General features: G+C 40.5%; 1 protein-coding gene across 1 annotated transcript; it reads left to right on the top strand.

Annotated features, from left to right (window-relative positions):
* Window positions 1-38,558: 38,558 nt before the first annotated feature.
* LOC115022520 (BMP/retinoic acid-inducible neural-specific protein 3-like) lies at window positions 38,559-62,250 on the top strand. Its single transcript, XM_029453534.1, has 8 exons — window positions 38,559-39,037; window positions 39,200-39,467; window positions 44,503-44,705; window positions 49,996-50,213; window positions 55,651-55,756; window positions 56,847-57,083; window positions 59,620-59,842; window positions 60,973-62,250. The coding sequence occupies exons 2-8, from the start codon at window positions 39,232-39,234 to the stop codon at window positions 62,105-62,107; spliced, it is 2,358 nt and encodes a 785-aa protein (XP_029309394.1). The 5' UTR covers window positions 38,559-39,037; window positions 39,200-39,231; the 3' UTR covers window positions 62,108-62,250.
* The last annotated feature ends 9,839 nt before the right edge of the window (window positions 62,251-72,089 follow it).

Below are 72,089 nucleotides of genomic sequence, written 5' to 3'. Positions count from 1 at the left end.
TTAAGTATTGAGCAGCCTGGAGAGTCATTGGCTTGGAATGGCCTGACTCAGAGGGGTAGGAGATGGAGAGGAAAGAGAAGAGGGACAGAAAGCTCTCTGGGCTGCAGCTGCCAGCCTAGCACCTCTCGTGGAATAATAATGCACCTCTTATCTCTGATTCCGTGGCCTCGGCTTGATCCACACTGATCTAAAATGACTTTGTAGTTCCAGAACATTATCCTGCCTCTCCGCAGCCATCAGTGGCATCGGCCAACACACAAGCATTAATTATAAATCCATTAAAAGGGCTGGTTCGTCCGCAATGCAGCCATTATCAGATGACATGTCATTATTTTTCCTCCTCACTGCAGCAGTGAGTGGTGGCGGCTCCTGGTCGGTTCACAGAAACAAACAGCTCCTCTCTTTAAGGGGGCTGGTTTAGGAACATATAATGCACGGTGAGGGGGTGACGGGGCTCCGAGGGGTAATGTAGCGTCAGGGCTGAGAGTATGATGACAGTGGTTGGGACATTAATTGAGTACATTAATTTGTCAATCCTAAAATGTTATGCACAGTGGCTAAGAGACTTCTGTGCACTTGAGAAACAAGAACATGACAAAAAGAGCCGACACCACTTTGACAACACATACTGTATATTGCATTTAGAGGAAAAGCAGTAAAAAAGAAAAGAAAAGCTAATTGAAGCTGCTATAATCAATATATAATATTAGAACAATGCATAAAATGACTAAAGCCCATTTCTCACTGAACAGTAAAACCCTCCAACATCGAGCTTTGCCCGTTCTTTTTAATGTTGTGAAACTGTCACAGTTTTAAACGACCATTGTATTTAACGTTGTAATTTTACTTGGTTAGGTTTATAAAAACATCGTGGTTTGAGTTCAAATAAGTACGGGACGTGGTTATGATGTGACATATGCGATGAAAAACATGACGTAGTTAGTGAAAGTCCTGTGATTGTCTGACCCAACCATCCACCTTCTGCTTTTGTCGCCCTTTATAATTCGACACCGATTTCCTCCTTTTCTTCCATTGTAATTATTACGGCCACTCGAGGGCGCCGTCTAACAACAATCATAAATATGGGTCGTAATATGCTGCTCCGACAGAAAACCTATATGGCTGCTTGAAAGCACCGGAAAAAGCTTGTAAGTGGAGTTGGGAATGGTTTGTCAAAGTCAAGTCCATGAACTTTCTAATTTTATTTTTGTTGTCTTTGTTGTCTGAATCCACGATGCACTTTGTTACGTACGTGTTGTCAAGGTGGTGAAGAGTTTTCTTTTATTTGCTCAGGTTTTGACTTTTTGGATGTGTTTTGTCAAGTTATGATGTGTTGAGCTCTTGCAGCAACTGTTCCACAGCCGGTAAATCTTAATACAAAACCCAGCACATGAATGCTGAAAGGCAAAATAAGTTTTTCATAATTTTTTTTCTTTTGGATGAAATTTCTTTAGATCAGAGATATTCTTCCCAGAGCATTGAAGCTTATCTTGTTAAAAGTTTCCCAAAGTTGGAGCTGCTCAAATTCAAAGGCTCTGATGTTCACTCAATCAACTGGGAAAGGGATCATATGTCTGTGCCAAATCACACTGCAGTGTGTTTGTGTAGCAGGTGGACTGTGTGCAAACAATAAAACCAATCCAATTTAATTTTTGCTATGTTGTGCAGGATAGATAAGCTATCAAATGACATGGTGCAGCTCTAGAACAGGGAAATCATGCCTCGGGAAATTATATACAGAAGGCTTCTGTAGATAGGTGCTGTTCAACAATGTTGTCGTCTGTAGGGTAAACAGCTTTCTGATGTTCATTTAGAAGGACCATTTTTGCTTATGGCTGGGTCAGCAAAAAATCACTTTGACCTAAGATGACTCAATTATTGTCTTTCTTCAACAAGATAAAATGAAAGGACTAATTAGCGCCGTGCAGATGGCCACCTAAAATTAAGTCCTGACTGATAATAAAAATGAACAACTATTGAGAGGAATTCAAATCCCACTATCTTCGGCACCACAATTTCTCTCATTCTAAATGCCACAGTGTAAAGCCACAATGAGAGAGGAAAATCTGCATGTACAAAATTAGCCCGAGGCTTATCATAACTTGCCCTGATTCAGACTCAAACATCTGAGCCTCGGGGCCTGAACACATGTCTGAAGGCACAGAGAGAGAGACCGAGCCGAGTGCACCTGAACCCTAACCTTTCTTTATTTATAGACTTTTGTTCTGTCAATTGTCCTCAAAGGCTCAAAGGCTCAGATGAGTAGATGCTACTACTTTTACATATTTTCATTTCCCTAGAGGTGCTTCTGGAAGGACTAATGATATCTACAGTACGTTTTGATATCTACTCCCATCCCCTCCCTCTATAAGAGGCACGCTCATTATCTCCAACTGCGCTCTGAAACACCTGAGCTGTAATTCAGAATCAGAATCAGAAATACTTCATTTATCCCACGGGGAATTTGGATGTTCTTGTTAATTCCTGCAGACTGGAGCCGATCGTCATTACGCATCGCTCATGTTTACTTCAGCAGCATGCTTTTAAATTATGCTAAAACAGCTGGAACGATAACAAGCGGAAAACCTACTTTATTTTTGTTTCAAATCTGTGGGATTGAAAAGAACCATTAGTCCTTTTTCATCACTGTAGATGTGACTGTTGAAGCTGCTCGCACACCACATGTTGAATGACATTATGTAACAATAGTGCCCCACAGGAAGCTCTGGTACGGAGTAGACCCACATGTGCCTTTAAAATAAAGATGAAACCCAACGGCCATAAGCAGAACATAAAGTTAATCAAAGAAAAGAGCAGACTTACATTCATTCTTTAGAGCCTACAAAATACAGTGTAATTATTTAAGTGCTATCAGGAAAATACTTAAAACAACATGTAAGTAATAATAATAATAATAATAATAATAATAATAATAATAATAATAATACATTTAATTTATATAGCGCTTTTCGAGACCTCAAAGTACAATGGAAGAAATCAAGAGGTTAGAAAATAAGGGGGTAGCAACTTTGTGTTTGAGGTGGCTTATACACGTACCTTTTGAATAATGACAAAGGAACAGTAATAATATGAATGGATAACAATGTAGGAAAAACAGGGAGCAGGGTAACAGTGTAAGTAATTGCAATGAAATTTGGTGTAATATCAATTGTTCATTTTTTTATATATATTAAATATGGAGTCATTCTTTCATTATCAATGTAACGCACAGTATATATACATATATACATATTTTTGATGGGTAACAAAGCAATCAGCTAATCAATGGAGGACATTTGTACCTTACTTGTAAATATAGTTTATTTAGTATTGTTTTTTTTCCAGAAAGTGAATGCGAATATATCAAACTCAAATTTCACATTTATGGGGAAAGTAATGCTGTTAAAGAACAATTAATAAGTCACATACATATACTAACAAACAAACTTCATTGGGGTTAATGGGACAGCATAGTATGGGAGAAAGTGTGGCAAGATATTCATCAATTCAACAACTGACATGTACATGTTTGTGCCATGTCTTCTGTGGGAGTAATTTGAATTGAGATCATGACTGTTACTTTAACATGATTTCAACAACCCTGCCATCAGGACAAAGCACTGAAAAAGTAGGAGAAAGCTTCCTCATCATAGTGTAAGTCCAGCGTAAATATTTGATTGTCGCTGTATTTGCAGGCTGTAATCTATAACTGAGGCCTCATTTACATTTAGTCATTTCAAGTGTCTTGTATCTGGATACAATCCAGATGTGATTTCACACACTTTTGTTGACCAGATCACAAATCTAATAGCAATCTGTCTTGGTTTTCCCAGCTACATGCAAATCAGGGTCAGCCTGCACCGGTTCAAAGGGTTAGGGTTATTGCATCTGAAGCTGTAAGTAATTGCCAAAAAAAGGTATTATAGGTAGCTAGCTAGTTAGCTAGCTAACAATGATCCATAAGCTAACACTAACTGTTGACTGTATAATTTGTGTGTAACTTTAGCATTATCAAAGAGGACATATCTCATGTTAGTGACTATTTTCAGAAACAGTTTACTGACGTGGTTGCACTTGGGAGGACTGTGTATTTGACTTGCAGAGAAAGATGCATTTACATCTTTTCAACATCTGGCTAGAATAACGGACAACATCTCCCAGAGGGGTTATATTACAGCAATCAAATCTAAATCCTTCTCGAATAATCTTGGATTTACACCTAGCTTTTGTGAGATGCATGAATTGACAAAGACCCAGTTGTGGACGGCTCTAAATACAAATGTGAGTGTCCACCAAGACACATTGTGATCCGATCAGTCAAACCTCAAAACCCAGAAAACTCAAAGCATTTGAGTACATTGTAGTGTAAACGTTAATGCGTCCTGATGCGTTCCCGACAGCGTAACAGTAAACATAGATCTCTTGTTTTTTTCGTCCTGTATCTCATCTAGAGTTATTTGCTTATTAAGGTAATAAAATAATAACAGAGGCTTTGTAGTCTTAACTAAGAAGGCACACTCTTCATTGCTCCCAAATTGCCAGAGACAACGCATTACGGCCTCACTTCTTTCGTTCTAGTCGTTACAATAAAAGCCCTGGAAGTACACGCTGTATCTCTACTTAGCATTTTGGTTAACCAAATAGCTTACCCTGGCTTCGTCCACAACTTCTGACAATGTCCATAGAGATATATTATGATTGCATGAACACAATGAGCGATTTGTATATCTTTTTTTCCTTCCGACATACTAGGGATGGGAAGTGCCAATCACATGTGGTCACCTGAGCAAATGTGGGGATGCAATCTAATGCCAGGTGTGAACTGACGTACCTAGAGCCATCCACTTGTGATTAGGTAATGAGTGTTTAACCTATGTTTCCTGCTGCTGCACTTTCCAAACACACAACAAAGTGCATTTACCTTCTTCTCTACCTGGTTGGTATTTTTTTCTCACCTTTCATAACTACCCCACTCTCTGGTGACTTCTGTGAGTAAGTGATGATTAGTTGTGCCTTGTGTCCGTGCGCTTTTGCATTAACGCCGAAAGTAACACCTACAAAAACATAGCAACTCAACAAACAGAAGGCCACCTGGGATATCTCATGTATTCTCATTCTGCCTTATGTTGTACCCTGAGCTGACAGCATGGCAGAAAAGGTGAAAGTGTTGAGCTTGTGGGGACTTTGGAAACGGCAGATTGGGTCAAGGTTGCTCCTCTATATGAACTCTGAACATCGGGCGAATTTCACGCAGTACAATAAGAACATTTAAACATGGCTGTTTGGCTGCTTATCTAATTGTAATAACTGGAGTCAGTCTGTATTTGACAGTGTCTCCAGATGGCAGTAGGCAAGGGAACATGGCCACATGACCGCATCCTTCAGCTGCGAGGAAGATGGCAGTATGGCTGCTGTCTGCAGAGACAGATTGCTGGAGAGGAAGCCTGTCCAAATAAAGCACACATATCTATAATGAATCATGTTTGGGATACAGAAACATACTGTATATATACTTATATATATATATATATATATATGGCTGTCAATCGATTAAAAAAATGAATCTAATTCATTACAAGCTTTGTGATTAATTAATCTAAATGAATCGGATATATCAATATTTGGAAGATGAGTGAATCAATGAGTAGCATTATAAACCGGTCAACATATCTTTTATATCAATACCAGTGGCGGGCCGTGCATTTCACACCTAGGCCTTCAGTGATGTCCTACACAGTCCTACCTGAATTATTCCACCTCTTAATACCATCATTATGACGCCATGGCTCTAGAAACTACATTTAGACAGAAACGCAGTATAACCGGGCGTTGCATCACCTTAACATTGTCAAGTACAACAGAGTTATATTAATATTTCCGAAGCATTTATAATCAATAAATCCGCATTTCCCTATTGTTGTTCACCCTTTCGTTGTGTATATGTATATATATATATATATATATATATATATATATATATATATATACAGGACTGTCTCAGAAAATTAGAATATTTTGATAAAGTTCTTTATTTTCTGTAATGCAATTAAAAAAACAAAAATGTCATACATTCTGGATTCATTACAAATCAACTGAAATATTGCAAGCCTTTTATTATTTTAATATTGCTGATTATGGCATACAGCTTAAGAAAACTCAAATATCCTATCTCTAAATATTAGAATATCATGAAAAAGTATACTAGTAGGGTGTTCAACGAATCACTTGAATCGTCTAATTAACTCGAAACACCTGCAAGGGTTTCCTGAGCCTTGAAAAACACTCAGCTTGGTTCAGTAAACTAAATCACAAGTATGGGGAAGACTGCTGATCTGACTGCTGTCCAGAGGACCATCATTGACACCCTCCATCAGGAGGGTAAGACACAAAAAGAAATGTCTCAAAGAGCAAGCTGTTCACAGAGTGCAGTTTCAAAGCACATCCACAAAAAGTCTGTTGGAAGGGGGAAATGTGGCAGGAAACGCTGCACAACCAAGAGAGATGACCGCAGCCTTAACAGCATTGTGAAGAAGAGTCGCTTCCAGAATTTGGGGGAGCTTCAAAGACAGTGGACTGAAGCTGGAGTCCAGGTATCAAAAGCCACTGTTCACAGACGTGTCCGGGAAATGGGCTACAATAGCCGTATTCCCATGGTCAAGCCACTTCTGAACTCAAGACAACGGAAGAAGCGTCTGACTTGGGCTATGGAAAAGAAGCACTGGACAGTTGCAGAGTGGTCCAAAGTCCTCTTTTCAGACGAAAGCAAGTTTTGTATTTCATTTGGAAGTCAAGGCGCCAGAGTCTGGAGAAAGGCTGGAGAGGAGCAAAATCCAAGTTGCTTGAAATCCAGTGTGAAGTTCCCACAGTCAGCGATGGTTTGGGGAGCCATGTCAGCTGCTGGTGTTGGTCCACTGTGTTTCATCAAGCCCAGAGTAAATGCAGCTGTGTACCAAGAGATTTTAGAGCACTACATGCTTCCGTCTGCTGAAAAGCTCTATGGAGATGAGGAATTCATTTTCCAGCATGATCTGGCACCTGCCCACAGTGCCAAAACCACCAATAACTGGTGTACTGACCATGGCATTACTGTCCTCGATTGGCCTGCCAATTCCCCTGACCTGAACCCCATAGAGAATATGTGGGGTATTGTGAAGAAGAAGCTGAAAGACACCAGACCCAACAATGCTAATGAGCTAAAGGCCGCTATTGAAGCATCCTGGACATCCATAACACCTCAGCAATGCCACAGGCTGATTGCCTCCATGCCACGCCGCATTGATGCAGTAATCCGTGCAAAAGGATTCCCAACCAAGTACTGAGTGCATTAATGGACATTTTCAAATGTTTGATTTTGTTTTGCTGTTATAAATCTTTTTTTTTTACTTTGTCTGAGGAACTATTCTAATTTTTTGAGATAGGATTTTTGAGTTTTCTTAAGCTGTAAGCCATAATCAGCAATATTAAAATAATAAAAGGCTTGCAATATTTCAGTTGATTTGTAATGAATCCAGAATGCATGACATTTTTGTTTTTTTAATTGCATTACAGAAAATAAAGAACTTTATCACAATATTCTAATTTTCTGAGACAGTCCTGTACATATCCTGTATATCTGTATATATGTATATATACATATATACATATATATACATATATACATATACATATATATATGTATATATAGTTTCCTGATTACAGCAGTGAATGTCAATTGAGCTGCTGCAGGTTGGACTGGACTAGAGCTTCTGAGATTAGTCGAGTATCTATCTACATCTATGAGGCTTCAATTGCTCTGTGTAAGTTATTCTCCTCTCCGGGAGGAAATTGCTGCTTTTCATATAGGTATATAATTCAGCATTTTGTTCAGGTCTTAAAGTGATGAATTTGTTGCGTTGCTGAACTTTTCCCAGATGTTTCAACCATTTCACCCCCCCCCCCTCATTGTGACAGTGAATTTGACGTGGAGCTGCATGACTCCTCATGTGAAAAGAAAAGCTTTTCTGAGGAAATTACAGGGTAAACGCATGCATGTGTAGGACCGTCTCTATAGGAAACAAGTCCTACAGGGCTAGAGTGCTCCTCGGCTCTGAAAGGGTTCCATAAAATAAAATAAAAAGGTTTCAGCGTAAATGCTTATGTATTCATTTTTCTATTATTGATGGCAACACATAACTCGCCAAGCTTATTGCATTCATTTTACTAGAACATCAGTCATTTCCTATCCTAAGGAATAACTGCTCTCACATATTTACAAGAGTAGATCATTTATTATTTTGACCAAATATACTAGAATAGTGGAACACACAGTAATAGGGTTGCAAACAACATTGAAAACTCTACTCCATCTAATCCATGTGATCACAATAGATGGAAGAAGCTCTTGAACAGGGAGCTCCTGTTATAATGGAAAGGGAGCCATCTGGTAAAACGTGGTCTGGAAAGAGCACAAGCAATCAAGACCTTGTTCTCAGCTGCTTGGGCAGATGGGTAGTAAAGGGTTTACATGGACGCAGATCAGTCCGCCAGCTTTGAGGTGAGCATCGCGCGAGAGACACGGAGTGACAAGACGTTAACTGACACAGAAAACAGATGCCGACACTGACGCCAAGACACGCAGCGGGAGAAGATCAATTGTGTCTTCTTGGCTTTCATCAAAGTTTGTCAGGAAAGAAAAATGTGCCTGTGCATTCTCACAGCCCTCAGAGGTTTATTTGTAAATGTCACACTTGTCAAGTCGTCAGTAACTGTGTCTCCTGTCGATGCCACATTTTCCCAAAGAAAACCAGCGGCTGCAAATTGCTAAATAACTTGGTGATATTTTTTCTATTTAATTTTTGGATGACTTTTTAGTCATCTGCAGGACCAAAAGGAATTCTAAAATTTGAATTTCGACTGCTGTTTTCATTGTGAATTAAGACTCATTAGCAGCACACACATACACGCACAGATGAACACAGATGAACACAGATGTTACAAGAACCTTCCTGCTACACGTCGGCAGACAGGCAGCATGCAGTCACCTCTCAACCACATCTCGGTTTGTGTCTCATTAAAAATGTTTGCCTGGATGACACCGTTCTGTTTGTAACCGACTGTGACCATCTCATCTGTCCCGAGAAGCTATAAATAATATCTAACAGTCCATTGTTTTCTCTTGTCTTAGCCGTGTCGTAGTTATCAAGCAAGTTCGTTTCAAATTATCTACTAGAATAAACCAAGTAATGACATATTTTGAAATTTCAAAGTACATCTGTTTAATCTGCCAAACAACGACTAAATGGTTGTGCTAAAACTAAAACATGTCCACTATTACAAACACAAGTATTTAATAATTTAAGCAAAGGACATCAAAGATAGAGAATCTTTCAGGTTTGAACGTGCCAACACGTTGCTCGGTATTTATTTAATAAAATCATAATCACACAGGATTTTCAAACGTATAAGTAGTGTTCAGTCATATCCAATGTCCAAATTAGAGAGAACTCAATAAGATAGATTCAATATTATTTATATGAACAGAGCAACAATCTGTGTGTAAATGTGTAATCTGTGAATGTAAAACACCTCCCACAACTCAATTCAAAAGAGTTTTGAGACAAACTTGAAATCCCCGCATTTGGTGGATGCTAATGTCAAATCCTGATGATAACTACCAACTGATTACACATAGAAAATGTGAATATATGCTGAAAACAGCAAATGCTCGCTGCTTCTTCAGTTAGCAGTTAGCCTATGTAGCCTCTGACAGTAGTGAACTCATTCTTTATCTTTCATTTATTCTTTCAGGTTCCAACATTCAAAAATCATTTCACACTGTCATTAGGAGTGCACCCTTACTAATATGTTTGTAATGTCTGTGTAGAACTGTTTTGTATTTTCTATATTTATAATCAATTGGCAGTTACACAGTCGCTATTACTATCCACTTTGGACGGTGGCATAAACATTAACATATTAAAATAATGAATGCACGTTACTTGTCTCTTATTACTAAACACAGTTAAAAACCTGCTCATGTAGACTGCATGCTCTTACTTTGAAATGCAAAAATGACGTCATCAACAGGCGATCATGTGCCATTCAAAAATGGCCAATATATAATAATAATAATATCTTTTCATTTGTGGAAGGTGTTTTACATTTAGAGATTACTCATTTACACACAGATTGTTGATCTGTTCAGACAGAAATTATTGAGACAAATCTATCTCTAAATCAAATTAAACACAATTAAAAGGAATAGGTCGTCCCTTTCTTAGAGATAAGTCCTTAAGTCCGTATTTTGCATAAGCGTTTTTTTTTTTTAAATGGGTCATCTGATATCTCTACGCACAGACACCTTGCACACTGAGGCTGATGTGTTTATTGTTCTATTTGTTGCCAAAATTCGCAATAGGAGACATACTGAGTTAATTACGTGAGTGCAATGGATCGCGCTAGTTCCAAATGTCGCTAATGAATTAATTACGTCAGCAAGAAGCACTACTGTCTCATCTTTTGTACAACTATTTTTTGCAATCAGTATCCCTGATTCCAAAATGTTTTGCTATCACCTGCCACAACTGTCTATACATTTCTGTATTCTGTATTCTTTATTTTGTTTATCGTAAAGTGCTTTGTACCGAGAGACAATGAAATAAATCAATGAGCCTTTTGATGCCTTTTTTGGATGACGACGTTTGTATATGGAAGCTCAGAGTGGTCAAACATCTCTGTAAAGGCTTTTGAAAGATGCAAAAAATCAAACCTTAATGACGACCTGAGTGTAAAAGTAATTAAAACGTGAAATCATATTTATTTTTAAACATGCGATAATTTCCCACAAAAAATACGAACTGTGTTAAGAAGATAAGAAGATCTTTATATCTAACGCTGAGTATGAAAGTGAATGAGTGTATTTCCCAAAATGTTGTACTCCTTTAAAAGAAATGTAATATGTGTAACCCTTAAAAATAATGTCAACATGCGTACATGAGCACATTTTAGGTAGTTTCCAGATGGAGGACAATAAAAAAACATTAATGTGAACACATGACACTTTAAAAAGTCGACATGAAACAATTAACAAACCATAAAAAACTGTTGACCTGGCAGTCCTCCACGGATTAACACGTGTTCATACGACAACGCTCCGTCTGTTTGGAGTTTTATTCTTCTGATTGTTTCACCCATTTTGGTGTGAACAGGTTCTGTGAGCTGCAGGGAGCCAGACACCCAGACTGATCCACCGTGTGAAGGCGTCGGGGTTCAGCTTTCATCCCTGCTTTGACAGATGCCACTTTTAACAGGCCCATAACTCGTCTGCACTAGAACAGGCAGAACAACAGTATAAATCATAAATCAAACAGTTCATTGTGGCTGTGACATAACTGTTTTCACTTAGACAGAAAGAAAGAGGAAGAGAGACCAAGAGACTTTAACTGCTGCAATCCATCAGACAATGTAATGTTTGTGTAATTACTTGCATACAGTTTCAGCGGGCGTAAATCAAACATGCTTGTTAGTCCTGAACTTTGTGACCCACCGGAGGGTCGTTGCCCATCTTTCCCTTCTGTCCATCACATATAACATCTCTGTTTAATATTCTAGAAACAGGAGGAAATTATTCTTTTCGCAACTGCATGATGGCCATTGGGAAATGATGGCATGTTAGTATTTTGACAAAATCCCTACAATGGATCCCAGGGAAGCTGTTCATTCAAAACATTATCTGGCTACAGCTCTGAAATATGATGCTTTTCTTCTGCATATATGTTTGTGAATTGATTACTTTGTAAGTATTTTGTAAGTATCACTTAATTGTGGGGTCTGCTGAAGGGAACTTGTCATTATAGTTGACAGCTTTCATAAGGAAAACATTGTCCTGCTTGACTCGTCTGCCCTTCATCTGACAACAATCACCCACCTAAACTAATTCATGCTACAACCTTTATTTAAATGCTTGAAAATCAGATTGTGGCTGAAAATGAAGAATATTTCAGATCCACACATTCTTGTAAGTAATGTTGTAAGGATAGATGTTCTGATCCTTGGAGTTTCATGATGATTCCCATTTATTATTTGCTATATTTTTGTGTCTGTGATATTCCTCTTAGAGTTTAGATGGAACATGTAGACTTACTCACTGAGATTTATAAGAGCTCAAGTGACCTCTCTGTGTTGAACAAACTCACAATTGAAGATGAGTGAAAGCCAAAAACGTTCCCATTAAAATTAAACTATTTTATTACAGTGAAACACTAATAATTGTCCTTCAAAGTCCTATATTGTAAAAGCTTTCTATGTCTTCTTTTTTTTCAAGTAGGTCTTGGTGTAATATAAATACTGTGCAAGTATCGGCAAGGTGCTTTTGGTAGAGGGCTTAAAGAGACAGGTGCTAAAACCATAGACTGTATAAAGTATAGACGTAGCCTCTGTAGCGTCACCCATAGGTTTCCGAAGAGCTGCTGTGAAGCTCAATATGGGTGACACTGGTCGTCACCGTCTTGGCAGTGATGACACCGCCTAACTACCGGCTAATCCAAAAATGGGGAAAGAGGCGTATCGTTGCACCAGAACAGGCAGCTAGCCACCTGTGACGGCACCAACCTGTTACTGAAAGTGGCCATGCCCTCAATTATGCATAACTTTATGCCTTAATATAATTAAACTACTGACTTATATACAAATTCACCCTCATTTATCAGGATAATACTGACAGATATAATTAGTGATAGAGACCAAAACCGTTTTTGGTACCCGCCTTTAAACATGTTTATTTCTTCTGTAAAGTAGTATTTTAACTTGGGGGTCTGTGGATATTGACTTGCTTTTGGAGGCAGCCTCAAGTGGTCATCCAGGGAACTGCAGTTAGATAGAGAGATAGATAGATAGATGGATAGATAGATAGATAGATAGATAGATAGATAGATAGATAGATAGATAGATAGATAGATAGATAGATAGATAGATAGATAGATAGATAGATAGATAGATAGATAGATAGATAGATAGATAGATAGATAGATAGATAGATAGATAGAAAGATAGATAGATAGATAGATAGATAGATAGATAGATAGATAGATAGATAGATAGACATACAGACATACAGACAGACACACAGACATACAGACAGACAGACAGACAGACAGACAGATAGACAGACAGACAGACAGACAGACAGACAGACAGATAGATACTTTATTTATCCCGAAGGAAATTCAGGCATCCAGTAGCTTAAAACATGACATACAACAATTACCCATCCCATTACCCATTTGCAGTCTAGCAATGGTACAGTGAATGACGTCACAGTTATTGTCACAACGGAGCGTTTCTGACAGAGGGTGATTACAGGTATATAGGTAGTGTGCAAACACGTGACAAAACTGTGTGACGTATGTGTGCAACGCCATTTTGGTTGAAAAACAAATCAACAATGGCGTCTAAAGCGAACAACAATAAAACTCCGACTTCTTCAAAGTATTGTGACTCTCTGGAGTCCTCTGCAAAGGCAAGTCCAAATTTGCGGCCTTGACCCGTACACGCTAAAGCCGTTGGATTATATTGAGGATTTAGATTCATTACCGCCGATTGAATATCCGGATATTGTGAACTACCTTGTGCTACAAACGTCGTGGGCAACCAACGCACAAATGAAGGCATACAAGAGCTTAGATGCTTATAATGTCTTTGTTTCTGGCTGGGTTGGTAGTCTTCTTACCAAACCACTGAAAGATGACAGGGTGCTCGTCCATGCCCGTGTAAATCACTCTCAAAGAGCTCGAGATACACCGCTCAAGCCGTGGTTTGTGAGTGAGAAGAGCGGCGATGTTATCCTCGCACACTGTGATTGTATGGCTGGATTAAGCAAAGCATGTTCACACATTGGTGCTTTGCTTTTCGCAAGTGAAGTAGGCTCAAGAATAAGCCAAACAAAAACATGCACAGAAGAAAAGAGAAAATGGCTGCTATCATAAAGCTTTGCCGCTTCTCCTGTTGACGAGAAGTAAGGTCTTACAGTGTTCGGGTATATCATAAGCACAAATGTTTAACGTAAACATTGAAAACATAGCTTTAGCATGAGCTCTTACCAGATATAAAGTGGACGCCACACACACGGGTGAATTGTGCTTTTTCTTCTGTTAAATCCTCACGAGTTATGTTGCTAAACCAGCTTACGGCGTTCGGTAGACAGCAATTCATCCCTCTGTTGTGGATCGTTGTTTTTGATGATTTTAGGAAATCTAAAGAACCGTTTCTCTGGGTCATGAGTAGCGTTATGACCACAATTATACACTGCGCACACGATTGGCATTTTCTTTCAATCTTAGACGTTTAAATACAAAGAAAATTACGAAGAGTTGCAGCAACTCACACGTGAATGGACGCAGTCTTGGTTGTATATTCCAACCAACATGGCTGATTTACGGGTTGGGAAATAAGCGTGACATCACATGCACACGATCTATAGAGACAGTTTGAGAAAAATTATGTATTTTATGAACATTAAAGCATATAAAAACATGTTCTACCAGATACCCAAAAAAAGTATGAAACTGCAAATGAGCATTATATATCCTCTTTAAATTGAGAATAAATGAGCATGACGGCTGTTGGAAATGGTCACAGCGGGAGATTTACAAGTACCACCAGGGCGAGCAACTGTATGTGTTCCCCCGACATATGTTTCCACTTTCCTTGTCTAACCTTGTTTTACTAACTGAAACTGATTAAAATGTAATATTGTAATCCGTGTCACAGATTTCACAGCATGAGAAGTTGATGGATATCAGTGTCAAACTGTTCAATTAACACAAAGAGTGATGGCAGTTTTGCCCTTCAACTTCTCAGTGTCATTTGTCATTTGCAAGAGGCGTTACCTGCCACTGTGTCAACATGACCACATGCTGTAACACCGTGCGGTGCCTTTGAGAATACATGGCACCAGACCTTGCTTTTTGGTCCAAATCCATCCATCACAGCGCCTTCAGTGCACTTCCAGCTTTGGCTGGTAGAAAGTGGCCTTCACCTCACTTGAACCTCATCACTAACAAGTGATAAATAGTGAAAATTATGATCCAAATTTCTCACTCACTGTCCACAAGTTGTGTCGGTTTGGCCTAATGTGGCAACATGATGCAATTGATGAATGCAGGGTTTATGTGGGCAGTGGCCTAGTTGAATGTTAGCGTGTGACTGATGGCTGCATCCATCACTTCAATGTCATTATTCAAAAGACATCAAGTAACTATTGGGAAAAGTGGGTCAAAATAAGAAGTTGGTGAGTGGAATGATTTGATATATGGGAGGGTTGCATCAGAGCATTTGAAGTTTAGTTTTGGCTCTCCACCCTGTGACAAATCACAGCAGCACTGGAGTTAATGTCAGCCAATAACTAAATTAACATTAAACGGGCGAGCCCACGAGCAGAGACGGCAAAGGTGGAATTTACCTTGGGGTCCAGAAAGCTAACACATAATCCTGCATCGGAGGAATACCAGATGAGGAAATGTTTATATGTATGAGGGTGGCTGCCACTTTTATATGCCCATGAAATGGTGTAGCAGATGGCAATAAAATTCACACGCTTACATATTAATGTTGTGTGTGTTTAACCGTGTGTGAGAGAACCTAACATTGTTATGAGGAAACGGAAATGTCTTCTCAAGTCATACTATTGACACAAAATGCTGCAAAAAAAATAAAGTAATGACCTGAAAAGTGGTTTTGTTTTTATGATCCTTTAGTGGCTGATTTTAAATCATACCGTCTGAAATACCAAAACAAAAACATCTTAGATAAAGGTCACTCAGGCCTTAATGACTACATTTACGGGCACATTAAATCATGTTATTGGAAAAAATCAGGTTAAGGCAAGAAATCAGAAAAACTAATTTTCATGCTCTGCAATAACCTGTTTACTGTAAAACCTCCAGGGTCATATCTTTCAACGGAGATTGGCATGTTATAAGTGAAGGATACGACTGCAGCATCAAGACTTTTTCTCAGTTTTCGTATTGCAGCGAGAGGACAGTCTCTGTCGTGACGTCCATGTGTTTTTACAAAATACTCTTTTTTAGTATTGTTGGTAGCAGTTTCAGGTCCACTTGGACTTTGAATGTAATAGTTTTGAATCTAATAAGTAATGATCTTTTCTTTTCACACCTTTGCACTGCTGTCACATCAAGAGTTGCCCTCTCTGAAGTCTGAATCTTATACCTGCATTCTAGTTGATGTACCTGGGAAACAAAAAAAAGAGTCATTTTGAAGGAATAGTTTGATATTTTGGAAAACACGCTGAATTTCTTGCCAAGAATTAGATGAGATGATCAATACCACTCTCATATGTGTAAGCTAAGCCAAGAGACTTAGTTTACACAGACGTTTTTTCACCTATTTTGCTTCTATAACACGTCTCCTTTCAGACTAGTGAAAAGAAAACATCTAAAATACACATTAATGTGTTTATTTGACTAACTTTGTCATTTTGTCTCATTTGCATACTTAAATGTTAACAGTTAAGAAAACTTGCAATACAAAAAATAATTGTCTTAATGTAAATAATCCACTGTGGAAGATTCATGATTATATCAATAAGTGAAAAACATTTAGCTTATTCACCTGTAGTGTCTTTTACAATCTTAAAGGCCGTTTTCTCAAAATGAGGTTTTTTCTCAGACTCTGAGACAGAAATCTTCACTTCAGCACCACTTACATAAACCAAACTGTCCAGTTTCATTCCTCTCTGTATTCTGAAGGTTCTTACTGACGGCTTTGTACATATATCATTCATAGCCTATTTTATAGAACATTTTATTCCTAAAAACATGGCAAAATAGATATTGTTTGGTTGCTGACAGTATTTTCTGATTTATGAGTGATACAAAGAAATATCCCAAATTCCCTCTTTAAAAACTTTTGACCCTAATATGTCACAAAATGAGACAAGAATTTTGAACCTGGCTTTATCAATGTTCAGATTTCTGTTCTGGAAAGGTATGCACATGAGCACATATTTAATAAGATAATGCCTCATTTGCATATTTGAACTTAAAGTTTCATAAAACTTGTATCATAAAATCTTAGTAATCAACCAGGGAAGTTTCATGGTGATCTCTATTGGTATGGTATGATTCTTTTTTACCATATTCACCTGTAGTGTCTCCCCGTCTAGCCTCTTAGAGTGTGGGCGAATTTACCCGAAAATACCTACAAACGACATACCCAAAGTAAATTAAAAGTTGCTCTTCAACTATTTGCACCAGCTGCATGGTTTTAGTCTCATTCAAAAGATAACTCTCATATTGTTCTTGCAGTGAACAGTGAAGAATCACTCCAAGTGCTTCTGGCACTGAGTAATAGTGGTCTGAATATACGGAATTTGAAGAAAATACACTCCGCCAGAATTTCTTTGTTGAAAAAGATGTCTGAAGATGGGTATAGCTGGTAGTCCCGACCTGAAATACACAATAGAAACATAGCACAAAGTGTTATCAAGTTCACCACCAAATTTCAGATAAAAAGGGATAAAAACTTAATTTGGTGTTAAGAGTAACACCAGGTGTACACCAACCGTGCAATATGTACTGTACATATTATAATATTTATTAATTAATGTTATTTTTATCTATTTATAAATAACTATTATATACCCATATTCCCTGTTAGTAGTAATCACACAGAGTAAGTCAAGTATAAAGACATTTTCTTCTAATATTTTTATGTATTTTTTGTATTTCTTTCTGTACAATAAATAATAAATATTATTTTGGAAATACATTTTATTTTGAAAACACAAACCAAGGGAAGTGACGTCTAACGAAAGAGGCGCTCGTTTTCTATACGATACGTGCGCCACCAGGACGCTAAGCTGGTCCAGGGTCAGTCTGTAACAAAAGAAGTGGGTGGGCACTTTCTTATCAAGTTGACACTCATTGGCTCATGAAGGTTGTAAAAAACCCATCTTAGCTCCGATTGGCTCAAATGAAGTATCAATCTAATGCTGAGAGCCCGCGCTAAAACCAGGACGTGTCTGAACCGTGATGAGCGCACATCCTTCTCTGCTGGCCTAAACATCATCAGAATATACATTTCATTTGTATATATTTTTTCCACAAATATGTATTAAATTATTCCCCATAGTCTATTCTCTTCATTTCATAGCTTTCCTCTTGGTTGCGCTGCTTCCAGCCTCAGATGGAGATTTGGTGGGCTGGCCTTTATGTTAGAGCTTTTATCCAATCATATTTCAGCCATAATGTGTTGCCAGGGTCCAAGAAATCTGCCCTGAGGCCTTCAGAATCAACAGTGCGGGCGCCTGTCGCTTAAAGTGAACGGAGACAAAACTGTGGCCTTAACCAATCAGATTTCGAGTTGGCGACACCGGGGCCAGCTAGCAGGCGTACGATAACGTCAGCACGTCCACGTCTTTTGATTGGATACGCACTATTGAGAGGCAGAGCTATGCAGAGCTAGCAAACTTGAACGAGCTAATCTGTGTAGATTTCTACAAGCTGTTTTTTTTTAACCCACAATGGCTGAAGGAGGAGAAGAGATCGATTTGGTTGCAGATATAATTACAACGCCATTTTCAAGACAAACTTTTCAAGAAAAGATTGACATCATGAGAAGCCAACGGCCAACCCCGACGCTAGCGAGCCTATCACAGCTGGGAAAAGGGTTTGTCCGCCACTTTCAAATCACTAACTACGAGCGGTACCCCCGGCTCACAGCCTCCGAGAGGCACTGCACATTGTACTGCTGGGAATGCCTGCTATTTACAACTAAATGTTTCGGTAATATTAATATAACTCTGTTGTACTTGACTATGTTAAGGTGATGCAACGCCCGGTTATACTGCGTTTCTGTCTAAATGTATAGTTTATAGAGCCATGGCGTCATAATGATGGTATTAAGAGGTGGAATAATTCAGGTAGGACTGTGTAGGACATCACTGAAGGCCTAGGTGTGAAATGAACGGCCCGCCACTGGGCTTTATAGGTAAGTGGGCTCAAAGTTATGATTTTGATTTTGAGTGTACTTGCTAGTTTGAGGAGCTGATTGTACCGCTGTTGTGATTTTCATCTCCATATTAAAATAGACGAGATTCTAAGCTTTCCAAAAATATAACATTTTTGTTTTGTATTTCAGAATTAAAAAATGTACATGTACAGGCGCAATAAAACACCTGCTGGGCCCGCAAGAAGAATAAAAACCCCTCATTTTAGTCTTTATGCTAAATGAACCAACTGCTTGCTGTAGCTTCATATTTACTGTTTCCAGACGAGGGAGGTATCAGTTTCTCATCTAGCTCTCTCAAAATGTCAAAATATTTCTTACTTATCTTGTTTATTTTGTAAGTAATCACGATCACTGTTTGTCATGATCATTAACTTTATTAGTGTCCATGGGAAACATTTGTCGTCTGCATTTGACCTTCTTAAATGTTAACAGTGTGTCAAAACACATCCACCCAAACATGTAAAAATTAAGCTAACTCTGCACAGAGGAACATTATGACCACTGTCTGCACATTTAAAAGTTACTTATTATCAAAAGTTCGACAGAAGGAGACAGAAGTCATAAAGCAGTGAAAAGAAAACCACTTGAGAAGTAAGGAGCAGCTCTTTGCTTCTCAAAGCGAGATATCAGATTTATTCAGAAATATTTCTTCATTCAGTTTTTTTCCAGAAGAATAATGACTTAGCGGGCAGAGAGGAAGGGAACAGAGGAATATTAAGTAAGAAGGCTTCTAAAAATACAGTGAATGTACAGTGTGTGTGTGTGTGTGTGTGTGTGTGTGTGTGTGTGTGTGTGTGTAGAATAATTATTTTGAATACATGTAGAGTGCTCCTGCAAAGATTTCTAGACAAGTGACTTTAATATTACTTTTATCTAACTAAAAAAGAGTAACTATATAACTATGTAGCTAGAGCTTCACTATTTGGAAATAAGGCCACCACTACAGTGCTTTACCTAACTCTCTCAGACACCTACGGGAACTACTATAGAAGTGGTTTTAAATACTTTGCCAGGTGTACATTTTTCTGTCTGTGTCTCCGCTATAGCATCACAACCGTGCAAGATGCAGTCACGACACTTTACAGATGTGTAGTTGAGATCAAAATAAAGGTTGATTCGAAGACGGGTGTGGTCTGACTAAGGACATTGAAAGTCAGGGGTAGGAAGTTGGGACAGGGCAATTGGCCTTCCCACTTTACTTGCCAGCTGCTCTGATCCCATCGCAAGATGGTCTCGAGTTTAAATAGTTTTTTTGTATTAGTTGCGCTATACCACACTCTTTCCACGAATACCCCCTGGCAACTATAGATGCACCCTCAGGGGTACAGGTACACCTGGTTGGAACAACACTGGTTAATATCTTAGACAGTGACTTACATAGTTAGTATGTTTTTTCAACAAAGGTCACAGCGCCGGAGCAAGGTGAAACTTTGTTATTGTAGATGCTTGGAAAGAAAGAAAAACTTGTCTGTACATACGGTAGGTACACTGGATATATGGGACAAGCCTTCTTTTTGTTCGCTGCTCATTTTCTACAGTTAGATTAACAACTTGACATTGAAATGGAGTTGGAGTTGAGAGACAACATCTATGTCCGGATTGATTCGAAGTACTTGACAAGCTAATAAAAAGCGAAATTGCTGTCATATGTTAGTCGATTGCATGTCAGCCAAAGCCTTCCTCCTCTTATGCTCTTCATACGTGTTTAAACCAAAGCTCGCTCAAACATGTGGTACCACACAGACTACAAACAGGACTCTCCTTGTCCCGTTGATTCTGCACTCATATGCAGAATCTTTCATACAGATTAATGACTTTGTGACCTCTAAGTAATCATTCAAACAGCAGGAGATCATTCTGTCTGTCAGAGGAGATAAATACCTTTTCTATGATGCTTTGTCAATGACAAACCCACTGACCAAACCAAAAGTGACACAGGGGTACTTTGTATTTTCAAAGCACTTCAACCATTTACCGCACAATAATCATTCCAGGTTACACTCAGCGCTATAAAGTCATCATGAGATTTCAGTGCTGAACATAAGGTACTAAGAACTATAGAGTTGCCAAGCCACTAAAGCTATAAAATCAACAATACAAGAATGAATGGTGAAACTTTGACATCAATCACATTAAAAGTGTGCTTTTCCTGTCCCACAGAACACAAGTCACATGAAGAGCTGACTTTTGCAGTCATTAAAATTGTACGGTAGCTGCATTTATGATCTAATAAATAACAAATGCAAATTGCAAGAGTCAAACCTAATTGTATGCTTTCACATTCTTTATCCTAATAGTCACTTTTGGACTAAATCTACTTTAAAACCCCGCTCTTGATGAAAAAAAAACAAATAAATTATACCTTGTGAAGGGGTGTAATAGCCAAGTTAGTGTCATTTGTAAGAATGACACGGAGAGTTGTTTGACATTGATCTGAGGACAGCGTTCTGTCTGGTCTTTGTTAAAGGAGAGCTCCTTGCTCTACACTTTTACTGCACATGGTTTATAATCGCTGCCATCAGGTTGTTATCTCGGCCTTTGTTGCTAGCAGTGAGCCAGAACTGAGATGGGATTTTCTTCTAGTTTAAATGAATTATTTGCAGCTATTTATTGTTTATCCCTGCAGGCTATTGTTTCATAATGAATTGCAAAGGACAGTCTTGGTGTCTATTTGCTCGGCAAATAGACACACACACACAAAACAGAAACAAGATGTTTTTCAAGGTGAAAATAGCTTTTTTGGCCTTCAGGCAACAAAGCTATGAACAATTTTTACAACGGGTATTCATCATGTATGACATTTTATTCAACTCTCCAAACATGTAATTAATGTGTGAGCAATATGTGTTCTTGTTAAATAAGTTAAAACGCCAGTGGCATTTTAAAGGGACAAAGAAGTTTGTATTTTCGAGAAATGCAGGCAATTTCTTCTGAATCATATACCGTTCAATTGCAAATCCAATTTGATCAGGGCTTGTTTGTTAATCCCTGTAAGCAGTAACGTTCGTATGCAAGACAACAGACAAATCTGAAGCAAGTTTAATCAACAGGGACTGACAGATAACATTCTCTGTAACCATCCTTTGTGCTCTGATAACTACCTGGTGTTGGCACCAATGGTCACACAATGTACAGAAATAGACCTGAGTGCATCGGCCTCGCTTCAAGTGACGACTTGTGCTGCACTTATCAAGACCTGTGGACCTTGATGCTGCCTTGAGTGTTGAACATGACTCAAAAGACAAGTGGGCCGAATCAGTGATAATGAGTGATGCAGATAAAGGTTGTTCACATTCATCGAACAGAGGTCTTTCACAGGAATAACTAGCAGTACCGCATCCTGCTTTATGCCTCCACCAACCACCCAAGTTGCACATTAGCATATCAAGTATTTAGTTATGGCTTAGAATAGGTTTTGTGAACGTTTCTGCTCAATTTGAAGACATTTTATCGAGATATCTCGTTCACGAGAATGGAACGGATAACTCAAAAACATAATGCCTCCCACCACGGCTGTCGGCCGAATAAAGAGGTGGAGGAGGCACTGAGATGCTTTACTGAAATAAAAGTACCAATACAACTTGCAAATGACCTGCAATCCAAATACAACTTGAGGTATTATCAGCTAAATGTATTTAAAGTATCACAAGTAAGACCAGCTGGTCTGTAGAATAGCGTTCCTCTCTGTGTGTTAAACAGACACACGTGGAATCTGGGCAAACAGAATAACACCTCAGCAGATTTTAAATTCAGTTTGGCTCTGAAATTATATTATACTATGAGAATCTGTATTCCTGTTTCAAATATTTCAGGGACATGTTCCATGTTGCTTATCATGGAACACAGCAGTGTCCTGGGTCATGTAACGATCCTGTAGGTTTATGTGTTGTTAACCAGTTTGTATTTCAACCTTTCTGACAAAACCTAAATACATTCTAAGTCAAAAACATGTTTTGTTCATCATGCTCTAAGTATTACACTCCCCACACCGTTGCTACATGGAGAAGAAGCGAGTGAGTCCGAGTCATCTTCTCCCCTGATGTTTTCGTGTGCAAAGTATTGTACCTTCGGCTTTTTACCTTTTGTTTATGATTCAACCAGTGTTCAGAGTTCATTTCATAGTTTAATCCAGTAGGTGCCAAGGTTGTGTTCTGTATTTTTTGTAAACTATTAGATCATTTTAACTATTTGGGCCTCAAGCAGTTATTTGTTTGAAACCAACTGGGAAGTTTGCTGGAACTCCTAACGACTCATAGACAGCAGAGAGAACGAGAGTGTGTGTAACAGTTACACAGAATCAGTGGCTGCAGTCGGATCTGTTGTTTCCAGGTATATTTTGGGCCAGTGAACTAAATAAATAATAAGATGAGAACCTGTAAGATATGAAACCCAAATGATTACAGCTATGATCAATACTGCGATGTGAGACACAGATTCCTTCCACACCGAAGCTGAAGAGCTGTCAATAGAGCTGAAAAATAAAAAGAGTTAAAAAACAAAAACATCCCTCCTCTGAATTGCATTCCTATCTGCTAGTTTTACGCTCCAACCCTTTTGATATTGATCGCGAGTCTTCCATGGCCATAAGGAATATTTTGATGGGTTACTTTTTAAGCTGCAGACAAAATGCGAGTGTGCGTTCATGTTTGTGTGTCATGCGTTTGTGTTTAAGGGTGTGTGTGTGTGTGTGTGTGTGTGTGTGTGTGTGTGTGTGTGTGTGTGTGTGTGTGTGTGTGTGTGTATGTACACAAAACATTTCTTTCATTTAACTTAGTGAAGCATGGGGACTCACGCCTTGTGCCCGTGTTCATTTCATATTCCCATTTGTATTGCACATTTGGAATGCAGATGAGCTTCACTGCTGGTATTTTAGCACTTGCTGTTTGGTTTGGTCTTAATGAGGTATCAGTAAATGGGTTTCTATTACCCCAGATATGGTGCTTAGAGGCGAGACACAGAAATATGTTGACACAGACCAGGATAACCTTAATGAGCTCAGACGGGAGATTCCCTAATACAGACAGAAATCTTGTCATTAGGTGTGATAACGTGCAAAGTCCTGTGATAAGTGCACTCGTGCTTGCTCAGGGTAGTTTTTCAAAAAGTTCAACGGCTACCTCGCGTACACGTAAAGATGTGTGCTGAGGCTCTGAGTGTCACATCCCTCTAAACTAATGTGTGTTCTAATGCTCCACAAGGAATGTCACTCTATTTTGAGGCACTGCAAGTGAGGCTGCACCCACCTACTGCTCATGATACTTACACAGTGACAGGCGTATTGTAGATGCTCACACACACACACACACACACACACACACACACACACACACACACACACACACACACACACACACATACTCACGTGTACGCTCCCCTCAGATGTACTCTCAGACTCAAGAGCTCCCAGGGTTCCAGTTGAGAGATATCGATGATGGTGTCTGCACCTCCTGACCCACGCTCCGGGTCCCCGCCACCTCTCCTCCAGACTCCAACAGCCAAGAGGCGGGAAAAAAAACAACACACTACACAAACTCACCGTGAAATGAGATAGTTGCTCTGAAAAATGTCTGCGGCTTTATGCACTCAATGCCACCAAAGGTCCTTAAAATCCACTTGGGTGCCATCTTAAACAAAAGGTTGAGAGTGAGGGGGAAATTTGACTTAAAGTGCTGCTGATCTCCGTCAGGTTTTTAGCTGTGTGGAATGTTCTGTCACATCGGTGCCGCTGAAGAGTGCTCTGCCACGGTTAACAAGTTTAGTTCAGTTTATTGCAACAATTTAGGCTTAGTTGGAAGAAAAACACAATTAAAATACAGTGGCAGAAAAGCATACAGAGGGGAAATAGAATGAAACTTGCGTAGGTGATATTAAAAACCCAAGGGGCGCATGAAAGCATCCCACTTCAAAACAAAGTACAGAAAAAAAACAACACTTTGATCCCCTCCTATTTATATCCTCGCTTAAATTCTACATTTTATTATGGATTTTGTTAATCTTAATGATTAAAGCTGTAAAAATTAGAATCCTTTTGATGAGAGAGTTGCTGGAAACAGACCATCAAATGCCATTGAAATGATTAAAAAGTCTTCTTTCATGTGAAAGTCTGAGTTTAATCTTTCCAAATCCTCAAGTGTTTCATTCAGTTGAGATTCCAGTATTCGACTCAAGAGGAGAAATACCACTAAAGTGTCATTCTATGTAACCTCAGTCGATAGGTGAGGATGGTTTCTCATTTCATTTCCACAAGTGCCACGTCGGCACTCTCACACCTGCTCCGCTGTTACCTCCAGACCTGACTGGGATCAGTATGCAGCTCACTGTTAAGTGAACACCAACGGTAACAACTAGCAAAGACCTTTGGTGAGAACGATATTACACCCAGAAGCGTAAAGACATCAACAATACCGTGTGACTGCACTCCTTTAGAAGTATACAGATGTATCAGTGTATGTCCTTGGGAAATCAGTGATCTCAGGTCAGCCATTAACAACAAGGCGGCAGAGGAAGATGTTTCTCTTTTTTGATAAAAAGTGACAAATAACCTGAATTAATGTGTCACCGGCTGCTTCATACACACTCATCAGCGTGCATCATAATTCAGACAGGTAGGTGAAGTGCATGTAATGCTGTCCTACAGTGAACCTGACTGTCTTTTTAATTCGGAAGCTGCAGAGCGGACACCGTCCCGCTGATGAAGATCTAGACACCACTGCACTGACTATCATGACTCATTAAGCCAATCAGAGTGTGCAGCTCAGAGGCCCGTCGGCCAGACAGAGCTCTCACACAGAACAACTCTGTCTCCAACACTTTTTCTATATTCTACAGAACTTTGGTATTTTTCAACCTGGAACTCCATGTTCTCATGTTTTTGTGTCTAAGTGACTAATGGGGAACACCATTTTTGAAATTGGTCCAGTACTGAGCAAGAACGCTGCAGCCGTTAAAAGGGCTGCAGTGTAATTGCTCGGGTCAATTACAAACCGTCAATGTACGTCCAGGAAAAGGCTTTGTTTTTGCCGCTGACAGGCTCAGATTGTTATTATAAGTGTCTGACAACATTATGGAAAGGACCCTACAGATAATAACAAGGTAAAGAAAAACGTTTTATTTCTCTGTAGTGTTCTTTCCATTATGTTGTCAGACACTTATTATAAAAGTCTGAGCCTGTCACACTTTTAGTGGATAAACATGGACGGTGCAGAATTGTTGGACTAATTTCAATCAACATGTCTGTGCGTCAGTTATTTCTTTCTGGACCAAAATATAAAAATGCCCATTCTGTTAGCAACATAGGTCTTTGATGTCACTAACTAGTCTTTTCATTTATTAAACATTATTGAAAAGTATATATATATTCTGTAGCAGTGAGTCAAATTTACAAATATATGAACCCAACTGAGTAGCTTATTCACCATTTTCTTGGCAGCATGAACATTGACTACTGGTTATTTTCCATGTCTCATATCAGCATTATTTATACTCACACAGGTAAGGTACATATTTGTCCAAAAAAGAACGTTACATTTATAGCGGCTCAGAGAGGTATTTACTCTGCACCCTCCATAGCGTTTTTAGTCTGATGCTTTGATTAATTTTAATACAGACTGCACTATTAACAACATTTTATTTAAGGTCAACATTTAGTTTTTAATTTAAACATTGTATTGTTTTCTCTTAGTCAGATCACATTTTCAATAAAAGTGTGGTCTTACATTTATTTGTAAAATCTTCGATTTTTGTCCGTCAGTCGGAGAAAAAACTAAACTAAACGGTGCTACAGTGCACCTGACTCTGATATTAGCTAGCAGTAGCTTGTTGGCGCTTACCGTCTCTGCGTAGAAGAACAGCAGCGACACGAACCTGTGGGCTCATGTGCGCCCTCTTCAGGGCGGCAGAGTACTGTCTGCCTCACCTGGTGTCTTCTCACTGTGGTTTTATGTCACATCAGCAAGATTAAATATGTTACACACATACATTATATACATTAATTGGACTATGGAAAGCCAGGACGCTTAATAAAAAGTCCGTAAACATTATGTTGGTGACATACAGAGAGATAGCAACAGGCACGCGCTAAATGCATGCGCTCAACATAGTTTGCGAGGGATTGCGCAATCCGAGGGGAGGCTCAGCTCGTCGCTGCCGCAGCTCTCCTATGTTCTACATTTGTGTATAAACCACGCCCACTTACTGTCTTCTATCCGAATACAGAGACGGATCATTTTGTTAGTCGAACCAATACAGAGACAGACACACATAATGACGTCTCTGTACATCTCTCGTAGGAGTTGAGGACATCTATTTATGGATGCAAACTATCTCGATGAGCAGGTGTTAAATGTGACTTCTCTGAGTTTATTCTTGCCAAAATATTACTTCAAAATTAATCCCTAATCCAAAATCCTAATCCTCAACTACCTACTGGACCGGGTGAAGCAAGGACCGACCCAAATAACCTCAATTCCCCCAAAAGTCCAAAGCTCAAAATGACACTCCTAAGCAACAAAACTAGTCCACACACACACACACACACACACACACACACACACACACACACACACACACACACACACACACACACACATACACACACACACACACACACACACACACACACACACACACACACACTCTGTCTCTTTCTCTTTTTCTCGATCTCTTTTCCAGGCGGGGGATTGGAGACACTTCATCCACTGGACAGCATAATCTCACACCCGCTGTCTCTAACTCACTAAGAACTTAGTACATGAAAGCACGAGTGTCACGTTGGCTATCTGTGGTGCAAGAGTTGTCATGACAGCCAGACGACTGCAGTTGAAGAGGTTAATGAGGACCAACAGCTCCTACACAGGTTACAGTAACAGGGAGGAAGTGTTTTCCATATAATGAGAGGTGTGCAGCAGAGGAGCACAGAGTGAAAGAAAACATTGCATATGTGCACAGATGCTAACTGATTTTGAACCAACCTTTGGAATGTGTAGAGCAGGAGTGCTTAAAACAAATGAGCTTCCTCCTCAAACAAGTTACAGATAGGTTTGAGTGTGAGAGGCTGCAGGGCAGAGATTAATAGATAGGTAGCCAGACAGATATGCACAGAGACGGGGAATGGGAGAGGAAGAGCACATGAAAAGAGCAAAGACTTAAAGTTCAAGTAAGAGGCTTAGTTTTAGTCAAAGGACTCTTTTCAGTGTCTTTTGGTTCTTTATGAAAGCTGACAGGTCAGATTATCCTGACAGCAAGGGGGTCAGAGCGAATGTCATGTCTTTCTTTGAGCACAAAACTCACAATTCACCACGTCAATAATACGGCCCAACGTGGGATAATATAAAATGTAAGATGAAATCCTGGTGAAAATGTGTCCTACTTTTGTGTTCTGAGACTTTATGTTTAGGCAAAACAGGTGCTTCATTTGAATGAAATACAAACAAGAACAAAGCACCTTCCGACTGGATAAAACCCCGCTAACACCCACTAACATTTGGCTTTTGTCTTTAGGGGGAAAGGTTACAATCGGCAGCAGTGATGGGTATTTATCGTGTGGTATTTATTTACAGTGATGGAGACATGACATTTTTTTTGACATGAGTTGAAGTGAATGTATAATAAATAAAATCAACAGGGATTTGGACGATTAATATAATTTAATAACGTATAAAACATACAATTAATATGCTTTCCACAAAGACACCAGACTCCATCGACAGAAACAGTAATTTAACCTCGCTGATCGTCATCTTTTGTTAGTCTTTCCGCTATTCCAACGATCACCAACTTTGGTTTGAGAGTTTGGACAGACTGAATAAGTAACAGATATAAAAAAGAAGTAACCACAGTAACATTTTCACTGTTTAATAACCCTGCTTCAAACTGCGTTTGTGGCATTTAATGTGACACACCAGAAGAAGAAAAAAACAGAAAAGCATACTACTGGCATCTACTGGCAATGGGAGAGGAGTCCATCGCCTACTTTTTAGCAGGTTTTCCTGCCTTAAAGAATCCTGCATATGCGCAATCTTTGGTGGAAAAAGGGCCATGACAGCGGCTCTGTGAGGCTACACCTGCTAACATTAGCATGCTAACACGCTCACAGTGACAATGCTAACATGTCGATGTTTAGCGATTAGAAGGTTCAGCAACTTAGTTGAGTGTAAAAAAAGAGGAGAAGGCTATTTAGAGAGAGTCACTAAACAGACACACTTTTTTTACAAAGACTCAAATATCAAAATAATCATATAAATCAATTCAAATGCAAACACATCCAGTGCAGCTCTCACTCTCCGTACCTATAACCTCTGTATTATTAACATCAATACAACTGTTTGCTATGATGAAAAAAACAATATTCATTTTAATCCCTGGACACTGACATTTGCGTTGCTACTCTGTGTGATTATTTCAGTACTGAAGTAGGAATATGAAATATAGCGCTGCAACAGTAAGGCGAATATTAAACCGCTTTTAGTAAGATGAACAATAATACGGGAAGAATTCTCAACATATTTTGTCACATTATATCTTTTGAGTGCAGCAGAATACTAGTAAACATAAATACAGCATGATTCACAAATTTTAACAGAAACTATCTTAGTCACGACGAGACAACCACATTCTTTCATAACATAAAATCATATTCAATTCAAATGCGTCCTTAGTAAGTATTTATATTCACCCAACACAAATAAATACATACTGTTACAAACAAAGATATCAGATATCTATATCAGATTATTGAAGAGTTACTTTTTATCTATTTGGTCTTTTTATCACTGATCCAGTTAAATGTTGCATTAAGCACATCTGAGTAGTGTTGTAGGTGTTTACTGATGAAGCATAAAGTATTGGGGAAAATTATAATTTTGCGCTAGATAAAAAGTTGAGTGATGACCAAAGTTTATTACAATTCATCCTGCGGAGCTGTGGAAACATTCAAACCACACATGTGAAGCTCATGGCTCCATGAATGGAAACATCCAGGGATCCCCAAAGTCATTGGGTTTCAACCTCTGTGGACCGTGAACGTCTGCACAACGTTTCCTGACAATCCATCCGATAGTTGCTGAGTAGTTTCAATATTATCATCCTTATAGAGCCATACCATTAACACGGATAATAAGTACATACAACGGTCCTTCCACTCTGTTTATTTTATCAACAAAGCTAAATAAAATAACACTAAGGGACGTTATGAAGTCGTTAGGAGGAAGAAAAGTTTATCCGTCTCTTCTGACGTCTTCTGTATGTATTAACGATAAATCCTCCATGACAGCCAAAGTCAGTCTTGGAGTTCCGCAGGGTTCTTTACTTGGACCGATTCTATTCACCTTATATATGCTTCATTTGGGCAATATTATAAGGAACCACTCTATAAACTTTCATTGTTATGCGGATAACCCTAACCCTAACCCTAACCTTAACCCAATTATATCTATCAATTAAACCAGATGAAACCAATCAATTGGCTAAACTTCAAGCATGCCTTAAGGACATAAAAACTTGGATGTCTAGCAACGTTTGGATGTTAAACACAGACAAAACTGAAGTTATTATACTTCCGCTTCCGAAACGCATTTTCTAATGACATAGATGCTCTGGATGGCATTAACTTGGCCTCCAGCACCACTGTAAGGAATCTTGGCATCATCTTTGATGAGGATCTGTCTTTTAACTCCCACATAAAACAAATCTCAAGGACTGCTTTCTTTCATCTACGTAACATTGCAAAAATAAGACACATCCTGTCTCAAAATGATGCAGAAAAACTAGTCCATGCATTTGTTACTTCAAGGCCGGATTACTGCAACTCATCGTTATCAGGTTGTCCCAAAAAGTTGCTTAAGACTCTTCAGTTGATCCAAAATGCAGCGGCACGTGTATTGACTAGAACAAGGAAACGGGATCGTATTACTCCTGTATTAGCTGCTCTGCACTGGCTCCCGGTAAAATACAGAATAGATTTCAAAATCTTTCTCCTGACTTACAAAGCAATTAATGGTCAGGGTCCAGCATATCTTAAAGATCTCATAGTACCTTATAAACCAACTAGAGCATTATGCTCCCAGACTGCAGGGTTACTTGTAGTTCCTAGAGTCTCTAAGAGCACAGTGGGAGCCAGAGCCTTCAGCTATCAAGCTCCTCTCCAGTGGAACCAGCTTCCAGTTTGTGTTTGGGAGGCAGACACACTCTCCACATTTAAGAGTAGGCTAAAGACTTTCCTTTTTGATAAAGCTTATAGTTAGGGCTGGCTCAGGTTTGCCTTGGATCAGTCCCTAGTTATGCTACTATAGGCTTAGACTGCCGGGGGACACCTCCCTGCTCTCCTTCTCTTCCTCTCTCCTCCCCTCCCTCTCCTCTCTTCTCCCTCTCTATCTGTATGCATTTATGTAAATGTATGTTACTATCATCCGGGGTATCATCTCTGAAGTTTCTGTGTCGCATGTGGCAGGTTGCCACTGATAAAGTTTACGTCAGGATCAGGAATCGTGGATGTGCCTGCTGCCCTGGTCCTGCTGGACACCAGGAAGCCTTTTCGACATTTTCCTGGATTCATCCAAACTTTGTCTTTTTCAACACAACATGATTTCTGTCAAATGTTGTATTTGTACTATGTTGTTTATCCTGTACACACGACATCTATTTCACGTCTGTCCGTCCTGGGAGAGGGATCCCTCCTCAGTTGCTCTCCCTGAGGTTTCTTCCATGTTTCCCCCTTTAATTATGGGGTTTCTTTTAGGAAGTTTTTCCTTGTGCGATGCGAGGGTCTAAGGACAGAGGGTGTCGTAACCTGTACAGTCTATAAAGCACACTGAGACAAATGTATAATTTGTGCTATTGGGCTATACAAATACATTTGATTTGATTTGATTTGATTTGACCACAGGAAACACAATATGGCTGACCTTTCTGCCAGAATACATTATTATATATTTTAGTGTAATGAGCCAGTGGGTGTCTCCTGCAGAAGAGTTCTTGGCAACTGAATTCCACCATCTCGAGTAAATTACTAACACAATGTAATATAATGAGAGCTGAAGGTCACACTTTGTTTCAGGAAACTGCCACCTGTATGCTACAGATTGAAAAAGTTTGGTGGTGCTAAGGAGAGCCAGCGAACTGGATTATTTGGTAATGCTGCTCCAGGATCCAGAATGTGTGCACAGGCTCGCCCACAGTGAGGACGGATATATTAGAAATTGTTTGTATTAGACATGATGTGATGTATTCAAATGGCACCGCCCTTGCAAAATGCTCATGATGTTTTCTTTCCACGTGTTAATGCGCCACTGACCGGCGAATCATTACATATTCACTAAAGCTCTCAAGGCTCACAAAATACATTACGAGCAATTATGATGCATGAGGAGCATCGCGAGGCTGTCAGATAGAGCCCTCATAACATTCATCTCATATAATAATCAAATGATGACTTTGTTCTTCCGTGTAGTCCATCAAGTAATCCTCAGTGGCTCTCTTTGTGTCTCTGAGTGGCCGGCTGTCTGATTGAAACCCCCGGCGAGCTCGACTCTGATTCTGAGGTCAACTGTGTTGATCAGCGGAGCAGCCCGGCACGGGAAGTGCAAGTTCTCCAGTGTTTCACAATTGCAGCTGAGAGAAGTAATGATTTGAGCACATTTTTATTGGCAGTTACATTAACCAAGAGCTAGTGACACAGTTATAGCACCATGCCATGTGGTGTGAATGTTTTAGTTTATTCTCAAATCAAAGAGATGTCGTGGGCGTTCTGTGCTTTTTACCTCCTTCCAGACAGCCTCCTGATTCCACAGTTTGTACTTTGGTATAACAACTGGCAGAGACGTGTGACTTGCTTTGGTCAAGGTTGAGTCAACGTTGTGCAGAGCAGAGCTTTTAAATCAAGCTTTATTAAACACTGCATTATCTCATGATGATAATGCAACAGAGACATAAAGCTTAGTTAAACAGACAGTTAAGTGCAATTAACTTCTTCTGTCACTCTGCGTGCAGTTTGCAGTAACATCAACAGCTTTTAACTGCGACCTTGTCGAGTTAGTATGAAGGATGTGACGGGATGATCTCATTTTATTTCATTTATTATTATTTACTACTAATATTTGTTTAGTACATTTATTTATTTACTTGGTTTACTAAATAATGTCTGTTAACTGTATCATTGTGATTATTTATTTAATTTTAGAACATTTTTGTTTTGTTTTTATTTATCTTTTAAATGTATTAGGGGGGGATATACATTTATATAAGCCTTGTGCTGGAAAAATGAGATGCCAATAAATATATTTGTCAAAGATAAAAGTCCTGCGTTGGCTCGAGCCCCAGAACAGCCGCAGCTCTAGATTCATGCACTATCTTTCTACTATTTTGTGTCCACTGGAATTAGCAAAGTTTGTCAGCTGATTAATATCACCAATTGCTGATCTCATTCAGTGTCTCTTTGTAAAGAATAAATGATCTCTGCCTAAGAAGAAATAGATGAATACTTTCTTTTTTCTTTTGTAAAACACTGAAATTCACAAGTGCTGAACTTCATTGATAAAGGGAACAATACAAGAACCAACCTAAACCTGAGTCCAAGGTCATGGTAACTGCTCCACTTCTAATACAAAGAGTGCTCTGATGTATTAAACCGGGTGTATCGTTACAGGAACATGATCAAATATGCCGATAGGTCTCTGTAAAGGATCTTGTCACTTTGTGTGTACCTTCGACAAAGAGTGACATTCAACTGTCCCCTTGTTAAACGGTTCGAGACAAACGGTTCTCTTTTTCTCATAGAAAACGTGCAAATAAGTTTCAATTATATAACAAAACAGAAAAGGAAGAATTCAATAGCTTTTTAAGAACGTTTCATTATTCTGCTATTCTAATTTACCAACCAACCTCTGATGATCACATTCAAACAGGTATAAGGAACTCAGGTGACTGCATGGATGCATGCAAGTTCAGTTTATTAATTTTCCTCCTACCAGCTCCTCTAAAGCTCACTGATGCTTGTTCTATATAAGAAAAGTTTTATTTGGGTTCCATACCACAACTTCAGTGTTGGGGTTTATTCAGCAGTAACATAGTTACATGTGTTTAAATAAACATGTTTCCTCTCAAGTTAACTAATTAGCATTCAGGTTAGGCCTACAGTGGATTATTTTGTTTTTTGACACTTGGAAAAACAAAAGCCGAAAAATAATATTAAGGGTTTATGAGAAGTGCCACCACTTTATTAATGGTACGTGAACTGCATTCATCTCGTGCTTTTCCAGTCTTTGCGATCACTCAAAGCGATTTACAACACATGTCAGCATTCAGTCATTCACACACATTCATACAGAGTCAGTGGCCACCACACAAGGTGCACATCAGCTTGTCAGGAGTGATAACCATTCACACACACACACACACTCATACTCATACACACACACTCATACACTCACACACTGTTGGCCATCGGGAGAAATTTGAGGTTCAGTATCTTGCCCAAGGACACTTTGACACACTGACACGCTGACTGCAGGGGCCGGAGATCGAACCACCGAGCCCCCAACCACCGGACGACCACTGTACCTCCCGAGCCACAGCCGCCCCAAGAGATTTTTATTAGAGTCCTTAAAAGCAACATATTAATCTCCATAGCACTCAGTGACTCAGCGACCCTGCATTTCTCCACACATATGTGCAGTCATTCAAAGGTCATCCTCAATGCATTCATCAGCACTACTTTTTAATGAACAGAAAAGCAAGTTGTATTTCCTGGTGTTACTGTGTAGTTACCTTTTCTGTGCACAGATGTTCCTGTCCTGTTGTGTGACAGGCTTTCAGTATTCTAGGTCAACCCTCCAATGCTCCAGTGTGACTCAAGAATGAAAGGGCATGTACAGGGAAGAAGCAAAAATAGCAGCTGGGCCACAGAAGCCAAAGCTTTGACAAAGCCTCGGACATGTGTGTTCCCTGACCTGAATAACCAAGAGAGCTGCGGAGCACCCAGGACGCGATCGGAGAATAACACTATTTTTCTTTCACATCCATCGACTCTTTTCATTTGTTCACCCAACTTACAGTGAGAGCAATAGCAGAGCTGACACGAGTTTCTTCACTCAAAAAAGAGTGTAGAGAGGAAAGCTAATCAAACCTGAATTCATTTATTTTAATAAATCTCAGCGTTGAGATCATGTTTAATGTGCTGAAACAATTGCTAATGTGCCCCCCTCCCCCTCCCTCTGCAGATATAAAAGCATGGGGCATTTGCTGTGTCGCTTTCCAAACATCTTTTCTGCAGCGCTTGTCCAATTACTCTCACCAGAGAGGTTTCGGTCCAATCGCTGTCTTTACTCCGGGGTTAAATGGAATTAGCTAAGCCTCATCATCATTCTTCCCATTTTGTTCACACTTCCACATTTACCACCTGCCAAGTTACTTCACCTTTCCATTTTGGAGTAACTTTCAAAAAACAATGAGCACATAGCACACAGTGTGTCCGCGATCTGTTTCACACTGTGCTCATCAACCGCAATTCATTGTTACACAATAAAAGGTGCAGGACAAGTAATTACTCAGTAACAACACATTGGTAGTCAGGGGGAGGCTACAGCGTGTTATCAGTTGAAACAGAAAGACGTGCACAGACCTCGTTCAGGAGATGCCAGAGCTCTTGAGACATTTTTGTAATTTTTCTGTCATTCCAACAGAGACGACTCCAAGCTTCACAGTCACAGACACATGGGCCTGTTTTATGCCAAAGCCTTCATGTCATAAGGTGCAGCTGAACCTCTTTCCCCTGACTTCCTAATGTGGGAGGAAATCACAATGTCATTCTTGACTTGTGATTACTTTGGCACATTGCATGTTAGCGGGCCAGAGGCGTTTGTGTTCAGGCATATTGACACCACTGCCACGTCAAGCCCTGTCACATCATCTTCCTGGACAATTCCGAGTTTCCTTTGCTCTTCGCTGGTTGATTTAGCCGGATGGTTGGGGCACAAATGATCAGAACTGGCTACATTCGTCCTAAAGCTCAGCAGGCGGCTGAGGAGGGGGAGGGGGGAGGGAATGACTCAAACCAGAGATGACAGAGAATTCAAATAGACAGAAGAAGTGAACACGGTGAGAGAGAAACAGAGACTGCTGGTTTGGGTGGTGGATGGGAAGTGAGGGATGTCAGACTAGGAAACTAGGATAGAGAGAAATAGAGAGGCAAGTGAAAGAAAGAAGAGAGAAACGGGGGGCTGGAACTTTTCAATTACAGCACACAGAGGACAACAAAGACCCAGATTTCAAGAGACTATAACAGTCTGCAGCCCGGAGGGAAAAGCTCATTTAGCCTCCTTCATTTCTCATATCCTTTCTCCACACAAATTACAAGTTGGAATATTTAATGTGTTCCTTTTGTTGCACAAGCAAACGCAAGCTTCTCTATCTTCATAGATGTCCCTAATGCCAAGATCACCTGGGGAAGCAGATCCTCCTGTTGGAGGATTACGAGAAGAACTGGCCCCATGCTTTAAATTTCAAAGTGTTTCAGTTGATTGAGACGGTCAGCAGCACTGACGGTGACCACCGCTATTTAGGCTTTGAGGAAGCCATCCCCGGTTATTGAACTGACTGTCTTAATTTGAGCTTGAAAAAGAAAAAGAAAAAAGACGTCCCCTGGCATCCCGACGGGCGCTTGCCAAATAACATTAAAGCGAAAGGGAATCAATGGAAGCAGGCTATTGATTCAACCCCATCATGGATAACAGACACTCCCCTCGCAGCCCATTTAACACAGGGAGGCCTTTGTCAATCCGGTTTTCAGTGTGAATGACAAGCATAATGACAAGATGACTTAAAGGAGCGAGACAAAGGACTCTCCTGGCAAACATAAAGAATAATTGCCCCAACATCAAACAACTCAAGAATTTAGCTTTTTTTTTCATCCTTGCACTCCCTGAAGAACCGACACAGGAGTCTAATTAGAGATTCATCTGCTTTACCTGTCGACCCCCTTCCCCAAACACACACAAACACACACAGAGATTTTCGTCCCAGCTACCTCCTCCACCTCAATTTGAAGGCTTGTGACAGCTAACTTTCCTCTCACGTCATTCAGCTTTCACATGTCTGAAAGATTTGTCGACGCATGTCAAGTAGTCATGGTGTTGCTGCAAAGAACGCAGGTGGAGGAAAAAAATCCTCCCCGTCAACATCTGTTCACCTGTCTCGTCCATCACTGTCTGAGAAATACTGTTCTATTAGTAAAGTGAAGTAACCCTGAGATGTTTTTGGCATTCGAGGTTTATCATTTACAAGTTACTGATCAAATGTAGTTGTTTTTTTTGCACAATTGTAAATGTAAGCATCCTTTAACACGGAGAAATGGTTCTTTTAAGGGGAGACACTACCAGCAAATATTTAAACTAATAGATCAAGTATGAAACTTCTCCAGTAGATTAGACAATCATCTTTTGTTTCAAGAAATATAATTGTTTAATTTACAAATGAGGCTTTATCTTATTTATTATGTGTTCATTTGCATCATACATTTCCAGAACAGAAATCTGAACATTGGATAAAGCCAGTTTCAAAATTCTTGTTTCATTTTGTTGACATGTTTCACTCCATAAACCAGAAAATACTGTCAACCGCCATTAAATAAATCTATTTTCAGCATTTTTTTTTAGGAATACAAAACTGTATGAATGATATTTGAAGAAATCCCTTTTTAAAAACCTTCAGAATATAGAAGGGAAGGAAACGTGGAAGTCTGATGTACAGTAAGTGATATTTCTAGCTCAGTCTGAGAAAATGTATTAAAAAATAAATGATACACGGTGAATAGGGTAAAGAAATTAACTAATAGATATCACCATGACATTTCCTCAGTTTATTACTTACATTAAAAAAATATTTTTTTGTATTACAAGTTTTTTCTGAAATGATATGTTTAAATATGCAAATGAGTCATTATGTAAGGCTAAGCTTTGGTGAATTTAGGAGAAATTAACAGACACAAATAGACAAAGTCAAATAATCACCTAAATGTGTGTTCTGGATGTTTTCTTTCCACTAGTCTGAAAGATCACATGTAAAAGTAACCAGAGCATGAAAAAAACGAGCTTTTTGCCTCTACTCATCTTAAAGATCATTATGATGCCTGGCAAAATGAAGATGCACTCCTGAACTTGAATCACATCACCCAAGAATCCAGCTCCCTCATAATGGCCTGTAATTAGTGCCATTGGTAAATCCAGCAATGTGCATGTCACCTATAGATCATTTAGTGACGCGAGCTGCAGCCTCTAAAGCTGTGGCTCAGGTCAATACAAGGGAGAAGAAGAAAAAAACAACGCAGGGAGATAATTAGCCGATTATCAAGATCCTTTTAACACTTTGAATGTGCCATGTTTACATAGAGAAGAACGCGCTGCGATGGCAAATAATAAGGATGAACTACGTCAATGTGTAATGGTGACTGATGGAAGCAGCCCATCATCATCATCACTGTATATTTCACCCTCATTATGATGCACTTGCTCGCCCCCTTGCTTTCTCACTTGAAAAAAAAAAAGAAAACTGGGGAAGAAAAAGCTCTCTGTGTGGAAGCAGCTCTCATTCATCCACCAGCTCGCAGTGCAGAGGGGGAGGACTAACAGCTCGCAGGCTATATTAAGGGAGAATTCGGAAGAATAACAGCAATTTAAAGGATCATACGGTGCGATAAAGGGATTCCACTCAAGATGGAGAAATCTACCTTTTGAATTCAACCTTTGGAAATATCACTGACGGGCGCGCGGGCATCCCCAGAATGAACTCCTCTGTGTTCGTGTCTCTGCTGCTGCAACTTCCCACCGAGGAGCGGGTGCATGCACGGATGCGGGAGGATCGCCTCCCAAAATAAAGTTGAGCGAGAACAGGAATCAAGTTGGAGTAGCGCTCGGAAGAAAGGACTCATCAGGAATGAATGCATTTGGTCGGATCACTGAACTGGAGAGGTTTTATTTTCAGCTCTCGCAAGATAGAGTTCACTTATTCTTGAGCGAGCATCGTTTGATCCCTATTGCAAAATCCGGTAAGTGTGTTTTCAGGAGGCTAGAATAAAATATCCGCTCTTATTAACTCTCAATTACTGGGTTTATAAGGAAATGGCCGTATTTTACCCTCCAACTGTGCAGGACGCACTACTTTTTCATCCCTAAAATGTGTGAAACTGTAACTGTGTGTCTTCTTGCAGTCGGGAGAGAATGAGGTGTCGCTGGGTGAAGCATGAGCTGTCAGAGAATCAGTCATAAGCGGCTGTCTCTGCTATGGGAGGGGGCGGCTCTCAGCCTCTGGCTCTGTTGCTGCTGGACCTCCGTGCCCGCCGCCGGACAAGGCGACAGCGGCCCCGGCTCCCTGGGCTGGCTGCTGTCGGATAAAGGGCCCTTCCACCAGTCCCTGGAGTTCACGGAGGCAGCAGAGAGGTACCAGCAGGGCTACAGCACCAGGTACAAGATCTACAGGTGAGACGGATGCAGAGTTATGTGTATACACACACACACACACACACACACACACACACACACACACACACACACACACACACACACACACACACACACACGGACACACAGTTCTGTTTACTGAATGTGTATTATTGTGGGTTTATTTCAAGGCTTTTAGGTTTGAATGTTTGCAGCTTTGTATTTCACTATTTCACCCTACATGCCACTGGGTAATTCCACTGATTCACTTTGAGCCAGAGAGGAAGTAATCAGTGAAAGCAGCTGCTGTAGTGTTTTGAATAAAAACCTGCACACTCTCAGGATTGGCCTCCCAGGTATCACACACCTGCAGCGAATTAGTTGCAAGTGGATGAGCAAATCTGAAGAACTACTGTAGCGATGCAAAGTGTACCCTTTGCTGACCGAGAACTGATCGGTCATGTGAATAGCACCAAATATTGATTTATTCCTTTCTTGGGGTTTTTTTGCTTCAGGGTTTGACATTTGATTAGTAGGAGGTAATCCCCCGATAGTGTGTGTACAGTTACATCCTGTAGGTGACTTCCTGCAGTGTCCCTGAGTCACACTTCACCGCTGCTGCCTTTGTCATAATGTTACACACGTTCTTGAGAAGCAGTATATGTCAGTGTTTAAAGGTATAACATCTCCGCATTATGTCCGCATAAATGTCTAAAAACAACTAGGCCTGTGTTGTTGAGTTGAGTACTCACATCATACCAAATATTTCCAACAATTTTCAAACCTGGAGTAATCCATAATTATAATCAAGGTAACGGTGTGTTTCATTTGGTCTCCTGTAGTGGCGTCGTATCTCCTTTGAGCTTGCGTCAGCGTTGTTTGTCAGAAATGTCATAAAATGACTTTGTATCCATTTTTTAGCCACATTGTTACTTTTCACCTCTTAGATCTTGATGGTTTTTAACTATATAATATAACGAGATGAATAATTTTATTCATAGTACGGTTGGATTTTAAATGATCAGAGCAAACCTTAGTGGCACCCGAACAGTGTCAGAGAAACACTGATTTTTAACATGAAACTCCTTCATTTCGTGTTTTTACGTGTTCATGTTCATTTGTTTTGGAGAAGAGGAGACCTCTGCAGATAATTTAGCTTGCGGTAAAAACCTCCTGAACGTCTGGATCTTAAGTTATCAGAGAAACAAGCTGAGCTAACATTAGTGGCAACTGTGGATGATTCGGCTCCTTGTAGAAACAATGAACAATGACAGAATCGTAACCGGGAGAAGCCGCAATGACAAACTCCCATGATCCCCGCTACGTCACGACACCACCAAACTCCGTCTTTTGTTGTTGATTTGTTATATAATTCTCTACAGTCAGAACATTACATATTGTGTGTTTAGGTTACACACATGCCATAAGAAGATATATTAGTAATTGCATATATGATGTTGATGATGTTGTTGAAAGTTTGTGTCTGTTGGTATTTAGTTTCTTTACTTAGTTAGGGTGTATCTATTAAGGGATTTTCTTTATCTTGCTGAGAAGAAGACATTCTTATGAAGTTTATTACCAGCCACGACAGTCACCTTGTGAGTCTGTGTGTGTGTGTCATCAAGGAAAAATGAGCTGGAGACTCCTACTGTAGCAGGAACTACCACAGAGTCTTCCATAGTTAGTGGAAATCATTAAAAGTGACAAAGGAGCGGACAGCTTGGTCTGTATCGGCTGGCTGATGTCTCACCGCTCGAGGGTCTTTCACCCTGAAGCAGTCGATCCTGGAACTTGTCAAATCCCTGCTCACATTCTGAACCCAAAAGCTGTTTTGAGGATTAGGGATTAAAGACTTTTAAAAAGACCCCAAAATGAGGAGCAAATTTGGTGAAAAAAAAACTGCTGTAGCAATATGATAACTGGCAGGAAAGTCAATTTGAACCAGTTTGAGGTTAATTTTCCTGTTTTGTATATTGTCTTGCAGAGATGCAGAGATGCTATCAGGAAAATAATAAATTGTTGAGAAACAGAAGGCATTTATTCTTATAATATACCATAACTGTATTTGACAGTCCCCACAGAGTTGCAGATGGTCAGTATGTATTCTTGAATAGCCTGGAGGCTCAACGGCTATTCTGCCCCTCTGACCTCTATAATAACTGAAACACCACCATGAGCATCACGTGGCTGTCAGTCATGCAGCATGTGATTAAGCTGTCCATTACGCCTCACTGCTCCTTTTTATAGTGTTTCCCCTCTTAGGACTAGAGTTCATCACTATTGATTGCTTACAGCATAGAGTAAGCCTTCATGTTTAGATAGGTGAGTACGTTCCTGCTGCAAACTCCCCTGTGTTTGCCATATGTGATGCAATAGCTTTAGGCTAAACCCTGGGCTGGAACCACAAAGCCAGTCTCTCCACCAGCGACGGACACTCACCCTGTACCCTTGTTATGATGATTGGCCGTAATGACACACTCCACACTCCACACTGTCCCGGTTCCCCAATTATTTCGCTGCCAATTATTTTTCTCATGGTAGTGATTTGATTGCCTCCCAGAAGGAAAGGTACAGAGCCGTAGGCAGAACGGTGGAAGAGGTAGACATTAACTGATGCTATGGAGAGAGCAACGAACAGAGAGAGAGAGCAGAAGCGGTATCTCCCAGACGGCTTGTGAAGAGCTAGAGTTCAGCGAGACTTGTGTCCAAAGGGCACAAGATAACAAATGATGGCAGCTGATAATGTGGGACTTTATTTTGAGTTTTTTACGCCTTTCTGTTGCTGTGGGAGTTGCAGCGCTGCATGTCAATAGTTATTTAAAGCTGTGAAAAGCTTGTTCAGACAACAGTGACAGATAACAGAGATTCCCAACCAGGGGGTACGTGGACATTTTGCGGAGTAGCTCAGCTTATTTGAAAATTTTGAAATTATGATTTGGTTGAAAAATATACATATTATACATACTGCATATTTGTCTTAAAGAGTCAATTTAACTCATAAATATGATTTAAAAAATGGTGTGATGCTGGTGTTTTAGTTACCATAAACCTTCTAGCCATGACAAGGCGGACTGCATGGGACAGGTTTCCAACCAACCTGAGTACATTTAACACTACTGGTCCTATTAACTAGAGCAGGGTTTCTAAATGACATTTATCATTTTGAGAAATACACCCATTTTTTAGATGAGAAAATCTGACCACCCTCATGTTCCTACATAAATATGAAGCTACAGCTAGCAGCCAGTTAGCTTAAAGTTAACAATAGCAAAAGGGTTGGAAATGGGGAAACCACTACACTGCTCAAATGTCATCATGTTAAGAGTGTATCAAAACTAGTTAACACGTGCGCAGACAATTTGAAATGGAAAGGTAAAAGTGCTGGATAAATGCCAAATGCCAAATGTCAAATGTTGCTTTGAGTGGTAGCAGTTCAAAGGCCAAATTGACTGAACCATCTGATGAAGAAAAAGACATCAAGCCTAAACATAAAAAAAATCCTCTATCACATCCAGGGGCGTAGCTAGGTTTCCAAGTTTGGGTGGGCTTAGCCCAGAGGTGAGGTGGAGCTGTGTGCACCTGCATGGTAGTACAGTTACCATTAAAGGAACTCAGATGGCATGATGATGGATAAGTAAGTCTGGGAGTTTTGTACTCAGCAAAGCCGCTACACACCCATAGTGTTTTGTGCTGGTCGTCAATATATTAGTCATGTTAAGCAGGTCCATGTTACCTGGCCTTAGTCATGTTGACATGTCTTAGGAGTAGGGTGGACTTCACATCCTCTAGGGGGTCCGGGGGCATGCCCTCCCAGGAAGATTTTATTTAATATTTTAAAGTGAATTGTATGCATCTGGTGCACTTTGAGAGCAAAATTAAGATGCTAGATCTAATATAACTTTGTGGTCTTGGTAAAGGGAGGGGCCACAACTCTCAACACTAATATGACAAATATATCAATCAAAGTATAAAAAATACCATAACCAATGACAATTAAGTGAAATATTTTCATCTTGAAAACTTTATTCTTCAAAAAGGAGCATGAGCTGGGAATCCCAGTTTTTTTCATTTGGATGTGAATATATAATTGTTTCTTACTAAACTTATACTTGCTAATCTCTGTGAGCCCATGGGGTTGGGGTGAACATATAAGAATGTTTGCCCTTACTGTTGATGGTACTTGCAACTGTGAAAATAATAATAAAAAATTATTTAAAAAGAAGCTGAGATGGCAATAACTACCAAGCAACAGACATATTTTCTTCTTTAATTTATCATCATAAAAACATTGAATGATTGGAAACACTGACACCAACTTCTATTAGGACACAGGTGCCTTGCCCAAAATAAAGTACATTTGCATAAATCTGGTGCACTTTAAGACAAAAAAATGCTACTCTTAAACACCCCATCTGTCTTTCAGACACTTGCAGGTAGAAGCATCAAATAATTCCTTCTCTTTTTGAGAGTAGCAAAGCGATCTATCACGCTGTTGTGATTCAGATGCCATAGAATGTCACTTGGGCTGAAGCCCACCTAAAATAGGCCTAGCTACGCCACTGATTACATCCCATTTCAATCCATTTAAATGAAGTGATTTCAAGGGGACTAGTGCAAGTAGTGCAATGGATAAATAACCGACCACAACCTGATTGACTTAAAGCCCACACTAATCTTGTAAAAACAAAAACAAGTAGGTATAAGTGGTTCTCTTAAACATCAGAGGCATATAGAGCTCCCCAGGGGATACATTACAGCTTCTACGTGTGTTTATGATGTATGTGCGTGTGTGTCAGTCAGTCCAGTATTATACAGTATATAGTCGCTCAATGTATGTAACACACATTCACCTAATCCTTTGCTTTCTGTACAGCTTGTTAAAAAGCCACCTGAGGCCTTATCCACCACTAAAGGCCAAACTAAGTGAGCAAATGTCTTTGTGCATGTGTGTATGTGTGTTTGTGTGTGTGTGTGTGTGTGTGTGTGTGTGTGTGTGTGTGTGTGTGTGTGTGTGTGTGTGTGTGTGTGTGTGTGCGCGCGTGTGTGTGTGTGTGTGTGTGTGTTGTGTCTCCAGGGAGTTTGGTCGATGGAAGGTCAACAGCCTGGCGGTGGAGAAGCGGGACGGTTTTGGTGGCAGCGGCGGCCTGGCTTTGCCCCTCGACCCCGACTTCATGCACACCATACGTCAGCTGGGGAGGCGGCCGACCCTCCAGACGATTACAGAGAGTCTAATCAAGAAATATGGCACCCACCTCCTCCTCTCTGCCACTCTGGGAGGTACAGTGGAGTATGCAGAGCTTCAAAGCAAGCCTGATTCACACAGCTTCCAATGTGATTTCTTTTCAGCACATGGTGCACATATTTTACCGTCTGTTGCTTCCTAAACAACAAAGCATATAATGTTTTTTTCTGGATCAGTGTTTTTTGGCTCACAAATACATCAAATTGCTCTGGTTTGGTGGACAAAAAAATAATTGAAGAATGCAGTGAAAGGCAAATTTAATGTTTTTGTTTGGCCGTCAAAATAACATGTTCCCCTAAATGGAGCTTCATCACTTTACAACCCTATTTTTATGCTATTGGCTTATCTTTTGGTTCTTTAGTAAAACAGCATCAGAAATTGTAATTTATTTGAAGAAGTTTGAAAAGTGTCTGCTTTATGAAAGTAACACAGACAAGAAGGAACTATACAAATGTAAATTTAGTTGAAAGCAGCTATTGGCGATGAAATCTAGGGTTTATTGATGTTCGGTGCGCTTTTATGTTTTTCCTATACATACAGTAACTGGCCAAACATCAACAGCAAACATACGGTTTGGCTGTCAGTATCTCAGAACTGAAAACAAAACAATTCGTTATAGTTTCAATATGTCATACCAGTGTTCAAACATCTCTCAGGCAGAAATCCATTCTAACAAAAGACAAAGATAGAATCACCCCCTCTGACAATGGACGCAGTAGAGCGCCCAGCACAGAAATGTTTGATAACACAATTTATTCTTGTGGTAAAACTGGGAACCTATTGAGCCTATCAATAGGTTACATCCCAGGCAGACGTGCCTGTTTGGAATGGACCATATGTTTGACCTATGATACTGCTGCAAGAGCAGCTTTCTCAAGAACTGCTCATTCAAACGACTTCACACTCAACACTGCGCTTCCTTGGTCCTGAGCAATACACCTGGCATGACATGGTTGTTTCACACAACCAACTCATGGCTACTCAGAAACACCGATATAATACGGTCTGGTTCACGGGGAAAAACATACCCATACCCTACGATCACAGTCAGAAACACAGGAACACTTAGCAGATGTATTCATTTCCAAATAGGCCTTGTAATCTCTTGCTTTGACATAACCACCGCGGTTATAAAGTAGATCATAGATTTTAATTTGTCAAGGTAATTTGCCGGCAATAATGTCACAAATTATTAAGCAAAAATGTACACAAATTGAGTTGGCTCTGTTCCTGTAGACTATTTGCTCATGTTCATTGACTCCAAGGAAGTAAAGCAGAGTTCAGTTAGTGCTTTCAGCCTCCACGTACGTTAGTTATCCAGCCTCCAGGTACGTTAGTTATCCAGCCTCCACGTGCGTTAGTTATCCAGCCTCCAGGTATGTTAGTTATCCAGCCTCCACGTACGTTAATTATCCAGCCTCCACGTACGTTAGTTATCCAGCCTCCACGTACGTTAGTTATCCAGCCTCCACGTACGTTAATTATCCAGCCTCCAGGTATGTTAGTTATCCAGCCTCCGCGTACGTTAATTATCCAGCCTCCACGTACGTTAGTTATCCAGCCTCCACGTGCGTTAGTTATCCAGCCTCCACGTACACTAGTTATCCAGCCTCCACGTACGTTAGTTATCCAGCTTCCACGTACGTTAGTTATCCAGCCTCCACGTACGTTAATTATCCAGCCTCCAGGTACGTTAATTATCCAGCCTCCACGTACGTTAGTTATCCAGCCTCCACGTGCGTTAGTTATCCAGCCTCCACGTACGCTAGTTATCCAGCCTCCACGTACGTTAGTTATCCAGCCTCCACGTACGTTAGTTATCCAGCTTCCACGTACGTTAGTTATCCAGCTTCCACGTACGTTAGTTATCCAGCCTCCACGTACGTTAGTTATCCAGCCTCCACGTACGTTAGTTATCCAGCCTTCACGTACGTTAGTTATCCAGCTTCCACGTACGTTAGTTATCCAGCCTCCACATACGTTAGTTATCCAGCCTCCACGTGCGTTAGTTATCCAGCCTCCACGTGCGTTAGTTATCCAGCCTCCACGTACGTTAGTTATCCAGCCTCCACTTACGTTAGTTATCCAGCCTCCACGTACGTTAGTTATCCAGCCTTCACGTGCGTTAGTTATCCAGCCTCCACGTACGTTAGTTATCCAGCCTCCACGTACGTTAGTTATCCAGCCTCCACGTACGTTAGTTATCCAGCCTCCACGTACGTTAGTTATCCAGCCTCCACGTACGTTAGTTATCCAGCCTCCACGTACGTTAGTTATCCAGCCTCTTGGTCTAATGCTGTTAGAGTTAAGAGTTAGGCTGAGTTGATGTTTTTAAGGTTTGATAAAGATCACCCACTGTGAACACCCTCTATAATTTAAAATGCACTCAACACTATTTTGACTGAAATTTGAGATACTTGCTGTATTTCCCTGGTAACTCAGCCTTTTACACAACATAATTGGGCTTCTTAATGACCTGTTAGTTATATCCACGTACGTTAGTTATCCAGCCTCCAGGTATGTTAGTTATCCAGCCTCCACGTACGTTAATTATCCAGCCTCCACGTACGTTAGTTATCCAGCCTCCACGTACGTTAGTTATCCAGCCTCCACGTACGTTAATTATCCAGCCTCCAGGTACGTTAGTTATCCAGCCTCCACGTACGTTAATTATCCAGCCTCCACGTACGTTAGTTATCCAGCCTCCACGTGCGTTAGTTATCCAGCCTCCACGTACACTAGTTATCCAGCCTCCACGTACGTTAGTTATCCAGCCTCCACGTACGTTAGTTATCCAGCTTCCACGTACTTTAGTTATCCAGCCTCCACGTACGTTAGTTATCCAGCCTCCACGTACGTTAGTTATCCAGCCTCCACGTGCGTTAGTTATCCAGCCTCCACGTACGTTAGTTATCCAGCCTCCACGTACGTTAGTTATCCAGCCTCCACGTACGTTAGTTATCCAGCCTCCACGTACGTTAGTTATCCAGCCTCCACGTACGTTAGTTATCCAGCCTCCACGTGCGTTAGTTATCCAGCCTCCACGTACGTTAGTTATCCAGCTTCCACGTACTTTAGTTATCCAGCCTCCACGTACGTTAGTTATCCAGCCTCCACGTACGTTAGTTATCCAGCCTCCACGTACGTTAGTTATCCAGCCTCCACGTACGTTAGTTATCCAGCCTCCTGGTCTAATGCTGTTAGAGTTAAGAGTTAGGCTGAGTTGATGTTTTTAAGGTTTGATAAAGATCACCCACTGTGAACACCCTCTATAATTTAAAATGCACTCAACACTATTTTGACTGAAATTCGAGATACTTGCTGTATTTCCCTGGTAACTCAGCCTTTTACACAACATAATTGGGCTTCTTAATGACCTGTTAGTTACATGGGTCACAGTGGAGACACTATGCTATTGCTTTTACCTGCAAATGTAATATCCCACAGCTGAATGTAGCAATTTCACACACTTTCTCTGGGGCACACTTTGAAAGTTATACTGAGAAATGTGGGGAAATCAACTTTGGCAATCGAAGCACTGAGGCAGTTTGAGAAAAAAGGTCAGAAACAACATCAAAAAGAAAGTAAATTACATCACTTCATCACAAAAGAAGTCCTGGGGCCAGATGCACAAAACTCACGACTGAAACTGTGGGTCCTCACAAAGACAGAAAGGGGGTCTGATTTATAGAGTCGCACATCAGCCTCATTTCTACTCCAGTAGTTAGCCATGTAACAAGTCTTTATGTAATAACTGGACAAAATATGTACTTTATTTATTATTATACTCTGCTGCATTTTTTAAGAAACAGCATCAATGCAATATTTATTAAATGGACCCACATTTTGAAATAAATGATTACAGATTGCAGTGAGTATTAAAAAAGTTGTAATAATGCATTATGTAATAACCAACCAAAATTCATGTCTTCATTCATAAAAAATTGTAACAACAATGTATATTTTATTCACTCAAGCAGGAATCATACCGACTCAAAATTAATTTTAAAAGATATAATTATTTCGGTAGATTAGTAGATTATCTTTCAATGGCCAAAACTACATCAAGTATGCCAGTATTCCTCAGCTTTTCTTAAAATATAACACGTGTAGAGCTGAGCACATCCATTTTGGCTGGTTATTACATAATGCACGGTTTGCTACATTTTCATGAAATAAAATCGCAACTCTCGCATTTTGGAGGAATTTTGCGGGAACAACCACTGCAATATGTGATAATGTAATTCAAAAGAGGACGGGAAATGTAAACATATTTATAGTTATACATAGTAAAGTAATTTTTTACATAATGTTTTTCTCAAACACCCTAAAACATCTGTTTGCATATTGATACTCATTAGACCTGTCAATGAAGAACAGCAAAGAAGGAGTTCAGATTCATCTGCAAAGTTCTCCAACATCTGTCATTACGCACTGCTGTCGCTATTTATAGCGCCCACACTAATTCATCACACAAGCCTGTACACCATCTCAATCATTATTATGAAACATCAGAAGGATGATCAATGATTCATTGATAGAGCTCATATTGAAACAGACTTCACAAAGTGTTTCACAGTTCACCATCAAATTAAAAGATCATTACCAGGGAAATAACGGCTCCAGTGTAAATAAAAGGTTGGTTAAAATTCATCAATACACATTTAGTGAAACTGGAAAACAAATGTTTTACTCTCACTTTATATTTCACGTCCACCTTATTTATTATTTCAGCCACAGCTTTCTCTAGAAAACTGTGTGTACACTGGTCTGAACATGATGTGCTCACACTCACCACACATTCATCTTGTATAAATACAGTTTATGTGGGAAATGGTGCATGTATGTATGTTGTTTTGTGCGTACGTCTATACATCTGGTCCCTGTAGTTTTCAAGGTTAAGTTAAGTTTACCTCAAATACATATGTTACGTTTGAAAAGACTTAATGAGTCTGTTGTAGTTTTCCTGGCTTCTTTTTATATTCATGTAAGTGTTAGAGATGTTTCCAAGTGTAGGATGTCTCCCAGAGAAGACGTTAGATCTATTTTGTTTTAAAGGTAATTTTTGGCCAATCTAGGATAATTAGAACGATTAGGGGAAGTTGATCATTGATCTTGTACAAGCTCTCTGTTCCTGAAGAGTTTAATAGATGCAGAGACCTTGTCTGTGCCTTTTCCTCCAATCATCTAAACCATCAGTTCCCCACAGCACTTAATCACTACTGCGCTCTTATACTCCATCTGAAAAGATACTAATGAAAGGTGATTAGTGCTGCTCTGTTAGAGCTAATGAAGCTCTTCTTCCCTCTGCCTGACTGTCACCAGGGGAGGAGTCTTTGACAATATTTGTGGACAAAAGGAAGCTCAGCCAGGAGTCTTCGCCCGCAGGAGCCGATGGCAGCCGGAGCAGCAACAGGAGCTTGAACACGTCGGGGACGGTGACCCTGGAGGCCCTCCACCAGCTGGCTGCTTCCTACTTCACCGACAGAGAGAGCACCCTGCGCCGGCTGCACCACCTCCAGATCGCATCCACCGCCATACGGGTATGTGGAGGTCAAGTTAAACCGTGAACGCTCCGGTCGGAGGGAGGTGCTTGGTTCGGCTCGATTGTTTTCAAGATGGAGACCGGGGTCACAAACATTCTCATTTTACAGCTCAACAGAACATAAAAAAATAATTTGAAGCGAGAAAAAGGCAATGCATTACCGAATCTAGATTCATATTTGACCAGCGCTGCCTAGTTTGAGAGTTTTATCAGAGTTCACCAGCAGTGATTGACACTGCGTTAGAGACTCCTCGGGTCTAATTGGTTGTTTACCCTCGGGTGCGTTTGAGTCTTGCAAATGCCATCAGGGGCCTTGGGGGGAGGCAGTGGAACATTTTTTCTCAGGGATTATCCGTCTCATGCTCTACAGTCAGGATAAAGGACAGTTTGAGCAAATATGACGAAAAGTTATTTTTATAAAAGTTACAAACTATACATTTAATCATTGAAAAAATTAAATGTGTTCCTCAAAAGCTGTTGTTTACTTTCCAGATAAGGTTTCCAGATTTCTGTAACCATAGTAACTGACTCCTGTCTAGTATCTATATACGCGCTGCTCCTGCCAGAGAAGCTGCTGACTGAGTTAACTCTGAGCAGCAAGTTGCGAAACGGGTTTGAAAAGTTGCTAAGTTTGGCAAGAAAGTCGGCATACAACTGTGTGTGTGTGTGTGTGTGTGTGTGTGTGTGTGTGTGTGTGTGTGTGTGTGTGTGTGTGTGTGTGTGTGAGTGTGTGTCAGGTGCCCACGTGAGTGAGGGATGGGGACAGCTACGTTTGCTACACAAGATTCAGCGGTTGTATAAACTCATAATTCATATTTGTATTAAATATTTTTGAATTTAAAAAAGACCCGTTGGATACAGCCCAACAGCTAGGCCCTAAACAAACACTATCGTTACCTGCCTGGCTGTCACCGGTGACAGGGAGACGTGGCTGCTGCTCCGCAGGCGCTCCGTTTGTGTGCGTTATCTGTGACAAGGGCAGTGGGAGAGGGAGGGGCCGGGGCTTGTGCGCTCTCGCAGAATTAAAACTCAAATGGAGTTTTCGGGCATTCCCACAAGCTATTCATTGAGAAATGGTGCCGTGGGTCAAATTTAAGGCTTCGCAAAAGGGGAACATTTTAGTTACTGTGAGCCTAAGATCGGAGGAGTATTTAGGTAATTTACTATAGGAAATAAATATTTTAGAAATGTTCTCTCCAAAAGCAATCAATAAATAAAATGTTCTGACTAAAAAATGAAAATAAATCTGGTATCTGTGGATGTCGCAGGGCTGTAATAAGTCCGTACGATCATTTCTTTCGGAATGATTAGAAATGATTAGACGGCCGTTGTTTACCTTCATTATGATCATTTTGGGGGCGTGGCTTTGGAGAGAGGCCTGTCGAGTGTTGCAGACTTGACAACTTTCTTGCTAGATTCAGCGACTTTTGGAGCTAGTGCTGCTACTTGTCTTGGAAAAGAGCAACATTGGGCTGAGTTTTATGGGTTGTATCATTTAAAAGCTAGCTTACGCTTGATGGCTTTTCCAATGTAGCCAAACCCAGCAAATGTAAACGTAACGAGACCACACTATAAAAAAAAGAAAAAATCAAAGCCTTGCATTCGAAATGTTTCGTACTGAAAGTAAATGTAATTTTAATGTTTTTGAAGAAATGTATTTCAAAATCACTCCATAAAATCTTGTATTTTTTGCTGATATTTAGTGGTTTACATCCTTACCTTGCTGAAGGGATGTAAAGTACTCGCAGGTGACATAACTGCTGCGTGTGGTTACAGGTGCAACAGACTTGACATTCAGACCAGAGCGAGCAGTAAAACACTCAGTGTTGCGTTTAGTTACTCTTTAAAGTGGTTCTCAACATCGGGGTCGAGACCCCCCAACGGGAGAGAAAAATTAAGTTTTAAGCAGGGGGTCCCTGCTCCACTCTACACCAGTTTGGGGGTCCTTGGCCTGAAAAACGTTGAAGACCGCCGGTCTATACCATAAATATAATTTGTGCTTAGCTGTGGGGCTTACAGTAACAGATGCCAAAATGTTTGCTGATTGCTTCAGAGGGACACATGGCTCATTAGACAAAGCTGTGGGTGCAATGATAAGGTGGACGTGAAATATAAAGCGAGAGGAAAACATGTGTTTGCCAATTTCACTGATTGTGTCATTGATGAATTGTATCCTTCTTTTTTATATATTTATATATTTCCCTTTTAATTGTATCCTGAACCGAGAACAAAAAAGCATTAAACCATTTGCCAGCATAAAGCACTTCCACTTCTGTATGTGCAGACAGTTTTTGAGAGATCAATGCTTTCGTATGCAGGGGTCGCGAACACCAACCTGCAAAGGTCGAGTACCACTGCTTTAAAGTATCTAAATGCAGACTGACCCCCGACAATGTTATATTATTAAATTATTGGATTTACGCTAAATTGCTGATTCAATGACTTTGTGATTGGTAGAGGTGGAGCTAATGTAAGACACTTTATATACTGCTTGGTCATTTCAAGGATTAATATTTGACAAACAGAACATGGATCGTGTGTAAAATCGCATTAGGAAAAGTAACTAATATCTGCAGTGTGCAAACATACAACATGTTTCTCAGAAAGAGGAATAAGAGTAGAAGTAGCATTAAATAGAAAGACTGAAGTACTTCATAATTGTTCTTAAGTTCAGTACTTACAGAGATTCAGACACAACTCATGACATGCGTGAAGAGCAAAGTCAAGACTTAAGTTTAAATTCATGACACTTTGGAGGCTCAACTTGAAGATAACGTGCACTAACAAATCCCTTAATTGCAGCCCAGGGAATTTACTTCCTTCATTTATTTAATCAGGTAGGATTAAGCACACATTTTAATTTACAGAATTGGCCTGACACCAGGAAATTCACCTGTTGTAGTTCCAGGGGTGCAGCAAATCTGTCTGGCGTGTTTCTCTCTCTTCGCCTTACAGTTTATTGGCACATAAAACTTTGCAGAAGGAACTGGGATGATTTGATTTGCAACAGACTCTGTTAAATTAATTTGTTGAACTTTTATAGGAAGATGGTCAAACGTGTCTTTTCTTATCCCCCATTACAGGCTAATTGACTGACTGTTTTAAAGTAGTGGAAAACAATGTTACAAAATACAAGGCCATCGCCTCCCCGGTATCAAGCTTTGAAAAGGAGAGTGAAGAAGCAAAACAGAGCAGCAGTGGTGCGTCCTGTGCTATAAAACACCAATCATCCATTTTATCATCTGAAGTGGCCGTTAGAGTGTACACATTAATCAGCCTGAGGGGCAAACATAGATGCTAAAGTGAGTAGCCACTGATGAAGACAAGTGCCCCCCCCCCCCCCCCTGAGAACTGGGAGCGTGTTCCTATGGTTGTGCATCAGTGTGATGGATTAGAAATATCATTCCATTAATTTCCAGCCAGGCTGACTTCCATTCGTTTGCCACTTTGCAGTGTGTGTGGAGTTCAGGCAGATTGAAGATCAGAGCGAGAGAGAAAGCGAGCGAGAGAGGGAGAGAGGGAGATGAATACTACATTTTATGAGGGATGTAAAAGACGCACCTGTGATACATGGCTATTCATTAAAACCGCACATGGTATTGAGGATTCGGAGAGAAACAGGACGGATCCTGAGCATAAACTTATGCTAATGCGCAGTAAGTTATGTGTTTTTGTGTTTCAGTGTGTCAGAGTTTCAAGGTTCAACATCAGGATTCATTACTATTAGAAATAAGCAGAGAAATTAATCAGTTTTTCAGTCGGAGGGAAGTCTCAGATCAGGACAAATTATTCTATCTGAGAAACCTTTTCATTATTACTCCAGTGACTCATTGCTTTCAAAATTCCTTTTTAAGCATAAAATGCCTTTGATGAATCTTTTTTATGTTTTTTAAGCCTTCTTTATTTAAAAATACACAAGTAACATAAGTCAACACGTACAGGTAGTGTCAAAGGGATGTGACTGATGACTCCTCACTGACTAAACTAAGGGCCTTTTCACATCTGCCTTGTTTTGTTTGGAGAGTAGAATGGATACATTCCCATTCAAATCAACATAGCATGGGATCGTCACAGTGTGTACTGTTGCTCACTCTCATTCTATGTCTATGGTCACTGCACAGTGCTGAGCACCATTTTCTTTTGAACTAGACAAATGACCATGGCAAACAGTTCAATGTCCGTTCTACTCTCATTCTGTTCCTGTTGTTTAGCCCCTTGGTGCGGTTCCTTTGGCAGTTGTAAACAAAGAAATCGCACTCGGGTGGCAAAACAAACAAACTGTGGTGCTGTATGGTTTGGTTCGTTTGTGGCAGGGACGTGCGGTCAGGGGAGGCAGAGCCAAAAACAACATACTCACGTGCCCAAGTATTTGTTTGGTGCTTTGCACATTACAAGCCGAGTGCCATCTAGTTCCATTATATTGGAGAGAAGGCAGACATCTCTACGGTCGATATCTCCAACACTCGCTGACTCACGCTAAACAATCTAGATTGATAAATAGCTCCACGGGTTTATTTTTTATTTTGGGGTGAACTGTCCCTTTAAACATCAATGGAGTTCTTAGGCAGGGGGATGAAGTATATCATGCTTTGGCTACACAGACAATACTTGATAGTAAAATCAATTCATTGTTGGTTTTGGTCTTTTCATTCACGTGAAGAGACACGTGAGCCCAATGCATGTACCTCTCTGAACTGCTATAAATGTAACGTTCTTTTTTGGCCAAATATGCACCTTACCTGTGTGTATATGAGATATGAGATATGAAACATAACCAGTAGTCAATGTTCATGCTGCCAAGAAGATGGTGAATAAGCTACTCAGTTGGGTTCATATATTTGTAAATCTAACTCATGCCTCCCCAGCCATGAAGCTCACCGCACGTCACTGGTTTGTGGTGGAAACATAATTCGACCATGGTCCAACCCAACTGAAGAAAGCTTTGTGCCTTTTTGTATTAAACCAGTTACCTGAGCCAGCTGCGTTGTTCATGTGTGTATTTTCCTGCTGCAGCCGCTCATAATTTTCAACCTGTGTCATTTGCCTAAAGTGATAAATGCAGACAAAGTAATAAATGATGACCAGAGCCATCCACGTAGCTGTCCCCCCCATTAGGAAATTGAGAAGTGGCTCGTTAATTTATTTGTGGAACAGAATCTAGTCAGTTCTTCTTTTTTCTTTGTTTGCTTCAGGGAGTTTTCCCGCATGGAAATTTGGACCAAGTAGAGTGCAGTCTCCTTGTGCTTAACAAATGTTGGTCTGCTTGTAAATGCTGACTTGTGGTCACAAACAAAATGGTTTGGCTTGTGAGAGCGCCCTTAGATTGTGTTGTTAAGTGGGGGGCATCCAAACTCAAGAGATGACTTCCATAATGAGAAGACAAAGAAGACACAATCACAATACAAAAGATTCACATTCTTTTTATCTCCTCGCAGGTGACAGAAACCAGAACTGGGCCACTCGGATGCAGCAACTATGACAATCTGGACACAGTCAGCTCCGTACTGGTTCACAGTCCAGAAAACAAGGTTCAGCTGCTGGGTAAATCTGCTCCCTTCATCCTTCAGCAGTAGCCTAACATTCACATGAAAATATATCAACGTGATATTATCTTTAGCTCCCGCAATAAAGGAAACATCTAGCATTATTCCATATTTTTCTTATTGTCAACAAATCCCATGAAACTGCCAAAAACCAACAATGTGTTAATCCTTATGAATAAATCTTTAAAAACAGGTCGGCACATCATAGCTGGGCACTGGGTTGTTAGTAAACACTCAAACAGGAGCTAATACTGCATTTCAGTTGTGGATTAATACACATTTGGTGCATTAGTGAGTGTTTACGGCAGTTGGATGGTGTGTATGGGATTGAGTCAAAGTAAACTACAGTGTGTGTGTGTGTGCGTGTGTGTGTGTGTGTGTGTGTGTGTGTGTGTGTGTGTGTACGTGCAATCATGTGGCTCATTTATCTAAAATGGAAGGAGTCTCTGTCTTTCTGTCGTTCGATTTTCTTGACAACCGTTCTTCCGATCGACTTCACACTTGGCGGCGGAAGTATGGCTGAGGCCCCGAGGCAGTGAAGGGTTGAGTGCAAGCTCTTGAGATCTATAGGACACATTTATTAGTGGTGCGTCACAATCCAGCCGAGGAGGAACCCGTTAATGTTTACATCTAACAAAGTTCCTACTTGAAACTGCTCACAACAGGTGATGATTTCTGGAAAGCGACATTGCTGTTAGGTTTTTCAAAAGTATTTGTTTGGTGCTTACAAGCCGAGTGCCATCTAGTTCCATTTTATTGGAGAGAAGGCAGACATCTCTACGATCGATATCTCCAACACTCGCTGACTCACGCTAAACAATCTAGATTGATAAATAGCTCCACGGGTTAATTTTTATTTTGGGGTGAACTGTCCCTTTAAACATCAATGGAGTCCTTTGGCAGGAGGTATATCAGGCTTTGGCTACACAGACAATACTTGATAGTAAAATCAATTCATTGTTGGTTTTGGTCTTTTCATGGATTTATAGACTGATAATAACAACAATATAAATACCACCAACTTTATCCTTCAATATGTGTGTAAGGCAACCTTAGCCCATCTTCATCCAGTCTTATACCCTCCACAGGGCTGCAGGTCATCCTACCAGGCTACTTGCAGAGCCGCTTCATTCAGGCGGCTCTCAACTACATTGGCTGTAAATCTGAGGGCCAGTTTGTGTGCCGGAGCAGCGACTGCTGGTGTGAGTGTAGCCTGGACTTCCCCCAGTGTAACTGTCCTCTCTCTGACCTGGACACTCTGGAAAGCAACCTGCTGCGCATCGGAGACACTCGGAGGCTAACCAACCAGGAGTTTGAGGAATCCGGTGAGTCAAGGATTTTAATTTACCATGACACAATTAATTTGGACCTGCAAATGTCAGCTTTAATGGTGCTTTTAAAAACCCAAGGGTGGAACATCGGCTTTTTAAATGTTTCAAATGCTGCACTGCAGGATACAGGTTATTGTTCGGTAAAATAAATAATATATTTAAACTTGGAGATGGAAGCTAACATGAAAAACACAATTCTTGTTGCTGTTCTAAATGCATTCTTGGCTGTCAAACACTGCAGCTGCCACACGCTGAATCATGAGACCTGCCAGTCATTGTGTCAAATAAAATTATACTTCTGAGGCTCTTTTGGTGCTCAGGGCTGCAGAGTGTGGAAATACACACATCTTTTAAAAAGTCCATCTGTTCCCACCATAGTGCTGTGAGAAATCACATAAAGAAGTGTAAACAAAGGAAATTGAGGGATTATTTTCTTTTTTTGCCAAGAGTTACAGTATACGAGAAGATTATTACCACTCACATTCCTGTACCATAAATATCAAGCATCTGATATCTTGTTTGTTCAATCCGTATTAAAAACAAACTGAAAAATAGTCCAGCATATAACTCAAACTGAACCCACAGCAAGACATACTATGGTAATAAGTGAGCTTTTGACAGAGCAGGCTGTCTGTCTCAACCTGTTTCCAGGTCTTATGCTAAGCCAAGCTAACCATTTGGTATGCTAAACTAAGCTAACAGCAGCTCAAGTAGACATAAGAGTGGTATCAATCTTCTCATCTAACTCTTGGCAAGAAAGGGAATGATTTCCCAAAATGTCACATCAGTCATTTAAACTAATGTCAATAGTTTAAAGCTCTCATAAAGGAAACAGGTACGTCTGCATACTGTACATTGTATCCAGGTGAACCAAAAGAAAACATAAAAAATAAGGATATAAAATCATAATGCCAGAATGTTGTACTGTTGCTCTGTGTTGAGCTACACTATAGTAGGAGCACCACTGAGCGGATCATCATGGTTGCTGAATGTAACTCTCCGTCAATGTGGAGCTCTTGTATTGATTGTGTGACATTGATTTTAAATGCCCGGTGTATAAGAGCACACTGTATTTCCCTCATTCACGGCTCCTATAGTAATCTACCTCAGCTGTTTATTCCGTTGAATAAGGCTTCTAGACAAATACATAAACCAGCACTTACACAAAGCCCGGCCTCCATCCAAGCACCAACTAATGTATCATTGCATCCATTTTGAGACGGTTCTTTAATTACCTTAAACACATCGCACCAGAAGGTTAGTACCCTCGGCTGGCATTTACACAGCAATTCACGCAGTTATTTGCAGCAACTCTGATATTTTAATTTGTAATTTTATTAGCGTATTAGCTTCTCAGAGCACCTCTGAGTAAAGAAGGGACATAAACTTTAACCGTAGTGAGGAGGTGTGGTCGAGCATGTTGCTAGGTATGACATATGCTATAAAAAAATTTTGGGAAAAAGAGACAGCTTTTATTTTTAATGAGTGTAATTAACATCTCTATTGAATACATTATAAGACACACACCTACTTGCTCAGCACCCTATTTACCTGCTGACAGGTGTTATATGTATTTGCTTTATTTACCATGCTGGTCATTTTAGTACCTAATCTATTAGATATATCAACATGAGAAAATGTATCAGCTTTCATCAATTTCTGAAATTGCTGGCCTATATAAGTAAAAGTGCTTATTGGCATGTGTAATTATAATTGAAATCATACTTTTCTCCTCTGCTTGAGAAACTCTTAAGTCTTTTAAAAGTCCTCCTCTCATCTCAAAGGTTAAGATGCTTTGTGAATAACTTTCATCTTGAACAGGATCTGGTCTTAACTGTAAGAGGAAATTCTTAGAAACCGTCATAATTGTATGTTTTTCTAGAATTTTGTCACCAACAGCAGCTCTTTGTGAAGCTTTCTGAATATGTTGGGGTTCGTAGCCTCGACTGGCATTTACACAGCAATTTACACAGATATTTCCAGCAACTCTAGAAGCCAACTTTATACATCTACACCAGTTCCACGGGAGGATGTTGGCTATTTGATGTTTCAAGAAAAGCACGGTAACGCACCTTTGATACAAACCCCTGTGGTTCAGGTTTGTATCAATGTTAGGATTTAAGCCTGTTTCTAAATTTAAAACAATATCTAAAGAGAGTAGCAGAGAGTGCAATGCTTTCATGTGTGAGAATAATGTGTACCAGAGTAACATTAATTGCACTCGCATATTTATTTCCGTTAGGTTTGACATGTGATTTAAGTTACCGAGGCAACCTGGAAGGCAGGAGCAGCAATTTCACTTTCAGTTGTATTCATGTCATAACATCAGTATTCCTCCCTCCAAAGAAAATCTAAATCACAAAACATGCTTACTTGGCATGTTGCAGCTGTTATTTCTCCTCTTGAGCTGTTTGCTTTTCCGCGACAAACAATGAGGAGTTGACAGTTTTTCCCGGGGATATTGTTACCCTGTGGCTCATAGCCACTGGCAGAATTTTACTTATTCATATTCTTTTTTTCTCCCTACCAGAGGAGTTCCAAAGCTTTGTTGGAAAACTGCCAACCCATTACGCCGTAAACACATCTGTTGTGGAACACATGTGGAGGACGGATGCCGGCCTGCTCCAGCGCTACAGGCAGCTGGAGGCCAGCAGCAACCAGCTTTTCACCAAAGCTCGCCGCACCGTTAACAAGCTCTTCAGTCTCAGCAAGAGGTGCCGAAAACAGCCCAAAATAGTCCTGCTGAGGACGAGGTAAGACGCAAAGCAAGAATAAGGGATGGGGAATATTTATACCGCAGCCTGTTAACCCAAGGTGCTCCCCAAAAACTTATAATTATGAAAATGATTTATGCGCCGGGCGCTGTGAGAAAGCAGCAGAGCGGGACGATACTTATTAGAAGGCACTTGAGGCAAAGTAGTTGTGGAGTGAGGTGAAAAGTGCTGACAGGAGCAGAGCTGGTCCTCTCCACCGGGGGGAAAGACGAACGCCATCATGTTTGTCCAAACAGACACGTTTCACTGTCTGCAGGTTTAAACCGCATTACAATCAATCCAGCATCTTTAAATTCCTCCTATAATAATCCATTTGTTTAACGGAATCACATCCATTTAACTTGCCATGGCTAGTAATACATGACGATTTTGCTTATATTTATCACTGTATTTTTACTGTTTCAGCTGCTGTTTCAGCAGAACTCCCAGCTGGGTAGTCTATTTCAGCAGCCTATCAGAGGCCACTGTGGTCATAACTTTACTCAGATGTATGCCTCCCTCATGAACTCTATGTTGATAGCTATTTCTGGCAGGGGAATTAACTAAATGACACAATCCATCAGCTCACTAGTTAAATGCAGGCACAGCCTCCTCAGTCCACAATCCAATCCCACCTCTTTATCACACCCGGTCTGCTTGTAAAAAATAATTCAATACTGGTTAGGGTCACTAGGTAAGTCCATTTATTTTGTGTCCCATAGAAAAGTTATTAGTGTTATTATAACCCTATTTATTTGATCTTTCGTATTATAATTGTGTCTTAATAACATTGTTATTGTGCCTTGTCTGCCGCAACAAAAGAAGATAACACGAGTATGTGTGTATGTGCATTTGTATGTGTGTGTGTCATCACCACCCATCTGCACCACAGAAGGGGAATTTAATTAATTAAAATATTAATTTTGATCTGAGTTGGAGTTTGGCAAAAAAAAATGTTTTGCTGCATATGTTTTTATGAAAGGCTGGATTTAAGGCATAATCACAAAAAAAACATGAAAAAGACTCAAAGTGACAAATGTGAATTTGATATTCTGTAATAGCCAATGCAGTGGTGTTGTACTGTATCTCTAAAGGTGAGGTGTTTAACACAACTGTCATGTCGTCCGCAGGCCTCTGCAGTTCTGGTTGAGCTACGCCCTCTCCATTTTATACTGCAGTGAGAACAACCAGGTTGGTGTTTACAGCGACGAGAGCCGCAGCTGCTCCTGCCCCTACACCCATCCCCCTTGCCAGGGCCTCATTCCCTGCTCTGTGGGCGACGGTACCCGCTGTGCCTCCTGCTCCACCGAGAACAGGACACGATGCTCCAGCTGTAACCTCGGCTTCACCCTGACCCAGGGATCCTGCCGGCCCGCCGTACCCGACCCTACGGACCCCTACCTGGGCTTGGAAAGTGACCGCGACCTGCAGGATCTGGAGCTGCGCTACTTGCTCCAGCGACGTGACCCGCGCATCGCTCTGCATGCCGTGTTTGTGAGCAATGACGTGCGTGTCAACACTTGGTTTGACCCATCCTGGAGGAAAAGGATGCTGCTCACCCTCAAGAGCAACCGGGTGAAGTCCAACCGCGTCCATATGCTCCTTGGAATAGCGCTCCAGTTTTGCCTCACCAGAAACAGCACTCTGGAGCCGGCGTTGTCTCTGTTTGTGAATCCCTTTGGGGGCAGCCATTCAGAGAGCTGGACCATGCCTATAGGTCAGCACGGATACCCTGACTGGGAGCGGACCAAGCTGGATATCCCCTTGGACTGCTATAATTGGACTTTAACTCTAGGAAACAGATGGAAGAGCTTTTTTGAGACGGTTCATTTCTACCTGAGGAGTCGTATCAGGGACCCTGTGGGAGCGACAGGAGGTAACAAGAACACGACAGTGTACTATGAGCCTCTGGAGGCAACAGAGCCATCCAACAACATCGGCTACATGAAAGTGAACAGCATGCAGCTGTTCGGATACAGCGTGCACTTTGACCCCGAGGCCATTCAGGACCTGATTCTGCAGATAGACTACCCGTACACTCAGGGATCACAGGACTCGGCCCTCTTGCAGCTGGTGGAGCTGCGCTACAGGGTTAACCGGCTCTCGGCTCCAGGTGCCCCACACGTGGATCTGTTCACCTGTCTGCTCCGCCACAGACTCAAACTGTCTACTTCAGACGTGACCAGGATACTCACAGCCCTGCAAGCTTTCAGTGCCAGGCAACCAAACTACGCAGAGTACGAGGCAAATAAACTGTGCAGTTAATACCCATCTATTTGATGTTTTGTACTATTTCCCTTGCCACAGATAGGCCTGTATCCTTTGTCAGCTGGATCTATTTGTGTCAAGTGTGTGGTATGTTGTTCAAGGCTTTGTTGTACATGCACTGTGCAATTAAATTTGATGTTTTCATAGTTTTAGTGTAGTTTTATGGATTTAATCTACTGAAAACTTGGTTTAAAATCTTACATATTTCACTATACTATGAATGAAAGTGGATGTGAACATTTGTGACAAAATATACAATAATCAAAGGATCAAAGTTTGGCTAACAAAACACCCATAGGTATCATCCACCAAGGGGAGACACAGTAAATAGGGTACACCTTTTAACTAATAGATATCACTATGAAACTTCTCTTGTCAGTTACTTACATTAAGGCGTTCCTTTTTTTATTACAAGTTTTCTGAAATTTACAACGTTAGTAAAATAATCACCTAAATGTGTATTAAGGATGTTTTCCTTCCACAAATCTGAAAGAAAACATGTTATAGAAGCAAAATAGCCCAAACTCTCATAATTGACCAGCGCATGAGAAACACAAAGGTTTTGCCTGTAGAGTGTCTCCTTAACAGTTCAACATTCAATCATTTGCTTCAGCGGGACCGTGTAGGAGTGGTTTGATCAGATTTGATTGACAGTGGCCTGACAACCTAAACAAACATCCTGTCAACTGCCATCATGTTTTCATTCAAATGTCGCTAAACTTTGATCGCTGCATGGATGCGTGACATCACCTTTTCTAAACTCGACAACTTTAAACCAGTTTTAAAACAATGACACAATTTCTCATATGAAAATATGACATAAACTGTGCCAGAAAATACTGTGTTCATGTACGAGCCCATTGCGCATAATAAGAAACTGAAAGAGAAAATAACTTGGTAACACTTTCTATGATTCCCATGTCTATAATGTATTATGAATATACTTATAATGCATTATAATCTGCTAATAGCACTGCATAATGTATTAAAATGTGATTATAAGTTACTGTAGACCCCCTACAGTAACTTTGTTTGCTTTATCTACAGTGAGTGACCAGCAATTATGAAGTATGATTGACTTGACTTTATAAGTCAATATAAAATGCTTTATTATGTGTTATGATTATTGTTATAAAGCATTATGAATATGTATAAGCTTATAACTATAATTTTACAGTGCTCTAAGCAGAATACAACACATTATAATTATGCATTAAAGGCATCATAGAAAGTGTTACTAACATTGTATTATCATCACATTACATTTTTATCATTTTTACACAAAACTCTTGCATGCGGCACAATATCCTCACATAGCCTCCCTAGTTATCCCACTGGAGAGTCGTAGTGATGTGTGCTGTGTTGTCTTTGCCCATCTGGAGCCTCAGAACACAAGGTCTCCATTCTCTATTGAGGGAATAGCCTCGGCACAGATTACTAAGTATATAGTAAGAGAAGGGAGGGTCGGAGCAGCCTCTGTTCCTCCACCGTCCCCGTCCGCCACTCACAGTTACTGTGATAGATGAGCTGGGGCACCGCAGAGACATGCCCAGCATCAAACAACAGTAAGCTAGTTATCAGTGACAACTGGATAGTACTCTCGCCCAGCGCCGGAGCGAGTTGCTCCCTCAAAAGAGAGACTCTGACCAAAAGGGAAATGAGCTTTAATCCCCCAAAGGCTGTCGACAGCGGCGCCGCAGGCTAGCGGCATGCTGCAGCTTTGATTAAACGAGCATCTAAAGAGCTTGCAGCAAAGACGTAGCTTCATCAAGATTCACCTGACATGTTTCTCCTGAGATTAAAGCAAGACACGATTTGCTCTGATGCTATCGTTCAGAATGAATGTGAAAAGGTTGTTAATACAGTTTTGATTGTGAGATGAGGTGCTGAGCATACCACTACCACCACCCCGACTGTCATTCAGTTCACCGATGCATCATGCTGCAGTGTTACAGTAAAAAGAAATCACTAGATGTGTCTCCAACTCCATTCTGCCGTCTCAAGTTGCTTAATGCTCAGATGTGCGCTGGCTACACCGAAACCCTCAAACGTTTTTTAAAAGTTTATTTGCCCCCTGCTGCATTGCCTAAAATCCCATATGTTGAAGACTGTTTCAAAGATATGCCCCCACCACTTCTCAACACAAAGACAAACCATTTGAGGAACACCAGCTGTCTCCCTGGAGGCTTCTCGTCGTCAGACCGATAGCCGATGGATTCCGAGTTTGACAAACAACTAAGAAGAGTTGCTTTTTAAATAATGGCCAGCATGTGAACTCGCTGTAACTAGAAAACAACTGAGACAATAATGAGAAAATCCTTATGTGAAATTACTGAAAGATTTGATTCGAACAATGAGGGGCTCGCTCTGTTTATTTTCTCACTAATAGCTGTGTAATGGCCTGCTCCCGGTGTTTACCAGGAGCATACTGTCTGTGCTCATGCAGGAGGCGACTGGATGTCTTCACAGTCCTATGAAGCAGGACGCTCCACTGCACAAGCCTGGACCCTGCAACACATCCCGTCTGTTAATTCTGGAGATTTAGTTATTCGCACTGGTGTTTTGATTTGGGTTTGCTTACAGTTGCTTAGCTTACCCTGGGGTACGTTTCTCTTTAATACTTTAGAGTAGTTTTGATGTGCTTGACCTCAACCCTTTTGAGGAACTTATATTATATTTATGCAGATACAGTAATGCGACTGCCTTCAAACTCCGCTTGACCTGCAGAGATTCATGCACCAAAGACGGCATTCCTCTTGGCGCCGAGTCTGAATATTTGCTGCGATGATGTGTTAAACCATATATCAGAATATCTTACACAAGATTCCTTCTTCATCAGTATATTGCTATTTATATTCAAGTACAACATTTGCAGCTGTGCTTCCCTGCTAATGGATTCTGGGTCAAACTGTTCTACTGTTCAAGCCAAAAAAACAAACACACTAGGCGTTCAAGAGGTAGGATGCTGGAATAAAGAAAAGGTGTGCATACTTCGAGAGGTTTCATCCGAGGGCAGAGCAGGAATATAAATGTGAGCAAGCAGCTATACACACCTCTCATTTACGTACACACACACACGGAGCAGAGGCTGAGTGATAAGCAGGAGCTTTGGGTTGGTGGGCTTGTGGGAAACATGAGTTAGACTAATGTGTGTGTCTGTGTCTGTTAACAAGCATGCTGGGGACGGCAGGCAGAGGCTCCGTGAAGGGGAAGAGTTTATGGAGAGGACGGCCCCATGAGAGGCATTAGGAATAATAGCTGACGATACGTCAGAACAGCCCAGACAGCTCGCTTTAAAAGCCATGAGAGAGACCTTCCTTGGAAACTAACTGTAGAGCATCGCTTCTTTCAAGACCTTTTTGCGATAACCAGAGCATACAAAGGAGCAGGGAACAGGTTGCTGTATATGTTTCATATTGGTATTTTAAAGGAGCAATCTGTGAAGCCTAGCCACATACTCCAAAGAAGCAGGGGGCAACACTTCACCTCTACCACTGGTTCCATACAATCTCAATGTACAGTCATCAGTTATTTAAAACAAGAAGCATAGTACTAACTCACAGCAGGGGAAGAATAACACTGTTATCTAATAATCTTCACGTATGGCGTCGTCCTATAATTTACTTTGTGTTTTCTGTGGCACTAACCGCCGGCTGTACTGTTTGTGTAGTTTTGCCTCGTCCTGCCTGCACCAGGAGACCGACCCGCCTGGAGGAGAGTGGTCAGCACTCAGCAGCTCTGGGAGACGGGGCCCCAGCCTGTGGCTGTATCAAATCAAATGTATCCAGAACAAACCCCCTGCGTACTGGGTGTCCATCTCCCGGGAAAGTTGTTTTTTCTATTCTGTCACTTTTGATTGAATACAACAAGCAAACTATCAAAATGTACACAGGCCATGGGTTTATTATTGACACGCCCTCGGTGCAGCTCTACTTCTCCATCCCCTCATGTTGGACTGAGAGCAGACTGGCCTTTTGAGGTACACGTGGTGTTACAGGACGGAACGGAGCAGGGCTAGCTTCTTACAATGTTCACTGCAGATATCTCTGCAACACAACACTTAGACGTCTTTGACATAAAGTCCACACTGTAACCTCTTCACATTTTGTTTATCATTTTGAATATGTTTTAAACTACAATTTGGGACATATCTCACACATTGAACTTTTGTATCAAAAAAAATAAATCTCTTATTTTGGCTTTACAAATGCAAATGCTGCGACGGCTTGGAGAATGTTTGTCTGCTTTGTGTCCTGGACGTCCATGGTGGCCCTAACACTTGCTAAGAAAATCTTTTGTCCACAGGAGCCGTGGTCGGGCAATGGTGGCCTTCATATAGCTTTTTTTCTTTTTCACTCTAAAAGCTGTCTACTGAGAGCTATTAAAACCCCATTCAATTAGCATAAGGACATGTTAATTTAGAAAATTAAGAATGGGGCTATGTTCTGTCAGCAGTAATAGGGGTAGACTGGAATAATGATCAAACATCAAATAACTTCTAGGCAATCAAGGAAATACGACACTTGCAAACCAAACGAGATCTGACGTCAAGGCTCGGGAAGATATCCAAACTGAACCTTAGGATCACCCAGGATCAGCTGTGCTGGAGTTTGACTGAAGGCTTTTCAACGCAACACTGACATTTCTACACTTGAGTCCCATTGTCAGTAAAGCATCTATAAAATGTGGGTGTTTTCATGTCAAAAGTAGTTGTAATGTTAAGTGTTTCTCCCAGGATATTATCATTGACAGGGTGGAAAATCCTATCAATCAGCATGAACTGGAGACCGTCCTTTGACACTAAAAAGATAACACAAAATAACCGACACGATGAAATCACTCAGCGAGATATTTAATGTCAGGGGAAACTCTGATGTACGTTTAAATATTTGAGGGGAAACCTCTCGTCTACATTTAAATAAGGAACAAATAACAAAAATGACAAAATGAAAGAAATCACAACTGAAATGATCTAAATACATGTGGAGTTTTAGAATTCTGAATGTGGCCAGTGTAGAGTAACAAAAAACAGAAACCACAAAGACAATGAATAATACTGAAAATGCAACGTATTCATCCATATACATCTGCACACCAATATATTTGTTTGTTTTGCTACTCCCAAAGATTGTCCATTGTGCGGTAAACCAAAATGAAGTGACTGATTAGATGCTTCAGAATAATTCAGACCTGGCTATTTGCTCCCCACTATCAGCCATAATCAACATCATCATCTTATTTCATTTTGAGAGCTGTGTGCTGCACAATAAAATGTTGGGGATCGCTTCCTCACTAAGATTAACAACAACAGAGGCTTTTGGATTTACATAAAGTCTTCCTATAATGAGTAGTGCCGGTACACCCCCCTCCACACACACACACACACACACACACACACACACACACACACACACACACACACACATACAAACACACACCGTACAAAAGCAATCACACCAGAAGGTTGCAATTCTTCACCTCGCTCTCTCATTATTGCCGCAGCGCTAATGACGCAGAGAGGATCAAGGTGCTGTATGAAGATGAAAGAGGAGATGCGAAGGATTTACAATGCTTTCCAGATCACTGATAAAGCACAGCGTAAACAAAACTTTGCCTGGGGTTTACACCACGAGGGAGATGGGATTTAGTCTCCAGATTCAGCGTCATCCTCTTTAAACTCGCAGCATTAGAGAGGCAGAGAGCAGAGATCCTGACAAGGCTTCCAACTGCAACAATTTGAACAAAATCACTTGGTTTGGATTTTCAGGGCTTGTACACGAGCACGGTGTCTGTACTCATTATACCAATGCCCGTGGAAACCCTGATGCGTCCTCTAAGTGGCTCGAGAGCAGAACATACTAGTAATAGTCCATTAATCAGTGACTCGGGAATACTTGTCTGCTTGGAATTTGAGGATACTTGAAGTGCAATCATACTTAATGATAATCGCCAAGGCCACTTTCACTGCATACAAGGTCCCTATGGAAGTGTAACTCAAACTGGGGGCATTTCTTTTTGTTTTACTCTGTGAATGATATGCAGTAACGTGAAATGTGCAATGTGCAGTAAGCTGTTGTTGAATGTTTCATCACCTCATTAACAGAAGACACTATCTTCATTACCATCTCCAGCAGTAACCCCAAATGTTTACCCCCCAAAACTTCCCCAAAACACAATGCAAGCTACTTTAATTATAAATAGGCACAGTTTCTCTTTCTTAAGGGAATAATATAATTGCATCAAAGTCCGACTAATGTAGCCTCATTTATGAAATGTCCCAATGCCGGAGCAGCCGATGGTGTTACTGTTAATGGCTGTGTGAGGCTACACCAACCACAGCGCATATTTGTCCCAAATGGTGATTTCAAGTGGCGGCCTCATCTGTTCAATGTTATTAATATTTCAAATTATAAACAAACAATTAGTTCTGTTCATTTATTCAGCAGTGTTGGGTGACACCTCTGAGCCTGGCAGCAAATCCAGCGCTCCCCGATCACATTAATCAAACTGCGGCTGACTCGCACAGAAAAAAAGGCATCTGGAGACCATTTTGCGATTAAGAGAGAATAAGTTCTCTTATAAAAGCACTCGGAATCAGCACTTTCAGCCTGTGGGGATAGTTGGAAAGCAGAAGCTGCCATAACTGGACAAACAGCAATCTCACAGCCGGGAATCCTGCGGCCAATTATTGAGAAGAAACTGGCATATCCAAGGACAGCTCCGAAAACCTCAGCTGGATGTAGTCATTATGTCTCAAACTCACAGACCATTCATCTCTGCAAACAGCATTCACAAGCAGAATAAATAAGCAGATGAAGACGTACTGTAGACTGTCGATTGCTTAGATTAGATTTATAAGTCTGCCATTGACTGTTGTAGTAATTCTAGTCCGAGGCTCAGTGTGCTCGGAGCAGAGGGGAGCGGGGGGAAGTCACGTTTCTGATGACTAAGCCGGTGACTAAGCTCACCTCGAGTAAAACATAAACTACCTGCCTAAATGCCTTTTGAAAGTTGTTGTGTCTTCTCTCGCTAAGCTGTCTGTTCAATTAACAAGGAATTTAGTAAAGCAAAGCCAGGTCGTCTGCGCAGCAGCCGAGTATTCAGTTAACTGGGTCACAGTGAATCCAGTCAGATGGTCACATCACGTCTTTTGCGTGTGGACCGAGGAAGGCCACTGAGCTTTAGTTTAGCAGCCCATGCTGACTCACACACACACACACACACACACACACACACACACACACACACACAAAGTGACAAACCAGGTTCAGGTCACCTGAGGAAGGGCAGAGAAATGAGAGCACATGGTTTTATTCTCTTTGAATATCTTGTATAATATATATATATATATATTGCTGAATTAAAAGATATAAAAACAAGACTATGGTTTTACAGCTGTGCCAGTGACTCTGTTCTGCTGTGCCTGCTTCTTTTGAACTAAATGCATAGACTATACATAAGAAGTGGACCTAGTCACCGTGATGTCACTCATTGGTTTGTGGATTACGGTTTTGATTCTTCAAGTCGCCATTTTGGTTTTCTGGAACCAGAAATGACACAAGAGAGTGGAGCTAAGTACACGCTGAACAAGCCTTGTTATGCTATATTGTAAGCCTGCCATTCAAAGCCTTCACTCTTAATTTCCACACATATGCACCAGGTGCAATAACAAGGCTAATTTCAGGGTAAATAATTGTCACCTGCCCGTGTCCCTCGCAGTGGGTGTGTGTCGTGTCTTTAATGACACCTCGTCAAGCTTCCACTGCAGACAAGAGGGAAAGAGGGAGAGCATATTCTTTGAAAGTGAAATCTGTCTTTCCTCCTCGCAGGTAAATGTGTCTGTGCTATGAGCATGCACATTTTTCAGATGATGATGATGAAAGGGTGCTTCAAGTCTGCTTGAAGATGAAAGAGATGTCTGTGCTCCTCTCTGGATTCATCACTCTCTATTCAGGTGCCTTTTACACACTCCTCTCTCTTACACTATACCTTCCCCACACCTTCCTGTCGTCACCCTCACTCCCCAGCCGCTATTCACACCCACCACTCAGCTGTCGGTTCCCACTGGCCATGGCTCAATGAAGTCATCTTCCACCAGAGACGTCCACTAATAGGATCACAATGACGCTCAAAGGACTTTGATGGGGAAATTGAGACAAATCGGTTGCATTTCACAGAGGTTGTTGCATTGCGCTACCTTGCACTAACTGATACGCTCGTAGCGAATCTCATTGTCAACATTCAGGTATTTAACAGGCAAATGACTTCTCTGCGAAACACATTTTCACACTAGCAAACTGAAGGTCACATCTGTTTAAGAGGCTTACATTTTCGGTTTAATTCACACCTGCAGGAAACAGGATCTGTAAAAACAAAATTGGGCAAAGTTAGATGGGTCAGCTTGCATTTCTTGCTTTGTTTTCTGTTTTGTTTTTCCACTGGATTCCATCATTATATTTTCTGACTGACTGTTCATCAGATCTAGGTTGGCTTGTCTCTGCAGATCTATTTCAGACAGGCTTTTGTGATGAAGGGCTATACTGTATAAATAAATCTGACTTCTAACAAATGTCAAAACTAGTTGAGTGGTTTGCAGCTCATATACTTTGTAATTGTGTTGAATATACAATATTTAACCTGCCACTTCACAAATGTCTAAACAGATGTATGTTTTCACCATGCAGGTATTGTAGGATGATGAAGAGGGATTGAGAGTGACAATAATGAAGTATTTACTTATTTCTCTGTCTGTAGCGCATATGACAGATTTTATAATATATAATAACAATAATATATTACAGCAAAATACAGAGAACAATGCTTCGGAATGAGTCTAACATAATGTTGTTGCACCGTTACTCATCCTGATTGACTGTGACAGAGTTGATAACCTCGTCTCTTCTCTATTTGTCACTGGCCGTTCTCCTCATGTGGCCCACTCGTCTCCTGGCAGGAAAGGAGAGAAGAAAAGAGAAAAGAAAAACAGAGAAGGAGCGAAGGCAGCTCTAGCTCTCAAAATACCAACATCTGCAGCGCCTATTTCACGGATCGTAAAGCATCAAAGGCATGCGGGGTGGTTACGACAAGTCTGACCAGAAACACCGTCCTCATAAATCCTCCAGAAGTTGATTGAGTGATCTAGGAATGATATCCTACATGCTGTGGCCTACCTAAAGTTTTGGGTGAAACAAATTAAAGTCAAGGAAGTTGAGAAGTGACGGACTCAAGCAAGCGGCAACTTCCGGCTCTGAAAAGTGAAGCTGATGCAGGAGTGCCTTAAGCCTACATTCTTTCTATTGGCTAGTATGTTTAGAGAAGTCTATGAGAAAATGACCCGACTTCTCACTTGATGTATTACTTCAGTAAAAATGTTCCTGATGAGTTTATGTTCTCAATCATTAGTTTCACGTCTTCTTCAACACACCATGATGTTCATTTTGTAAATGATGTTCCTATTTACAGTAAAATAGACAATAAAGCAGCGAATGCTTTAGAGCAGGGGTCTTCAACGTTTTTCAGGCCAAGGACCCCCAAACTGATGGAGAGATGGAGCAGGGACCCCCTACTATATATATTGTATAAACTTGTGTTTTATATTAAACTGGGTATGGTGCCATGTATAAACATAGCTGCCCTGTTATTGTGCATTCAATACTAAGCTATTCAATTAATACTGAATGTGAGCGTTGCTGACTGAACGATAACGTCTTCTGCCTCCATTTATCCGTTCACTACAATATGTTGGTTTCTTGTTAATGTGTATTTAAAGACATTTGAAATTTGTGGGAAAAAAATTGGTTGAAAATAATAATAATAATAATAATAATAATAATAATAATAATAATAATAATAATAATAATAATAATAATAATAATAATAATAATTAATAATTAAATAATAATAATTAAATAAATTAAATTGTCTTATTAATCAAAAATGTCGCGACCCTGCAATGAAAGGGCTCTAAAGGCCTTTTACT

The sequence above is a fragment of the Cottoperca gobio genome, chromosome 17, assembly GCF_900634415.1.
Source record: "Cottoperca gobio chromosome 17, fCotGob3.1, whole genome shotgun sequence".
NCBI lineage: Eukaryota > Metazoa > Chordata > Actinopteri > Perciformes > Bovichtidae > Cottoperca > Cottoperca gobio.
The sequence above is the reverse complement of the archived record's forward strand: the minus strand, read 5'-3'. Positions and strand labels throughout refer to the sequence as shown.

Excerpts from the sequence above, each read along its gene's own strand:
- LOC115022520 (XM_029453534.1), top strand. The coding sequence starts at position 39,232 with ATGAGCTGTCAGAGAATCAGTCATAAGCGGCTGTCTCTGCTATGGGAG. Across the intron at positions 57,084-59,619 it reads CCAGGAGTTTGAGGAATCCG|AGGAGTTCCAAAGCTTTGTT; the intron begins GTGAGTCAAGGA and ends TCTCCCTACCAG. Across the intron at positions 59,843-60,972 it reads ATAGTCCTGCTGAGGACGAG|GCCTCTGCAGTTCTGGTTGA; the intron begins GTAAGACGCAAA and ends TGTCGTCCGCAG.